Consider the following 72089-nt stretch of genomic DNA (forward strand, 5'->3'; position numbering starts at 1 on the left):
AGTATTCCAACAGCAGATAGGCCGGAATATGGAAGTCTATGTAGATGATATGGTAGCAAAAACACCAGCACAAGGGTCACACTGTGATGACTTGGTAAAAATATTCAGACAAATCCGAGCATACAACATGAGACTTAATCCGGACAAATGTGCTTTCGGAGTCCAAGGAGGGAAATTCCTCGGATTCATGCTAACCTCACGAGGCATCGAAGCCAACCCAGAAAAATGTAAAGCCATACTGAACATGACAAGCCCAAAGACGATAAAAGAAGTCCAACAACTAGCAGGACGAATAGCTGCCTTATCTCGTTTCCTACCAGTAGTGGCAAACCGATCTTATCATTTCTTTCAGACATTCTCTAAAGGCAAGAAGTTCACCTGGACAGACGAATGTGAGAACTCTTTTACCGAGCTCAAATAGAACCTAACATCACCACCAATCCTCCAAAGACCAGAGACAGGTAAGCCATTGTGTTTATACCTATCAGTATCTAACCATGCTATAAGCTCGGTATTAGTAACAAAACAGGAAGAAAGCAAAACCCAGTATACTTCATCAGTAGGGTGCTACAACCAACAGAAACAAGGTACCCGAAGATAGAACAATTGGCGCTGGCTCTAGTCACCACGGCAAGAAGACTGCGACACTACTTCCAGAGCCACACATCATAGTACGAACAGACCAACCGCTAAGGCAGATACTAACCAGACCCGAGCTCGCCGGCAGACTAATAAATGGGCGATCGAGCTCTTTGAGTTCGATATTCACTATGAACCAAGAAAGACACTAAGTCACAGGTGCTAGCCGACTTCATATCAGAAATGACTAACGATACACAATATACAGAGGTCAGTTGGAGCATGCATGTGGATGGAGCGTCAAACAAAGAGGGCAGTGGAGCAGGAATTCTACTAAAGGAAGGAGATAAAGTGGTGGCTGAGCAGTCACTACAGTTCCGCTTTAACGCAAGCAACAATCAGGCAGAATATGAGGCCCTACTCGCTGGGCTAAAGCTCGCCCTACAACTGCAAATACCTCGAATAACAGCCTACTGCGATTCTTCATTAGTGGTACATCAAATAAGGGCGAATTCCAGGTAAAAGATCCTTTGTTAGAGAAATATTGGCTCATAACAAAGGATCTAATTTCAAAATTAAAAGAATTTGATATTATTCATGTAAACCGAGAACAAAACACCAGGGCCGATGTGTTATCTAAGTTAGCCACAACTTGGCAAGCCGAAAACACATCGGCACTGTCCCAGCTAACACTTGACAAACCAAGTTTTGAGCAGGATACAATTCTGAGTATTACACAGGTCCCAGATTGGCGAACACATTTTCTCGATTACATCAACACAGGCACTATGCCAAATGATGAGCCGAACTTGCCGCTCTTCCGAAGAAGAGCAAGCTTCTATACAGTGCTAGGAAACACTTTGTACAGACGAGGACACTCCCGACCACTCCTTAAATGCATCAGCTGGGAGGAGGCCGAGGATGTCATGGCCGAAACACATGAAGGAGTCTGCGGCAACCATATTGGCGGCCGAGCTTTAGCAGCAAAGATCCTGCGAACAGGATATTATTGGCCGACAATAAAACGGGACTGCATCTCCAAAGTCAAGGAATGTGATAATTGTTAAAAGCACGCCACCCTCTCGGAGACCCCGGTCGAAGAACTCCATACCATAGAGGTAAGCTGGCCTTTCGATAGGTGGGGATTAGATATCCTCGGACCTTTTCCGAAAGCGCCAGGCCAGGTAAAGTTCCTTTTGGTTTCAATAGATTATTTCTCTAAGTGGATAGAGGCACAGCCACTAGCACACATAACGGCAGAAAAAGTACGATTTTTTTTATGGAAAAATATCATATGCAGATACAGTATCCCAAGAGAGATAATCTCGGATAACGGGAGACAATTTACAGATCATAAGTTCGCTGCCTTTCTAACAAACTTTAACATCAAACATCATTTCAGCTCAGTAGAGCACCCGCAAACTAACGGATAAGTTGAATCAGCTAACAGAATTATCTTGCAGGGATTAAAGAAAAATCTCGGTGACGCTAAGGGAGAATGGGCCGACCTCATTCCAGGAATTCTATGGAGTTACAATACCAGCATTCAATCTGCCACAGGAGAGACTCCTTTCAAACTGGTATATGGCGCGGAAGCACTTATTCCAGTAGAGGTCAGCGTCCCAACATTAAGGACCGAGCTGTATGATCAATCTAATAACCTACAAGCTCGGACAGCCGAATTGGACCTTGTAGAAGAAGAAAGAGACATTTCCGCCATAAAGCAGCGAGCCAGAAAACAATACCTAGAGCAAAGACACAACAGAAAAGTAGTTCACAGGTCTTTCAATAATGGAGACCTCGTACTCAGACGCACAGAAGAAGCCCGGAAACCTCCGGCACACGGCAAATTGGCGGCAAACTGGGAAGGGCCTTTCCGAGTACTCCAAAATCTCGGAAAGGGGGCTTACAAGCTCGAAATCCTTCAAGGAGATCAACTTCCAGGGACATGGAACATCTCCTCCCTAAGGAAATATCAGTCATGATGTAGTCTGTAATTTGCGAATGATGGTACTCTTTTTCCCATCCGAAGGTTTTCTCCCAAAATACATGGGTTTTACTCGGAGAGGGTTTTAACGAGGCCGGACGCAACAAATCATTGTACCCATACAACTTAATGTGCAATCAAAACGGTTCTCATTTTGAAAGTTAGCATACATTTCAGTTAGTAAACACTTCAAATAGTCCGAGCATAATCCTCGGAACCCTAACATCACGAGCCGAGCTTATTCCTCGGAAAACCTCCACCATAAAAACAAGTCAAAGATTTTCCCAACGAACATACTAATCCGAGCTTCATACTCGGAATTCAACATGCGCATGCCGAGCATAATACTCGGACAAGTACATACTAACATTTCCTACATTGGTCCCTACCACGCATTCTAACAAATGAACATTTAAAATTAATCCGAGCTTTATACTCGGAGAACAACGCGCGCATTCTGATAATAATACTCGGAGAAGCACATGTAAATACAACAAACAAGTTATTTCGAGCGAATCCTAAGGGATCATCAAAACAGTACATTAAAGCCTCTACTATCCTAATCAACAGATCAATCAAACAAAGAGTGGTTTCAACCACCGTCAGTAAACACAAAACAGTCGTTTTCTCATAACGGCACACCACTATAGTCTAACCAAAATATATATCACATTAATCAAAGCTATTTGTTTCAAACCGAGCTATATACTCGGAACACAAAACATCACTGTTAAACATTCAGAAAAAAGTTCAAAAACAAAATAGCAACAAGCTCCAAAGATACTACAAGCATTAACAAGAGAAATACTAAAAAACTACTCTATCTTATCACCTATGCTGGATCCTTCACTCTCACTTCCAGCAGCACCTTCATCTTCCATAAGTTCTCCATTAACAACAACCTTCATAACATCGAGCTTTGAAGGATCAGCCTCGGGATACAACACCTTGACTTGAGAAACAGCGCGGTCAAACCCTTGGGCAAAGGCCTCATAAACCCCGCCTTCTAACTCTTTGATCCGAGCAGACAACCGATCGACCTCAGACTTCGTGTTCTTCAAAGAAGCCTCGTGCAGTTTCCGCTCCTCAGCAAATTCAAGCTCTCTCTTCTCAATGGAGGAAGACAGCTCAACAATTTTATCATCTTTTTTCTGGATAATTTCAGACAACTCCTCCAGATGTGTAGCTTCTTTTTTCTCCCGCTCTAAGGCGAGCTCCTGAGACCGACCAATGGCGACGACCCGAGCACCAATAACCTAGAGGAAAAACAACTCAGTAAGAAAACAACATCATAAAGGAACACTCAGCAAACACATACAGTTAAGTCATACCTGAAGAAATCGACTGACGCCAGCACGGCCCACCTCATCAATCATTTTCATATCGCCCGGAAAATAGCAAAGTTCATCAGCCATAACACCAAAAGGATAGAGCTTCGCCCATAAGGATCGGCCATGCTCATTCTCATCATACCCATGAAGTCTCTTCTGCGATTCATACGCAGACTCAACCGCTTGAAGTATCAGCGATGACTCTCCCCTACCATCCAATACCTCGGCAAGACTACCCTTAGCTTGACCTCTCTTTCGTTTAGACCTCGGCCCAGGACCATACTGGGCTACCACAGCAGCAGGCCCTTTCCCCACGTTAGATGAAACTTTTCTCTCGCTTTTCCTACACTGATTGAAATAAGACTTCAACCCAGCAGTGGTAATCGCAGGAGCCCTCTCAGCTGCAACATTGCAAACAACCAGCTCAGATAAAACAAAGAAAGACAGAGACACAAAAATAAACATAACAAAACACAATTACCTATATGATCATAAACAGCCTGCCTATTGGTATCCCACTTCAACATCTCGGCAACTGACAACAAACCCTTTGGACCCAGAGACTTAAACAAGAAATCCATAACAATGTCATCTTCCAGTAACCTATCATCTACATCCAGGGCCTGGTAAGGCGCAGCACACCAAAACAAAGGAAACCTTTCAACTAAATGCTCGTTCAGGTAAAAAGGAAACTCCTCAGGCACACTCCTAACTTTAACAAACATCGATTTGAAGTCCTTAAATGAAGATTTGTACATACCAAACACTGCTCGACGAGGATAACTACTAAGATTCACCCACAAACCCCTATTCACCCCTTTCGCCTGAAATAAAGAGAAAAACAGCCTAAGAGATGGCGGACGGTCTAACAGCTCCATCAATACCTCAAACGCCCGAACAAAGCCCCAAGAGTTAGGGTGAAGTTGCGTCGGGGCACAATTCAGCCAGTACAGAACCCCACACTCAAACTCAGTGAAAGGAAGCTTCACCCCCAGTTCAGTAAAAAGGCAACTATACATATAAAAATAAGACCAATCATCTAGTCGGTCACAAACACGATCTTCCTTACCACAAGGTAACAACTCAACCCTAATATCTACCAGGCCTAACCCAAAAACCCGACCCCAATAGCTTCACAGATTCTTCATCATCAAATTGGGACTTGCGTTCTCTTACTCTAATGTCAACCCAGTCATACAAACTAGCCACATTACATTTCTCCATCAGAAACAAGGAAAGAAAAAAGCAAGAAGATGAAGACAACAGAAGAAAAGAGTCAACACTGACCTTGCTTGCTCATTTTTCAGACACGGAGAAGAAAATGACCTTAATCCCACAATACAGCAGTTGGAAAAGAAAAAGAATGTACAAGTAACATAAGTCACACAGAAGAAACGGTTACTCACCCTATACATTTAATTTAGAGTGGCCAAAAAGAGGGAGACATTAAATCCACTGCAGAATCCAATGGACAGGGGTGCCTAGAGAAGCGGAGCGGTTTTCAGATCAATCATATCAATGGCGCAAAATTCGAAGCCATTTAAAAACGTTCTGCATTCTCAGCAAAACTAAGCCGAGCTCGGGGGCTACAAGGACCATAGGCGACAAACGAAACTCGGCAACCGAGGATTGCGGTATTCTTGGTCCGAAAGCTCGCCTTAGTCCTGTCCACACCAAGGCAAGCTTGGGGGCTATGATACGTCACCTTTATCCTCGGTTGCATAGTAAGCTCGGCACGTGCATCATAAAGCTCGGTCCCGTATCAGCCGTCCGAAAAGCTCGGCACGTGATCAGGACCGAAGCAGTATCACCCAGCTGAAAATAAGAAACGTGCTCAGCTGGTTTATAGCACCTAAACAGAATATCATAACCAACCTATAAACTAGAACTTATCCATATGAAAACGGTAAAACAATCCCTATAAATCCGGACTAATAGTCTCGGCTAAAATCAGGTTCCACTATCAGTTCTCATATTCACTTATTTCACTCTCACTTAATTACTCTCTCTCTCTTCTCTGAGATTATTACTAACTTGAGCGTCGGAGTATCTTTTGCAGGTATTCCCGCCGCGGTGTTTGACCTTGGCCGACGTAAAGCTCTTCCTCCCGGTTGACGACTTGCTCGGAAGTGCTTAAGCTCGGCCTCCCTAGTGTTCGGACGAATCAGTTGCATTCCAAAAGCTCTTCACTTTTAGGAGTTGTGTTTATCGATCGAAAGTTGTTGTAAAAGTGCTGGAAACTGGTCTTTTCAGATTCAACTAATGACTTTAAAAAATTTATAACTTTCAATCTTTAACCTATAAAATCTGAGAATTTAGAATGATAAAGTAGATCCTTTAAATTTTTAAACAAAATTAGATTTACTTTAAAATTCTGTTTGGTGACATAATCACTAATGAGATAGCCCTAGAAAACACATAAATATTGAGTACCATAATAAACTTTAAAGAAACTCAAAATAAAATATGCTCAAGTAATTCTTATTAAGAAAATTTAAAAAATTGCTTCCAATTATTATTATTATTATTATTATTATTATTATTATTATTATTATTATTATTATTATTATTATTATTATTATTATTATTATTATTATTTGTTCATACCCTGGCCCAATAATAAAGGCCCAGGATCAAGCAAAAGACCTAATCCAAAGGGTTGGGCCTCACCAGTACCAATCTTCATCCTATGAAGTCGGTACTCACTACGACTTGTTCTAAAGAAGTCGGGCACGAGGGTTAGCTGGCGGATAAGCACTCATTCAAATGAGTAACTGCCCCTAAAATCTCTCTAACCACTTCTACGAGCCATATCCTAACCTCCCTAAGATAATGGGACGGTTACCACCCTAAAAATATGGCACTACTCCAACGGTGGTTATTGGTTCACCACTATAAATACACTGACACCCCTCAGGTATCTCTAAGTCCAATACTCTCTAGACCTGCTCACACTCTTGCTAACTTAGGCATCGGAGTGTCTTTGCAGGTACCACCCCCATCTCCTCACAGAAACAAGTCGGACGGAGGCTCCCGAGTTGCAGACCCATTCAGAATCCTCCTCCTTCACACATTTGGGCCAACCAATGCCATTTAGCCCATCAATCTCCGGTTACCCACCAGTAACATTGGCGCCGTTGCCGGGGACCCGAGAGATCGACCACTAATGGCGGACAGATTTCCCGAAGAGGGTCATGTGGAGACAGATTCTGAACAAGAGAATCTGGACACAGGCAATAATGATGCAGACTTCACCCTCCACCAGGGAACTAATGATCAACACAGGGAAGGTACCTCCGGAGTAAAAAACTCGAAGGTAAACTCTTCAGAAGGGCACAAATCAAAGAAAGAGGGACCATCCCATGTAACTGAACTCATGGGATTAGTCCACAGTCGCCTGAAACAGTTAGAACAAGAACGGGAGCAACAAAAGGAAACTGAAAAGAACCTAAAAGAGGAGATAGAACGACGAAAAGAGTTAGAAAGAAAACTCTTAAAGTTATAATCCTCCCTCAAAGGTCGCAACTCCCGTGACGAACGAAAAGAGCCGCCCTTAGGAGGGGAGGATCCTTTCAGCGAGGACATAATGAGGGCAAAAGTTCCGAGGAACTTCAAAAGCCCCGATATGGACCTCTATGACGGAACCACGGATCCAAAGCATCACCTGAGCAATTTCAAAAGTCGGATGTACCTAGCTAATGCTTCCGACGCTACGCGATGCAAAGCTTTCCCGACCACTCTATCGAAAGCAGCGATGAAGTGGTTCGACAGCCTCCCCCCGAGGTCGGTTACCAGTTTTGAAGACCTCTCAAGAAAGTTTTTGATGAGGTTCTCTATCCAGAAAGACAAAGTGAAACATGCACCGAGCCTCCTGGGAATAAAACAGGAGGTCGGAGAATCCTTACGAGCCTATATGGAAAGGTTCAACAAAGCATGTTTAGAGATTCAAGACCTGCCCACAGAGGCAATCATAATAGGGTTAGTCAATGGACTAAGAGAAGGTCCCTTCTCACAGTCCATATCTAAAAGACACCCTGTTTCTCTAAGTGATGTACAGGAAAGAGCTGAAAAGTACATCAATATGGAGGAAAACGCTAAGCTGAGAGACCTGAGTTGGCGACCTGGGCTCCCTCCCTCAACAAAAGAGAGGGAAAGGGAAACCAAGAAAAAGGAGGAACTCAGTCTCGAGAGACCAAGAAAATACCACTCTTATACTCCTCTTAAAGTTTCTATAGTGGACGTATACAGAGAGATTTGTAACACTGAAAGACTGCCACCCCCTAGACCCATTAAAAATAAAAAAGGGGGGAGCCGCAGCGATTACTGTGAGTACCATAAAATATATGGTCACTCCACAAACGACTGTTACGACCTTAAAATGTGATAGAAAAGCTGGCTAGAGAAGGTCGGCTTGATAGATATCTCATAGAAAGGTCGGACGGTCATGAAAAGAGAAAGCGAGACGATATGGATAGAAGAGACCCACCGTCGCAGACTCCAGAGAGACATATCCATATGATCTCAGGAGGGTTCGCGGGAGGGGGACTCACCAAATCCTCTCGCAAAAGACATCTCAAAAGAGTCTACCAGGTCGGAGAAGAGTCATCCGACCTCCCTACCATTTCATTCACAAAAGAAGATGGGCAAGAAATAATCCCTAGACACGATGATCCAGTAGTAATAACTATGATCCTGGCGAATGCCCATCTCCACAGAACTCTAGTAGACCAAGGAAGCTCAGCGGACATCCTTTTTAAGCGGTCATGCCATTCGAATTGAAAAATGCAGGAGCCACATACCAAAGGTTGATGAATAAGGTGTTTGTCTCTCACCTTGGGAGCCTAATGGAAGTATACATCGACGACATGCTGGTAAAGACCAAGAAAGAAGTCGACCTCTTGGCAGATCTCTCACAAGTCTTTGACACCATAAGGCTGCACGGGATGAGACTAAATCCCGCAAAGTGCGCCTTCGCGGTGGAGGCAGGGAAATTTCTAGGATTTATGCTAACACAAAGAGGGATCGAAGCCAATCCCAATAAGTGTAGAGCCATCCTAGAGATGAAAAGCCCAACTTGTTTGAGAGAGGTCCAGCAGCTGAATGGCCGACTTGCAGCCCTCTCCAGATTTTTGGTAGGATCAGCACTAAAATCCCTTCTACTGTTCTCCTTATTGAGAAAGGGATGTCAGTTTGAATGGACCCCTGAATGCGAGGAGGCATTCCAGGAGTTCAAAAAGTTCTTAAGCCAACCTCCTATTCTGACCCGACCCGTATCTGGAAAAGACCTCGTCCTATACTTATCTGTAGCAGACAAGGCTGTCTCATCAGCCCTGATAAGAGAAGATGAGGTCGGACAACATCCAGTATATTTCATCAGCAAAGTTCTACAAGGCCCTGAGCTAAGGTACCACAAACTAGAGAAGTTTGCCTACTCCTTAGTAATAGCCTCACGAAGGCTACGGCCTTACTTTTAAGCTCACACAATAAGAGTCCGTACGAACCAACCCATGAAGCAAATCCTCCAAAGACGGATGTTGCAGGGAGAATGGTTCAATGGGCAATAGAGCTTTCCAAGTTCGACTTAAGATACGAAACTCGGACGGCGATTAAAGCCCAATGCCTCACCGATTTCATTGCAGAATACGCAGGGGATCAGGAGGAAAAACCAACTACATGGGAACTCTATGTAGATGGATCCTCCAACAAAATAGGAAGCGGTGCAGACATAATATTGGTAGATGAAAGAGGAACCCAGATAGAGGTTTCCCTAAAATTTGAATTCCCAACTTCAAATAATCAGGCAGAGTATGAAGCCTTGATTGCTGGATTAAAGCTGGCAGAAGAAGTCGGTGCTACAAAGGTGATGATATACAGCGACTCACAAGTGGTGACCTCCCAGATAAGCGGAGAGTATCAGGCAAAGGACCCAAATATGAAGAGGTACTTGGAGAAAACTCTGTAGCACCTTGGGCACTTCACAGAAACCGAGGTTAAACACATAACTCGGGATCTAAACAGCAGAGCAGACGCCCTATCCAAGTTAGCAAGTACCAAACCGGGAGGGAACAACAGAAGCCTGATCCAAGAAACCCTCCAGGAACCCTCAATGGTAAAAATAGAAGACAAACAAGAAGTCCTTGAGGTAGTCGGTTTAAACCTCGGATGGATAAACCCCTTGGTCGAATACATAAAATTTGACATCCTTCCAAAAGAGGAAAAAGAGGCCAGGAAAATCTGGAGGGAAGCACAACATTACACTTTGATGAGAAATATTCTCTACAGAAGGGGGATATCAACACCACTGTTAAAGTGCGTACCGACCTCAAAAACCACCGAGGTGTTAGAGGAAATCCACAGTGGAATCTGCGAAAATCATCTTGGAGCAAGGTCATTAGCCAGGAAAGTAATTAGAGCTGGACTCTACTGGCCGACCTTGCAGAAAGATGCCACAGAATTTGTGAAAAAGTGCCAACCATGTCAGATGCATGCAAATTTTCACGTGGCTCCCCCAGAGGAGCTCATCAGTATCAGTTCTCCATGGCCCTTTGCAAAATGGGGAATGGATTTGTTAGGTCCTTTTTCCCAAGCGCCAGGACAAGTCAAATACCTGATCGTGGGAATAGATTACTTCACAAAATGGATAGAAGCAGAACCATTGGCAACCATCACTGCTCAAAGAAGTCGGAGGTTCCTCTACAAAAATATCATCACAAGATATGGGATACCTTATTCCATTACTACAGACAATGGAATCCAATTCACCGATTCTACCTTCAGAAGCCTAGTAGCCAGTATGAAAATAAAACACCAGTTCACCTCGGTGGAACACCCACAAGCTAATGGGCAGGCCGAGGCAGCCAACAAAGTCATACTGGCAGGGCTAAAAAGAAGATTACAAGAGTCAAAAGGAGCCTAGGCCGAAGAGCTCCCCCAAGTGCTATGGGCTTTGATGAGCGGATAATTTATACGCTTTTTGGCATAGTTTTTATATAGTTTTTAGTAAGTTTAAGCTACTTTTAGGGATGTTTTCATTAGTTTTTATGTTAAATTCACATTTCTGGACTTTACTATGAGTTTGTGTGTTTTTCTGTGATTTCAGGTAAATTCTGACTGAAATTGAGGGATTTGAGCAAAACTCTGAAGAAGGCTGACAAAAGGACTGCTGATGCTGTTGGATTCTGACCTCCCTGCACTCGAAATGGATTTTCTGGAGCTACAGAACTCCAAATGGCGCGCTCTCAACGGCGTTGGAAAGTAGACATCCAGGGCTTTCCAGCAATATATAATAGTCCATGCTTTATTCGAAGAATGACGACGTAACTTGGAGTTAAACGCCAAGTACATGCTGCTGTCTGGAGTTAAACGCCAGAAAAACGTCATGATCCGGAGTTAAACGCCCAAAACACGTCATAACCTGAAGTTTGACGCCAAGAAATACCTTAGCTCGTGGATTGATCAAGCTCAGCCCAAATACACACCAAGTGGGCCCCGGAAGTGGATTTATGCATCAATTACTTACTCATGTAAACCCTAGTAGCTAGTCTAGTATATATAGGACCTTTTACTATTGTATTAGACATCCTGGATTGTATTTTCTATCCTGTGATCACGTTTAGGGGGCTGGCCATTCGGCCATGCCTGGACCTCTTGCTTATGTATTTTCAACAGTGGAGTTTCTACACACCATAGATTAAGGGTGTGGAGCTCTGCTGTACCTCAAAGATTAATGAAGTTCTATTTTTTTTTATTCAATTCCTCTTTTATTCTTATGCCAAGATATTCATTCGTACCCAAGAACATGATGAATGTGATGAGTTAATAACCCTCATTAACATTCTCACTCATGAACGAGCGTGATTGACAACCACTTCCGTTCTACATGCAAAGAAGCTTGAATGTGTATCTCTTAAATTCCCCAACAGAATCTTCGTGGTATAAGCTAGACAGATGGCGGCATTTATCTGGATCCGGAAAGTCCAACCTTGTCTGTGGTGTTCCGAGTAGGATCCTGGGAATCCGGAAAGTCTCACCTTGTCTGTGGTATTCCGAGTAGGATTCCGTTCATGAATGACTGTGACGTGCTTCAAACTTTAACCTGCTGGGCGTTAGTGACAAACGCAAAAGAGGGATTCTATTCCAGTAGGAGCGGGAACCAACCGGTGATTGGCCGCACTGTGACAGAGTGCGTGCATTAGCTTTCACTGCGAGGATGGGATGTAGCTATCAACCATGGGTGATGCCTCCAGACTGGTTAGCTGTGCGAGTGACAGCCGCACAGGTTATTTCCCCGAGAGGAATGAAAGTAGCCACAGCTGATAGTGAACCCTTATACAAAGCTTGCCATGGAAAGGAGTAAGAAGGATTGAGTAGAAGGAATAGGAAAGCAGGCGTCCGTGAGCTCTACAGCACCTCCATTCCACTTATCCGAAATTCCTACCAATGAACTTGCATAAGTATTCTATCCCTTTTTATTATTTATTTTATTATTAATATTCGAACTCATCATAAACAGATTTAATCTGCCTAACTGAGATTTGCAAGGTGACCATAGCTTGCTTCATACCAACAATCTCTGTGGATTCGACCCTTACTCACGTAAGGTATTACTTGGACGATCCAATACACTTGCTGGTTAGTTGAACGGAGTTGTGAAGGAAGGTCAATTTCCAAAAGGAATAATAAATAAACAGTGTCCTAAGGGTATATGCCAAAGCTCAAAAGATAGAATAAAATTTATACAACATAAGAAAATAAGAATCACAATTTCGTCCACCAAGTTTTTGGCGCCGTTGCCGGGGATTGTTCGAGTATGGACAACTGACGGTTCATCTTGTTGCTCAGATTAGGTACTTTTCTTTTCAAAAATCTTTTTCAAAAATTTTTCTTTTATTCTTCGTTTTTCAAAACTTTATTTTCGAAAATAATTAATAAAAATACAAAAAAATTAGAAAATCATAAAAATCAAAAATATTTTATGTTTCTTGTTTGAGTCTTGAGTTAATTTTTAAGTTTGGTGTCAATTGCATGCGTTTAAAATTTTTCTTGCAGTTTTTTCGAAATCCTTGCATTCATAGTGTTCTTCATGATCTTCAAGTTGTTCTTGATAAGTCCTCTTGTTTGATCTTGATGATTTCTTGTTTTATGTCTTTTCTTGTTTTTCATGTGCATTCTTGCATTCATATTTTCCATGCATTAAAAATTTCTAAGTTTGGTGTCTTGCATGTTTTCTTTGCATCAAAAATTTTTCAAAATAATGTTCTTGATGTTCATCATGATCTTCAAAGTGTTCTTAGTGTTCATCCTGACATTCATAGCATTCTTGCATGCATCTTGTGTTTTGATCCAAGATTTTCATGTTTTGGGTCATTCTTGTGTTTTTCATTAAAAATTCAAAAATCAAAAATATCTTTTCCTTATTTTCCTCCAAAATTGCGAAATTTTGGGTTGACTTGGTCAAAAGTTTTCAAAATTAGTTGTTTCTTACAAGTCAAATCAAAATTTCAATTTTAAAAAATCTTATCTTTTCAAAATCTTTTTCAAAAAAAATCATATCTTTTTCATTTTTTATTGTTTTTCGAAAATTTCAAAAGTCTTTTTCAAATTATTTTCAAAATCTTCTTCTTATCTTTATATGTGATTTTCGAAATTCACTAATAATTAATGTGATTGGTTCAAAAAATTTGAAGTTTGTTACTTTCTTGTTAAGAAAGGTTCAATCTTTAAGTTCTAGAATCTTATCTTGTAGTTTCTTGTTAGTGAAGTAAATAATTTTAAATTTTTTTTGAATTAAATCTTTTTATCTTTTATTTTTTTCTTTTTCAAAAAAATTTTATTTTTCAAAATTTGATTTCAAAATATCTTATCTAACTTCTTATCTTCTTATCTTTTTAAATTTTGATTTCAAATCTTTTTCAATCAACTAACTAACTTTTTGTTTGTTTCTTATCTTTTTCAAAACCACCTAACTACCTTTCTCTCTTCTATTTTCGAAAATATCTCCCTCCTTTTTCAAAAAAAAAAAATTCTTTTTAATTAATTAATTGTTTCATGTTTAAATTTTAATTATAATTTTCGAAAACACTAACCTTTTTTTTAAAAATTATTTTCGAATTCTTTCTTCTCTTTCCTTCTTCTATTTAATTATTTAATTACTAACACTTCTCTTCACCCCTCTTCCTCTAAAAACCGAACCTCTTCTTCATTCCTCTACCCCTTCTTTTTTCTACTAACATAAAGGAATCTCTATACTGTGACATAGAGGATTCCTTTTTCTTTTCTTGTTTTCTTCTCTTTCATATGAGCAGGAACAAGGATAAAGGCACTCTTGTTGAAATTGATCCAGAACCTGAAAGGACTCTGAAGAGAAAATTAAGAGAAGCTAAATTACAACAATCCAGAAACAACCTTTCAGAAACATTAGAACAAGAGGTGATGGCCGAAAATAATAATAATGCAAGGAGAATGCTTGGGGACTTTACAAAGCCAACGTCCAAGTTTGATGGAAGAAGCATCTCCATTCCTGCCATTGGAACCAATAACTTTGAGCTTAAGCCTCAACTAGTTGCTCTAATGCAACAAAACTGCAAGTTTTATGGACTTCCATCTGAAGATCCTTACCAGTTTTTAACTGAGTTCTTGCAGATCTGTGACACTGTAAAGACAAATGGAGTTAATCCTGAAGTCTACAGACTCTTGCTTTTCCCTTTTGCTGTAAGAGACAGAGCTAGAGTATGGTTGGATTCACAACCCAAGGATAGCCTGGACTCATGGGATAAGCTTGTCACTGCATTCTTAGATAAATTCTTTCCTCCTCAAAAGCTGAGCAAGCTGAGAGTGGAACCTTCAAACAAAAAGATGGTGAATCCCTCTATGAAGCTTGGGAAAGATACAAGCAGCTGACCAAGAGATGTCCATCTGACATGTTTTCAGAATGGACCATATTAGATATATTCTATTATGGTCTCTCTGAATTTTCGAAAATATCACTGGATCATTCTGCAGGTGGATCTATTCACCTGAAGAAAACGCCTGAAGAGGCTCAAGAACTCATTGACATGGTTGCAAACAACCAGTTTATGTACACCTCTGAGAGGAATTCCGTGAACAATGGGGTACCTCAGAAGAAAGGAGTTCTTGAAATTGATGCTCTGAATGCCATATTGGCTCAGAACAAAGTGTTGACTCAACAGGTCAACATGATCTCTCAAAATCTGAATGGATTGCAACATGCATCCAATAGTACTAGAGAGGCAGCTTCTGAAGAAGCTTATGATCCTGAAAACCCTGCAATGGCAGAGGTTAATTACTTAGGTGAACCTTATGGAAACACCTATAACTCATCATGGAGAAATCATCCAAATTTCTCCTGGAAGGATCAACAGAAACCTCAACAAGGTTTTAACAATGGTGGACGCAACAGGCTGAATAATAGTAAGCCATATCCATCATCTTCTCAGCAACAGACAGAGAACTCTGAACAAAACACTTCTAATTTAGCCAATATAGTCTCTGATCTGTCAAAAGCCACTTTCAGTTTCATGAATGAAACAAGATCCTCCATTAGAAATTTGGAGGCACAAGTGGGCCAGCTGAGTAAGAAAGTTATTGAAACTCCTCCCAGTACTCTCCCAAGCAATACAGAAGAAAATCCAAAAGGAGAATGCAAGGCCATTGATTTAATCAAAGTGGCCGAATGCACCAGGGAGGAGGAGGACGAAAATCCTAGTGAGGAAGACCTCCTGGGACGTCCCTCAAGCAAGAAGGAGCTTCCTATTAAGGATCCTGAGGAATCTGAGGTTCATCTAGAGACCATAGAGATTCCTTTAAATCTCCTTCTGCCATTCATGAGCTCTGAAGAATATTCATCCTCTGAAGAGAATGAAGATGTGACTGGAGAGCAAGTTGCTCAATACTTAGGAGCTATCATGAAGCTGAATGCCAAGCTGTTTGGTAATGAGACCTGGGAAAGTGAACCTCCCTTGCTCATTAGTGAACTAGATACTTGGATTCAGAGAACTCTACCTCAAAAGAAACAAGATCCTGGCAAGTTCTTAATACCTTGCACCATTGGCACTATGAGCTTTGAAAAAGCTCTATGTGATCTGGGGTCAGGAATAAACCTTATGCCACTCTCTGTAATGGAGAAGCTGGGAATCATTGAGGTACAACCTGCTTTGTTTTCATTACAATTGGTAGACAAATCCATAAGACAAGCTTATGGAATAGTGGAGGACGTGCTAGTAAGGGTTGAAGGCCTTTACATCCCCACTGATTTCATTATCCTAGACACTAGGAAGGAAGATGATGAATGCATCATCCTAGGAAGACCTTTCCTAGCCACAGCAGGAGCTGTGATAGATGTCAACAGAGGTGAGTTAGTCCTTCAATTGAATGGGGACTACCTTGTGTTTCAGGCACATGGCCATCCCTCTGTGACAAAAGAGAGTAAGCATGAAGAGCTTCTCTCAGTTCAGAGTCAAGAAGAACCCACACAGTCAAACTCTAAGTTTGGTGTTGTGAAGCCACAACCAAACTCTAAGTTTGGTGTTCAAACCCCATATCCAAACTCTAAGTTTGGTGTTGGGACTACACTAACATTGACCTGATCACCTTGCGGAGCACTGTCAAGCTAATGACATTAAAGAAGCACTTGTTGGGAGGCAACCCAATTTTATTTATCTAATTTTATTTTATTTTATTTTGGTGTTATTTTTGTGTTGAATTAGGTACATGATCATGAGGAGTCACGAAAAAAATAAAAAAAAAATTAAAAACAGAGTCAAAAACAGAAGAAAAAAATTTTCACCCTGGAGGACGCACGGGCTGGCGTTCAGCGCCCAGAAGGAGCATCTGGCTGGCGTTCAACGCCAGAACAGAGCATCTTTCTGGCGCTGAACGCCCAAAACAAGCTACATCCTGGCGTTTAACGCCAGAATGCGCACACAGAGGACAATCTGGCGCTGAACGCCAGAAACAAGCTTGAAACTGGCGTTCAACGCCAGAAACATGCATTACATGGGCGTTTAACGCCCAGAACATGCACCAATGGGCGTTTGAACGCCAGAATGATGCATGAAGGCATGTTACATGCCTATAGGGAGAAGGAATGGTATTTCTTTTCACCTCAGGATCTGTGGACCCCACAGGATCCTCACTTCAGGATCTGTGGACCCCACAGGATCCTCACCTAACATATTCCCACCTTACTTCCCAATCCTAGTTTTTGTGATGTGATTCCCCATGTCACAATTCCCAACATCTTCTTCATCAATCACCTCAATTGCTCCTCCCAATTTACCCATTTACCATTCACATCAACCTCCTCTTCCCCATACACCCCACCTACCTCCATAAAAATTCAAATTCAATTTCCCACCCATTCCCACCCAAAATGGCCGACCCTATACCCTCCCCCTCCCTATAAATACCCTTCTTTTCTTTTCCATTTTCACACAACACAACCCCACATTCTCCCACATAGCCGAACCCTCTCTTCTCCCTCTCTACCATATTTTCTTCTTCTTCTTCTACTCTTCTTTTCTTTTCTTGCTTGGGGACAAGCAAATTTTAAGTTTGGTGTGGTAAAAAGCCTAAGCTTTTTGTTTTTCATTCACCATCAATGGCACCCAAGACCAGAGTTTCCTCAAGAAAAGGGAAAGGGAAAGCAAAAGCTTCCACTTCCGAGTCATGGGAGAAGGAGAGATTCATCTCCAAAAGCCATCAAGACCACTTCTATGATGTTGTGGCAAAGAAGAAAGTGATCCCTGAGGTCCCTTTCAAACTCAAGAAAAATGAGTATCCGGAGATCCGACATGAAATTCAAAGAAGAGGTTGGGAAGTCTTAGCCAACCCCATGCAACAAGTCGGAATTCTCATGGTTCAAGAGTTCTATGCCAATGCATGGATCACTAGGAACCATGACCAAAGTATGAACCCAAGCCCAAAGAATTATCTCACAATGGTTAGGGGAAATACTTGGATTTCAGTCCGAAAAATGTGAGGTTGGCGTTTCATTTGCCTATGATGCAAGGTGATGAACGCCCCTACACAAGAAGGGTCAACTTTAACCAAAGGTTGGACCAAGTCCTTAGGGACATATGTGTGGAAGGCGCCCAATGGAGAGTAGACTCCAAAGGCAAGCCAGTCCAACTAAGAAGACTGGACCTCAAGCCTGTAGCTAGAGGATGGTTGGAGTTCATTCAAAGATCCATCATCCCTACAAGCAACCGATCTGAAGTTACTGTGGATCGGGCCATCATGGTTCATAGCATCATGATTGGTGAAGAAGTAGAGGTTCATGAAGTCATCTCCAATGAACTCTACAAAATAGCTGACAAGCCTTCATACATGGCACGGTTAGCCTTCCCCCACCTTATATGCCATCTATGTTACTCAGCTGGAGTTATCATAGAAGGAGATGTCTCCATTGAAGAAGACAAGCCCATTACCAAGAGAAAGATGGAGCAAACAAGGGAAGCTCCCCACGGCCTCCAAGAAGAACATGAGGAAGTGCATCATCAACAAATGCCTCAAGGAATGCACTTTCCTCCTAACAACTATTGGGAGCAACTCAACACCTCCTTAGAGGATTTGAGCCATAATGTTGAACAACTAAGGGTGGAACATCATGAACACGCCCTCACTCTCCAAGAAATAAGAGAAGATCAAAGAGCAATGAGGGAGGAGCAACAAAGGCAAGGAAGGGACATAGAAGAGTTGAAGAACATCATTGGTCCTTCAAGAAGAAGACGCCACTAAGGTGGATTCATTCCTTGTTCTTTATTTATTTCTGTTTTCGGTTTTTAATACTATGTTTATTTATGTTTTTTTGTGTCTCTACTTCATGATCATTAGTATGTAAACCATGCCTTAAAGCTATGAAATAAAATCCATTAGTCCTTCACCTCTCTTAAAAGAAAAATGTTTTAATTCAAAAGAACAAGAAGTACATAATTTTCGAAATTATTAGTGAATTTAGTTTAATTATATTGATGTGGTGGCAATAATTTTTGTTTTCTGAATGAATGATTGAACAGTGCATATGTCTTTTGATCTTGTTGTTTATGAGTGTTTAAAATTGTTGGTTCTTGAAAGAATGAGGAACAAAGAGAAATGTTATTGATGATCTGAAAAATATCATGAAATTGATTCTTGAAGCAAGAAAAAGCAGTGAAAAAAAAAAGGCGAAAATTCCAAAGCAAGGATCCAAGGCTTTGAGCATCAATGGATAGGAGGGCCCAAGGAAATTTAATCCGGGCCTAAGCGGCTAAATCAAGCTGTCCCTAACCATGTGCTTGTGTCATGAAGGTCCAAGTGAAAAGCTTGAGACTGAGTGGTTAAAGTCGTGATCTAAAGCAAAGAGTGTGCTTAAGAGCTCTGGACACCACTAATTGGGGACTTTAGCAAAGCTAAGTCACAATCTGAAAAGGTTCACCCAGTTATGTGTCTGTGGCATTTGTGTATCTGGTGGTAATACTGGAAGACAAAATGCTTAGGGCCACAGCCAAGACTCATGAGTAGCTGTGTTCAAGAATCAACATGCTTAACTAAGAAAGTCAATAACACTATCCCAAATTCTAAATTTCCCCAGAGACGCCAATACCTAAACTACAAAGGAAAAAGTGAGATGCCAAAGCTGTTCAGAAGCAAAAAGCTACAAGTCCCGCTCATGTAATTAAATTAATATTCATTGATATTTTGGACTTTATAGTGTATTCTCTTCTTTTTATCCTAATTGATTTTCAGTTGCTTGGGGACAAGCAACAATTTAAGTTTGGTGTTGTGATGAGCGGATAATTTATACGCTTTTTAACATAGTTTTTATATAGTTTTTAGTAAGTTTAAGCTACTTTTAGGGATGTTTTCATTAGTTTTTATGTTAAATTCACATTTCTGGACTTTACTATGAGTTTGTGTGTTTTTCTGTGATTTCAGGTAAATTCTGACTGAAATTGAGGGATTTGAGCAAAACTCTGAAGAAGGCTGACAAAAGGACTGCTGATGCTGTTGGATTCTGACCTCCCTGCACTCGAAATGGATTTTCTGGAGCTACAGAACTTTAAATGGCGCGCTCTCAACGGCGTTGGAAAGTAGACATCCAGGGCTTTCCAGCAATATATAATAGTCCATGCTTTATTCGAATAATGACGACGTAACTTGGCGTTAAACGCCAAGTACATGCTGCTGTCTGGAGTTAAACGCCAGAAAAACGTCATGATCCGGAGTTAAACGCCCAAAACACGTCATAACCTGAAGTTTGACGCCAAGAAATACCTTAGCTCGTGGATTGATCAAGCTCAGCCCAAATACACACCAAGTGGGCCCCGGAAGTGGATTTATGCATCAATTACTTACTCATGTAAACCCTAGTAGCTAGTCTAGTATATATAGGACCTTTTACTATTGTATTAGACATCCTGGATTGTATTTTCTATCCTGTGATCACGTTTAGGGGGCTGGCCATTCGGCCATGCCTGGACCTCTTGCTTATGTATTTTCAACAGTGGAGTTTCTGCACACCATAGATTAAGGGTGTGGAGCTCTGCTGTACCTCAAAGATTAATGAAGTTCTATTTTCTTTTATTCAATTCCTCTTTTATTCTTATGCCAAGATATTCATTCGTACCCAAGAACATGATGAATGTGATGAGTTAATAACCCTCATTAACATTCTCACTCATGAACGAGCGTGATTGACAACCACTTCCGTTCTACATGCAAAGAAGCTTGAATGTGTATCTCTTAGATTCCCCAACAGAATCTTCGTGGTATAAGCTAGACAGATGGCGGCATTTATCTGGATCCGGAAAGTCCAACCTTGTCTGTGGTGTTCCGAGTAGGATCCTGGGAATCCGGAAAGTCTCACCTTGTCTGTGGTATTCCGAGTAGGATTCCGTTCATGAATGACTGTGACGTGCTTCAAACTTTAACCTGCTAGGCGTTAGTGACAAACGCAAAAGAGGGATTCTATTCCAGTAGGAGCGGGAACCAACCGGTGATTGGCCGCACTGTGACAGAGTGCGTGCATTAGCTTTCACTGCGAGGATGGGATGTAGCTATCAACCATGGGTGATGCCTCCAGACTGGTTAGCTGTGCGAGTGACAGCCGCACAGGTTATTTCCCCGAGAGGAATGAAAGTAGCCACAGCTGATAGTGAACCCCTATACAAAGCTTGCCATGGAAAGGAGTAAGAAGGATTGAGTAGAAGGAATAGGAAAGCAGGCGTCCGTGAGCTCTACAGCACCTCCATTCCACTTATCCGAAATTCCTACCAATGAACCTGCATAAGTATTCTATCCCTTTTTATTATTTATTTTATTATTAATATTCGAACTCATCATAAACAGATTTAATCTGCCTAACTGAGATTTGCAAGGTGACCATAGCTTGCTTCATACCAACAATCTCTGTGGATTCGACCCTTACTCACGTAAGGTATTACTTGGACGACCCAGTACACTTGCTGGTTAGTTGAACGGAGTTGTGAAGGAAGGTCAATTTCCAAAAGGAATAATAAATAAACAGTGCCCTAAGGGTATATGCCAAAGCTCAAAAGATAGAATAAAATTTATACAACATAAGAAAATAAGAATCACAATTTCGTCCAGCAGGCTTACAGGACAACGCCCCAATCCGCCACTGGAGAAACGCCCTTCCGACTAGTCTATGGCGTAGAAGCAATGATACCAATAGAAATCAATGAACAAAGCCCAAGGGTAATTCTCCATGACGAGATCGGAAACATACAGGGGCACAAAGAGGAGCTCGACTTGCTCCCTGAAGTCCGAGAAGATGCCCAGATAAGAGAAGCAGCATTGAAGCAAAGGATGACTACAAGGTACAACAAAAAAGTCATTCGAAGAACATTTGCCCCGAATGACTTGGTCTTAATCAGAAACGACATTGAAGTCAACAAATCAGAGGAAGGAAAACTCGCTGCTAATTGGAAGGGACCATACAAAGTCAATGAAGTCTTAGGAAAAAGTTATTATAAAGTGACCGACCTGAACGGCACTGAGTTCCCAAGGTCGTGGCATGCTTGTAATATGAAAAGGTACTACAGTTAAAAAGCGAACTCTACTCCCTGATGTACTCTTTTCCCAACTTCATGATTTTTTTCCAAAATCAAAGGGTTTTTTCTGGAGAAGGGTTTTTAACGAGGCATCATAGTAGAGGCTAAGGGAAAATAGGCTATTAAAAACCCTTAGTAGCAAGAAGGTACCTCCCCAATCAATAAAGATCTTTTTTCATTTACAATATCTCTTATAAACTCCTTTCTATTTTCTAAGTCTTTCTACGAAACGCGCCGACTTAAGCTCGACAAAACGTGAAAATCCCATGAACCGATCTAGATGGTCGTCAGGATAAAACGACGAGGTACAAGTCGGTGTAAAGAGGTTATATAAGTCGATAGTAAAAACTCGGAAACACTTCGACCCGTAAATCGGAGTGAAGAACCGAGTAGAAGAAAAACGCATCGCAAAAATAACCTAAGTCATAAAAACTCAATAAAGCAAAGTTGAGTATAAGGAATAACAAAAAAGAGATTGAAAAAACATAGGAAAAAGTTTAAAGGCTGTCCTAAAGTCCTTAAACAAAAAGGCTCAGAAAAACAGACAAGCCAAAGGGAAAGGTTTTCAGAAAAAGATCAAGGGGACTTCGAAAAATCAGAATCAGAAAAGCATACACGCATAAGGTAACTTAAACCCTTATCCAAAAAAGGGTATTTATTTTGTTAATTTAAAACCCTTATTAAAAAAGAAGGGTATTTTTAAATATTTTGTTTACGACCTTAAAAGGCCAAAAGAAATTGTTCAAACACCACCAACAAACAAGATATAAAGAGTTTAAAAAAGGGGGGACTCACAGGCCGAGCCCCCATATAGCCATATAAAGTTATTTCTGCAGAGGAATAGACGGATCACCACCACCAGAGTCAGGAAGAGCGCCACCAGGACCGGGAAGAGAGGCAACCACAGGAGATGAAGAGGAAGTCGGAGGAACAACGGAAGAACTCGGTGCGTCCTTAGAACGAGGAGGGGACTCAATAATCCTCTGCCCCCGAGTCTTCAATTCTGACTCGGAAACGATTACGGGGGCAGGAGGATCCACAATAGCGCCATCAATAACGACTTTGTCTGGATATAAAGGAGAAAGATCCAAGTCAGGAGCAATGACTCCGACCTACTCCTTGAAAATCTTCCAAGCCTCCTCGGCACCATCAGCAATAGAGTCCTCCAACTCGGCATACGCATTTCGAGAATTCAGCAAATCCTTCCTCACAGACACAAGATCTTGAAATAAACTCTGATAACTCTCCTGTGCTGTTTTCCTCAAACCCGCCTCCATGTTGCATTGGGCTTGCAACTTACTCTCCTTCTCCCGAAGGCTATCTCTCTCCGCCCTCAGCTTGGCGGCCTCCTCCTTCAATTCCCTCTCATGCTCTTGATAAGAAAGAAGCCTTCCCTCCAGCTCCTCAACCTTCGAGGTTAACCCCAAAGAGCTGAGAGGAGTCTTCTCAAAAATATCCAAAAGCTTGCCACAAACACCTGCCGCCCTGAAACTCTCCTCAGCCAGAGTGGTAAGGTGGTTCCGAACAGAAACATCATCCATACTTATATGAGGATAGATGTTCCTTTCGGACGAATTCAAGAGCATCCGCCTTAACCCCACCATCAAAAGAAGAGCCAGACTCTAAAGTCTTGCGCTTCTTCTTCTCTGGCTCAGAAAGAAGTTGGGCGGAGGGGAGCGGCCGAGACAAAGTTGAAGAAGAAATCACAATGGGCTGGGAAGGAGTCCCCACGTTCTGAGGAGGAGGAGGAGGAGGAGGAGGAGGAGGAGAGACGATTGCCCTGGTGCTACCAGTTCTAGCCCGAGATCTTGCCTTAGCCTCCTGAACTCTTTGGTAAAATTCTTGAGCATTCTTCCTTGCCATATCTGCAAAAGTCACAATTAGCAAAAACAACAAATCGTCAAAACCTCAAAGTCAAAAGATACAAATCGGAAGTAAGAAATATATATACATATATATATATAAGCTACCTAGTTGCGACCGAACAAAAGTCGGCGATCCCTGGAGGAATTTTCTAGTATCCAAGTATGGGGCCCCCCCACACATCTCGGAAAAACCCCACAATGGCCGCCTCCACCTCGTCTAGGTCGTCCAGACCGTACTTCTCACAAGGGGAGGCCTTCAACCAATAGAGGGAAAAGCGAGGGGAAGAATTCTCATCCAAGAAAAAGGGGTAGTGACCCTCTACAGCTTGCACTTTGAAAAAATAATTTTTGAAATCGTGGAAGGATTCGTCGAAGAGGGTGAAAATCCTCCGACCTTGAATGGCTCAGAAAGACACCCATTGCTGCTTGTTATTTAGCCCACTGAAGGGCTTAGTCATGTGGAAAAGATAGAAGAAAATCCTCAAAGAGGTCAGAAAGTCCAAAGCGTGACTAATAAATTGGTAAATTTTCAGAAAACCCCAAGAATTGGGGTGAAGTTGGGTAGGGGCAACTCGACAGTGGTGCAAAACGGACATCTCAAAATTCGAAAAAGGAAGAAAAACACCTAAACGGGTGATCATACATTCATACATAAAGAAAAAATGAGGGGCCGCCTCATTGGCCCTCCCAAAACAAACCCGGTCTTCTGGACCCGGGACTACCAACTCATACTTTGGCTCGTCCTCCTCAGAAGTACAAATTCTGTGGTGAATACGAAGGTGGGTGATAAACTCAGCATCGACCAAGGGTTCCTCCCCTAGGACCGTGACATCAACCCATTGAGAAAGAACATCTACGGAAGCCATTTATTTTCTTATAAAGGGTAACAAAAACCTACAAAAGGAAAAGAAAAGAAAAATAAAAAACACGGTCTCTAAAGGGAGGAAATACGGAACTAAAGTTTACAAACCAACCTATCTATCTACAAAATAAAAGCATGCAAACATAAGGCATGTTACGAAAGAAGAAAAGCTAACCTTTATCCAAAAATGAAGGTTGGAAAGAAGCAGAAGTCTCCGAAACACAAGAGCGCAGCACGAACGAAGGAAGAGGAAATTTGAAAAATCGCAGAAACGAAAAAATGAAAGAGATGAAAAGTATTTATAAACATGCTAAGGGGCATAATGGTAAAAGCGGGACAGTCATTAATGAGAATGCACCGTTACCAAGACCTACGCACATCCCTAACAGACACGACGCTTGATTAGACGTAACTGTCAAAACCAAAAGGACACGGAAAGTCACGTCGGTTTCAAACCATCACGTCGGTCCGCCAACAAGTCGGCTACGACCCCGAGCAGAATACTCGAACCCAAATCTTGAAAAAATTGGGCTCGAGTAGGGGCACTGTTCATACCCTGACCCAATAATAAAGGCCCAGGATCAAGCAAAAGACCTAATCCAAAGGGTTGGGCCTCACTAGTACCAATCTTCATCCTATGAAGTCGGTACTCACTACGACTTGTTCTAAAGAAGTCAGGCACGAGGGTTAGCTGGCAGATAAGCACTCATTCAAATGAGTAACTGCCCCTAGAATCTCTCTAACCACTTCTACGAGCCATATCCTAACCTCCCTAAGATAATGGGACGGTTACCACCCTAAAAATATGGCACTACTCCAACGGTGGTTATTGGTTCACCACTATAAATACACTGACACCCCTCAGGTATCTCTAAGTCCAATACTCTCTAGACCTGCTCACACTCTTGCTAACTTAGGCATCGGAGTGTCTTTGCAGGTACCACCCCCATCTCCTCACAGAAACAAGTCGGACGGAGGCCCCCGAGTTGCAGACCCATTCGAAATCCTCCTCCTTCACACATTTGGGCCAACAAACGCCATTTAGCCCATCAATCTCCGGTTACCCACCAGTAACATTATTATTATTATTATTATTATTAAAGTATTTTTTTAAAGCAGTATAAATTTTATTATTTTGGAATAAGTAAAGAAAAATTCTTGGGATTTAGTAATTTTTAATATTTTTTGTCATTATTTGACTAATAAATACTAAATTATTTTTACTAAATAAATTTTATTAATTTATGTGTGAAAATTTTGAAAAATATGGGTGCAAACTGTATTAATTTATGTTGTAAAATTTTAATAAATATAGGTGCAAACTATATACTTCTTATGTGCAAAATATCTGTAAATATGGGTACAAATTATTGCTGGCCAAGTGTTGATAAAAAATAATAATATTTGCTAACCATGAGCATTGTCAATAAGTAAAATTGAATTTTAAGTAATTACCTAAGTTAGTCCCTGAAGTTTTTAAAATAATACACTTTAGTCCCTAAGATTTTAAAATACACAAAATAGTCTTTAATATTTACTTCCGTTAGATAATACAGTTCCCTATTAGTCACTAACAGTGACTGCTGACGTGAAACGTTAACTTGTACACATGGTTGTTAAATACTCACGTATGCCATATGAACAAATAATCAGTCTTTAAGATGAAGTACAAAACAATCTTTGAAGAGTTTTAAAAATTTTAAAATAGTCCCTAAAAATTTTAAAATTTTAAAACATTCCTTTCGAATATTTTTTATTTTTTCAAAAATCATCATTTTATAATATTGTTGTTTATCAGAATAATAAAATAATATTATAAAATATATAATAAATGAAATAGAAAATAACAAAATATATACTAAAAGATAATTTTATTAATTAACACTAAAATATTACAAAAAATAATATTATTTAATCATTAATCTATAATACCTATATTGAGGTGACGTAGAATCATAATATATAATAACAACTAAATTTAAGAAGTCATTGCATTACGAAAATAATTATTTATATACCTAAAATCTTAAGATATTGAGATCGAATAAACTTAGAAAAATACTTCTAAGTGAAAAAAAAAATCTATTTTTTTGACATAATTGTTAATTGTAGTAGCACAAATAATTTTAACAGCAAGTATATTTTGTGCACTATTATAACTAGTGAATCTCAAAATTTTTTAAGAAACATGAACAAAACACTTTGTTCCGTGTTTTTTCCTCCTATATCTATTATCTCCGTCGATGTTGTACTTCCTTTTCCTCTTTTCTTGGCATATTTTCTTCATTTTTATCGATTTCATCTTCTTGTGCACAGATGCCCTTATATAGATTGAACAGAGACTAAGCATTTTGAATATACTCTGATAACGAATCAAAAGCATCGGTTGTGGTGAGAATTGTGGTGATGATGTATGATGAAGTCATTATGCCATTGTATTGAGTGTTATCATGTTTTTGAATTACGGACCGAATTATAATTTCTTTGGACCAAGATATAAGTTTTATTGGCTGAGTCATAGGTAATGGATCAAGAATTGTTTTCCGAGTAATAGGTTGTAGTTACCGAGTAATGCGAAATGGATCAAATTGTAATTTCAAATTATAAGTATAACGATCGAGTTATCTGTTGGTTTTTTATGAGCCATGAAAATTCTAACGTTCTTTTGACCTAATATCCAAATTATAGCTTATAACTGCAAGTTAAAGTGACCATATCATGTTCCATTTTAATTTTATTTTGTTATGGTAAAAAATAAGTAATTTGTTTTGTTGAGTACATTATTCATTCGTTTTGGTTATAAATTGAAACAGGCACTTGACTCGAAGTCAAAGTAGAATTTAGTTAGTATTCCGAAAGGTCTCTTATGTCCTGTGTTATGTTAAAAAAATTTAAAATTTTGAATCATATTTTATATTTTGCTTCTTTTTTTTTATATTGAGAATCTCTTACCTGAATTGAGAAACAGTGTTTTATTCATAAAATTTACATAATTTTATACTTTGTCTAATAAGTATAGTGGATTATAACTTTATATATTTTTTTTAATTCAGGAAATAAAAAACCTAACCATAAGAAAATTCCCAAATTATTTATGCAATTTAATAAATATTTCCATGCACTAGATAATCATGATTGCGTCAATTGCGATGCAGATTTATTTTATGTTAGATAGATCATTTTTATTTGTATACTATTGAATGATCAACGATAATATATACTTCTATTATTAGCTTAATTGTTTTATTTTGAATTCAATAGAATTCTATTACGCTTATTATCAAACGACTCTTCACTCTTATCTATTGATTATTTTATTTTCTCTTATCTTTATCTTTAGGACTTAGTTGTTATGCTAATAAGTTAGGCAATTTCTGGATAATATTTTAAACCAAAATTTAAGTTTAGTCATTTGTAAAACATACTAATTATGAGCAAAACAGGCTAATTACACAACTAGCTCAAAAATTTAAAACAAAACTTTTGGTCTTAAATATAAATGAGTTAGTGGCCATGATTTGAAATTAACCTTTCGGATCTAGTGCTCTAATACCATGTCATAATACCATTTATTCCAAAAGCTTCAACTGATGAGAAAAGGTAACATTAATGATTATATTTCTAATATTCCATAAACCTTTATTATACACATTGTACAAGTATTCTATTGGCTTCTCATACTTTCCCTAATAAATTTTAGAGTAGATAGTTGTTCATACCCTGGCCCAATAATAAGGGCCCAGGTCCAACTAAAAGGCCTAATCCAATAGATTAAGCCTAACTAAGCGCCGACCTTCACATAAGAAGTCGGTGTTCATTACGACCTGCTCTAAAGAAGTCGGATATGAGATTAGCTGGCAGATAGGCACTCATTCAAATGAGTAACCGCCCCTGAAATCTCTCTAACCGCTTCACAAAGCCATATCTTAACCTCCCTAAGATAAAGGGACGGTTATCATCCTAAAGATACGGCACTACTCCAACGGTGGTTATTGGCTCACCACTATAAGTACACTGACACTCCTCAGGTATCTCTAAGCCCAATACTCTCTAGACCTGCTCACACCCTTGCTAACTTAGGCATCGGAGTGTCTTTGCAGGTACCACCCCCCATTCACTTACGAACACAAGTCGGACGAAGTCCCCCGAGCTGCATACTCAGACGAAAACTTCCTCCCTCACGCATTTGGGCCATCTCACGCCATTCGCTCAATTCATCTCCGGTTACCCACCGTAACATTGGCGCCGTTGCCGGAGACCCGAGAGATCATCCATTAATGGCGGATAGACCCCACGAAGAAGTCCATGCGGAAACAGATTCCGAAGAAGAGAATCTGGACGCAGGTAATAACAATGCGGACTTAACCCTCCATCAAGAGGTTAACGATCAGCCGAGAGAAGGCACCTCCGGGGTAAAAAACCCGAAGGCAAACCCCTCAGACGAGCGAGAATCGGAAAAGGGCGGACCATCCCACGTAACTGAACTGATGGGGTTAGTCCACAGCCGCCTGGAGCAGTTAGAACAAGAGCGGGAGAAACAAAAGGAGACAGAGAAGTACCTAAGAGAGGAGATGGAACGGCGAAAAGAGTTAGAAAGGAAACTCTCAAAGCTGGAATCCTCCCTCAAGAGTCACAATTCCCGCGACGACCAAGAAGAGTCACTCTTAGGTGAAGAGGATCCTTTCAGCGAGGACATAATGAGGGCAAAAGTTCCGAGAAACTTCAAAAGCCCTGATATGGACCTCTATGATGGAACCACGGATCCAAAGCACCACCTAAGCAACTTTAAAAGTCGGATGTACCTAGCGGATGCTTCCGACGCCACACGATGCAAAGCTTTCCCGACCACTTTATCAAAAGCAGCAATGAAGTGGTTCGACAGCCTTCCACCACGATCGATCACCAGCTTTGAAGACCTCTCAAGGAAGTTTTTGATGAGGTTCTCAATTCAGAAAGACAAAGTGAAACATGCACCGAGCCTCCTGGGAGTAAAACAGGAGGTCGGAGAATCTTTACGAGCCTATATGGAAAGATTCAACAAAGCATGTTTGGAGATCCAAGACCTGCCCACAGAGGCAGTGATAATGGGGCTCGTTAATGGACTCAGAGAAGGTCCCTTCTCACAGTCCATATCTAAAAGGCACCCCGTTTCCCTAAGTGATGTACAAGAGAGAGCTGAAAAGTACATCAACATGGAAGAAAACGCCAAATTAAGAGACCTGAGCGGACGACCTGGGCCCCCTCCCTCGACAAAAGAGAGGGAAAGGGAGACCAAGAAAAGAGAAGAGCTCGGTCTCGAAAGGCCAAGGAAATATCACTCTTATACTCCACTGAAAGTTTCTATAGTGGATGTATACAGAGAGATTTGCAACACTGAAAGACTGCCACCCCCTAGACCTATTAAAAATAAAAAAGGGAGGAGCCGCAGCGACTACTGTGAGTACCATAAAATATATGGTCACTCCACCAACGACTGTTACGACCTTAAGAATGTGATAGAAAAGCTGGCTAGAGAAGGTCGGCTTGATAGATATCTCATAGAAAGGTCGGACGGCCACGGAAAGAGGAAGCGAGATGATATGGACAGAAGAGACCCACCACCGCAGACCCCAGAAAGACATATCCATATGATCTCAGGGGGATTCGCGGGAGGGGGACTCACCAAATCCTCTCGCAAAAGACATCTCAAAAGAGTCTACCAGGTCGGGGAAGAGTCACCCGACCTCCCTACAATTTCATTCACAAAAGAAGATGGGCAAGGAATAATCCCTGGACACGATGATCCAGTGGTAATAACTATGATCCTAGCAAACGTCCATCTCCACAGAACCCTAGTAGACCAAGGGAGCTCGGCGGACATTCTCTTCAAACCTGCTTTCGACAAGCTAGGGTTAGATGAGAAAGAATTAAGGGCCTACCCCGACACCCTGTATGGATTAGGGGACACACCAATAAAACCACTGGGATTTTTGCCCCTCCACACCACTTTTGAAAAAGGGGAAAAATCAAAGACTCTGAGTATAGATTTCATAGTCATCGATGTGGGGTCAGCTTATAATGCTCTAATCGGCAGAGCCACCCTCAATCGACTCGGAGCAGTGGTATCTACCCCTCACCTCTGCATGAAATTTCCGACCTCAGCGGGAATAGCAACGGTAAGGGGAGATCAAAAGCTAGCAAGAAAGTGTTACAATGAAAGCCTAAACCTAAGAGGAAAGGGCAGAGAAGTTAACACAATAGAACTCGGCGGCGCGAAGGCCAAAGAAGAGCTACGACCACAACCGGGAGGAAAAACCGAGGAGATACAGGTTGGTGAAGAGGAAGGGAAAAACACTCACATAGGAGCCAACCTAGGGGAAACTCTAAAACAAGGGTTGACTAAGCTCCTAAGAGATAATTCCGACCTATTCGCCTGGAAGGCCTCCGACATGCCCGGGATTGACCCCGAGCTCATGTCCCACAAGCTCTCGGTTTATCCGGGATCCCGACCTGTACAACAAAGAAGACGCAAGCTCGGCCCAGAACGAGCCCTAATAGTAGAAGAGCAAGTACAGGCGCTCCTGGAAGCTGGCTTTATTAGAGAAGTCAAGTACCCAACATGGCTAGCCAATGTAGTGCTAGTCAAAAAACAAAATGGTAAATGGAGAATGTGTGTCGACTATACTGACCTAAATAAGGCATGTCCTAAGGACCCTTATCCCCTACCAAGTATTGATACCTAGTGGATTCCAGCTCGGGGTACCAATACTTATCATTTATGGACGCCTACTCGGGATATAATCAAATTCCGATGTATGAGCCCGACCAAGAGAAAACGTCATTCATCACACCCCGAGCCAACTATTGCTACGTGGTCATGCCATTCGGACTAAAGAATGCAGGAGCCACATATCAAAGGTTGATGAATAAAGTGTTTTCTTCCCACCTGGGGACCCTGATGGAGGTATACGTCGACGACATGCTAGTAAAAACCCAGAAAGAAGTCGACCTCTTATCCGATCTCTCACAAGTCTTCGACACCATAAGGCTGCATGGGATGAGACTAAATCCGGCAAAATGCGCTTTCGCGGTGGAGGCAGGAAAATTTCTAGGATTTATGCTAACACAAAGAGGGATTGAGGCCAATCCCGACAAATGTAAAGCCATCCTAGAAATGAAAAGCCCGACCTGTTTGAGAGAAGTCCAACAGCTCAACGGCCGACTTGCGGCCCTCTCCAGATTCTTAGCAGGATCGGCACTAAAATCCCTTCCACTATTCTCCTTATTAAGAAAGGGATGCCAATTCGAATGGACTCCGGAATGCGAGGAGGCGTTCCAAGAGTTCTTTCCAAGAGTTCAAAAAGTTTCTAAGCCAACCTCCTATCTTAACCTGACCAGTACCAGGGAAAGACCTCGTTTTGTACTTATCCGTAGCAAACAGGGCTGTCTCGTCAGCCCTGATAAAAGAAGACGAGGTCGGACAGCACCCGGTCTATTTCATCAGTAAGGTACTACAAGGCCCTGAACTAAGGTACCACAAACTTGAAAAGTTTGCCTACTCCTTAGTGATAGCCTCACGAAGGCTACGATCTTACTTTCAGGCTCACACAATAAGAGTCCGCACAAACCAACCCATGAAGCAAATCCTCCAAAAGACGGATGTTGCAGGGAGAATGGTCCAATGGGCAATAGAGCTCTCCGAATTCGATCTAAAATATGAAACTCGGACAGCAATTAAAGCTCAATGTCTCGCCGACTTCGTAGCAGAATACGCAGGGGACCAAGAGGAAAAGCCGACTACATGGAAACTCTATGTAGACGGATCCTCCAACAAAACGGGAAGCGACGCAGGCATAATATTGGTAGATGAAAGAGGAACCCAGATCGAGGTTTCTCTAAAATTTGAATTCCCAGCCTCAAATAATCAGGCAGAATATGAAGCCTTGATTGCTGGGCTAAAATTAGCAGAAGAAGTCGGTGCTACAAAGGTGATGATATACAGCGACTCGCAAGTGGTGACCTCCCAAATAAGTGGAGAGTATCAGGCAAAGGACCCAAACATGAAGAGGTACTTGGAAAAAACTTTGGAGCACCTTGGGCGCTTTGTAGAAACCGAGGTAAAACACATAACTCGGGATCTGAACAGCAGAGCAGATGCCCTATCCAAGTTAGCAAGCACCAAACCAGGAGGGAACAATAGAAGCCTGATTCAAGAAACCCTCTAAGAACCCTTGGTAGCAAAAACGGAAGATAAGCAAGAGATACTTGAAGTAGTCGGTTTAGACCTCGGATGGATGAATCCCTTAGTCGAATACTTGAAATTCGACATCCTCCCTAAGGAGGAAAAGGAAGCCAAAAGAATCCGAAGGAAAGCACAACATTACACTTTGGTGAAGAATGTCCTTTACCGAAGAGGGATATCAACACCACTGTTAAAATGCGTACCGACCTCAAGAACCACCGAGGTGTTGGAGGAAGTACATAGAAAGCTCACCGCAAATTGGAAGGGACCATACAAAATCAATGAAGTTTTAGGAAAAGGTTATTATAAAGTAACCAACCTGAACGGCACTGAGCTACCAAGGTCGTGGCATGCTTGTAACATGAAAAGGTACTACAGTTAAAAGCGAACTCTACTCCCTGATGTACTCTTTTCCCAACTTCATGATTTTTTTCCCAAAAGGGTTTTTTCTGGAGAAGGGTTTTTAACGAGGCATCATAGTAGAGACTAAGGGAAAATTAGGCTATCAAGACCCTTAGTAGCAAAAGAAGGTACCTCCCCAATTAATAAAGTTCTTTTTCATACATAATATCTCTTATAATATCCTTCTTTATTTTTCTAAGTCTTTCTACGAAACGCGCCGACTTAAGCTCGACAAAACGTAAAAATCCCATGAACCGACCTAGATGGTCGTCAGGATAAAACGACGAGGTACAAGTCGGTGTAAAGAGGTTATATGAGTCGATCGTAAAAACTCGGAACCAATCCGACTCACAAGTCGAGACGAGATCCCGAGTACCAAACTCGGAAACACTTCGATCCATAAATCGGAGTATAAAACCAAGTAGAAGAAAAACGCATCGCAAAAGTAACCTGAGTCATAAGAACTCGCTAAAACAAAGTTGAGTACAAGGGATAACAAAAAGAGATAGGAAAACCTAGGAAGAAGTTTAAAGGATGTCCCGAAAATCCTTAAACAAAAAACAAACAAGCCAAAAAGAAAGGTTTTCAAGAAAAAGCTAAGGGGAATTCAGAAAAGCATACACGCACAAGGTAACTTAAAACCCTTATCCAAAAAAGGGTATTTTGTTAAATCTAAACCCTTATTCAAAAAGGGCACTTGCCAAAATATTTTGTTAATGGCCTTAAAAGGCCAAAAAAGATTGTTCAAACGTCATCAAGCAACATATAAATGAGTTTAAAAAAGGGGGGACTCACAGGCCGAGCCCCCATATAGCCATAAAAAATACATATATAAGTTATTTCTGCAGAGGAGTAGACGGATCACCACCAACAGAGCCGGGAGGAGCGCCACCAGGACCAGGAAGAGAAGCTGAAGAGGAAGTCGGAGGAACAACTGAAGAACTCGGAGCATCTTTGGAACGAGGAGGAGACTCAATAATCCTCTGCCCCCGAGTCTTCAAATCTGACTCGGAAACAACCTCGGGGGCAGGAGGATCCACGATAGCACCGTCAATGACGACCTTATCAGGATGTAAAGGAGAAAGGTCCAAGTCGGGAGCAATAACTCTGACTTGCTCCAGGAAAATTCTCCAAGACTCCTCGGCCCCATCAGCGATAGAGTCCTCCAACTCGGCGTATGCGTTCCGAGAATTCAGCAAATCCTTCCTCACAGCCACAAGATCCTGAAATAAACTTTGGTAACTATCCTGTGCTGTCTTCCTTAAATTCGCCTCCATAGTACATTGGGCCCGCAGTTTACTCTCCTTCTCCCGGAGACTATCCCTCTCCTCCCTCAACTTGGCCACCTCCCCCTTTAACTCCCTCTCTTGTTCTTGGAAAGCAAGAAGCCTCCCCTCCAACTCCTCAACCTTCGAGGTTACCCCCAAAGAGCTGAGGGGAGTCTTCTCAAAAAGATCTAAAAGTTTGCCACAAACACCTGCTGCCCTAAAACTCTCCTCGGCCATGGTGGTAAGGTGGTTTCGAACAGAAACATCATCCATACTTATAAAAGGATAGATGTTCTTTCGGACGAACGCAAGAGCATCCGCCTTAACCCCACCATCAAAAGAAGAAGAGCCAGACTCTGAAGTCTTGCGCTTCTTCTTCTCTGGCTCAGGAAGAAGTTGGGCAGAAGGGAGTGGCCGAGACAAAGTTGAAGAGGAAATTATAATGGGCCGAGAGGGAGTACCCACGTTTTTAGGAGGAGGAGGAGGAGGAGGAGGAGGAGAGGCGATCGTCCTGGCACCACCAGACCTGGCCCGGGACTTGGCCTTAGCCTCCTGAACTCGTTGGTAAGACTCCTGAGCATTCTTCTTTGCCATATCTGCAAAAGAAACAACTAGCAAAAGTTACAAGTCGGTAAAAACTCAAACCGGCAGAAACAAGTCGGAAATGAGAGATGCATGCACTACCTAGTTGTGACTGAACAAAAGTCGGCGTCCCCTGGAGAAATTTCCTCGTATCTAAATACGGGGCCCTCCCCCACGCTTCTCGGAAAAACCCCACAATAGCCGCCTCCACCTCGTCAAGGTCATCTAGACCATACTTCTCACAAGGGGAGGCCGCCAACCAATAAAGGGGAAAGCGAGGGGAGGAGTGCTCATCCAGGAAAAAGGGGTGGTGACCCTCTACAGCTTGTACTTTGAAGAAATAATTTTTGAAATCATGAAAGGATTCGTCAAAAAGGGTGAAAATCCTCCGACCTTATATGGCTCGGAAAGACACCCATTGCTGTTTATTATTTAGCCCACTAAAGGGCTTAGTCATATGAAAGAGAAAAAAGAAAATCCTCAAAGAGGTCAGAAAGTCCAAGGCGTGGCTAACAAACTGATAGATTTTCAGAAAACCCCAAGAATTAGGGTGAAGTTGGGTAGGTGCAACTCGACAGTGGTGCAAGACAGATATTTCAAAATCCGAAAAGGGAAGAAAAACACCCAGGCGGGTGATCATACATTCATACATGAAGAAAAAATGAGGGGCCGTCTCATCGGCCCTCCCAAAACAAACCCGGTCTTCCGGACCCGGGACTATCAACTCATACTTTGGCTCGTCCTCCTCCGAAGTACAGAGCTGGTGATGAGTACGAAGATGAGTGATAAACTCAGCATCGACCAAAGGTTCCTCCCCAAGGACAGTGTCATCAACCCACAGAGAAAGAACATCTACAGAGGCCATTTTTCTTTATGAAAAATGACAGAAACCTACAAAAAGGAAAAAGAAAAAGAAAATCAAAAAATACGGTCCCTAAAGGGGAGGGATGCGAAACCGAAAATCTACAGATCGACCTATCCACCCACAAAAACCAAAAGCATACAAACATAAGGCATGACATGAAAAAAGTGAACACTGACCTTTATCCGAGAAATAAAGGTTGGGAAAGGCAGAAAATCTTCAAGCACAAGAATGCAGCACGAACAAGGAGAGAAGAAGTTTGAAAGATTGCAGAAACGGAAGAAGGAAAGAGAGGGAAAGTATTTATAAACATGCTAAGGGGCATAATGGTAAAAACGAGGCAGTCATTAATGAGATTGCACCGTTACCAAAGCCCTCAATCCCTAAATACTTCCCCAACGGACACGACGCTTGAATAGACGTAACTGTCAGAAACAAAAGGTCGCGAAAATCACGTCGGTTTCAAAACCCGTGAAAGTCGGCTACGAACCCGAGTTAAATACTTGAACCCAAGCCTTAAAAAGATCTTGGGCTCAAGTAGGGGCACTGTTCATACCCTGGCCCAATAATAAGGGCCCAGGTCCAACTAAAAGGCCTAATCCAATAGATTAAGCCTAACTAAGCGCCGACCTTCACATAAGAAGTCGGTGTTCATTACGACCTGCTCTAAAGAAGTCGGACATGAGATTAGCTGGCAGATAGGCACTCATTCAAATGAGTAACCGCCCCTGAAATCTCTCTAACCGCTTCACAAAGCCATATCTTAACCTCCCTAAGATAAAGGGACGGTTATCATCCTAAAGATACGGCACTACTCCAACGGTGGTTATTGGCTCACCACTATAAGTACACTGACACTCCTCAGGTATCTCTAAGCCCAATACTCTCTAGATCTGCTCACACCCTTGCTAACTTAGGCATCGGAGTGTCTTTGCAGGTACCACCCCCCATTCACTTGCGAACACAAGTCGGACGAAGTCCCCCGAGTTGCATACTCAGACGAAAACTTCCTCCCTCACGCATTTGGGCCATCTCACGCCATTCGCTCAATTCATCTCCGGTTACCCACCGTAACAATAGTATTTTCTTTAATTTTAGTGAAACTCTAAACTTTAATTGTTGTAGATATTTCATTAATTCAAAATATACAAATATCATAATTTTTGTAGTGAACTCCAAAACTTTTCAGATAGCTGAGCAAAGTGATGCCAAGCCAAAAATGAATGATATTGAATATGAAAAGTCTGAACTAAGACTTGCTCAACTTTAACATCAACTTCACTTGAATGGACCTGGTGCATTAATATCATCTATTTGTATAAAAGTATAAAAAATAGTAGTATAGAATTTATTTGTATGAAAGTGTAAAAAATAATAATATAAAAGTATTAGAGTTGTTTATCTTTAGCTAATATACAATTATTCACTGATTCTTTGACTCGTAATAAAATTATATTAATTGAAAATTTTATAGAAAGTGTTTTGTTTTTAAGATTCTTTTATTTTGTTTTATTAATTTTAGTTCTAAAATACACAATTTCAGTTCAAAATTGAAAATATATTGAACAAGCATTTATCATAAATCAATAATTATTATTACATATAAGAATTAAGAGAAGCAATTTTTTTGTAACAGATAAATAATGCCAGAAAAATTACGGGTAAAAAGATTCACTATTGATAAATTGGAGATTAGGGAATTCACGGGTGAATTGGAAATTATGAAATTCACTAATAACAAATTATTGTAATAAGAAAATAATAAATAATCAAAGAAAATATGTTTATAAGAAAGAAATAAAGGAAAAAATATCAAAAAATATATTTTTTCTTTAAAAAATTATATTTTTTTTAAATATTATAAAAATTATTTTTTTAATAATTTTTGTATTAACGATTTTTTTAATAATAAAATCTCCCCGATCTTTTACATTAACTTTTTCAAAAATTTTTGTATATAAATAAAATTTAAAATAAATAGACTAAAAATTTTAGAAATTAAAATTTATTAATTTAAACATAATTATATATAAATTATTTAAAAAAATTATTTTAAAATTTTTAAGAATTATTGTAATATTTAAAAAAAATTATATTTATTTTAGGGATTAATTTATTCAAATTGTATTAAGAATTATTTGTTATATTATAAAATTTAAAACAATAAGTGTCCAACTTTAAAAAGGTGAATTTCCAGGATTACACTCAAGTCTTGATTCTTAATTCTTTCTCCCAATCTTTTCCCAGCTAAGAGCCGGTTCCAGAAAAGGCGAACTCATTAAGAGAAAGAGAAAGAGAAAGGGGAAGAGGAAGATGACGCTGGACGATGATAGTTCCATCTACGTTGGGGGTCTTCCCTACGACGCTTCCGAACAAACTATCCGCTCTGTCTTTCATTTATATGGCGCCATCCTTGATGTTAAGGTCTCTCTCCCTCAATTTTTAGGGTTTCTTTCACATTCATATTTTTCTGATTCCATTCACCAGTAGCAAATTGCGCCAATTCGGTTCCCGTTTTCACGCTCAAGTTTTTTTTTTCTTTTACCAGATTATCAACGAGCACAGGGGCAAGTGCTATTGCTTTGTTACTTTCACGAATACTAGGTCAGCAATTAATGCCATCAACGACATGAATGGCAGGGTATGCACTTTCTCTTAAATAAATGCACCTTCTATGTTTCGTTCTCAGTGTTTTCTAGTGTACCAATGTGAAAGGAAACTGTAGCAGTACTGGTTATATTGTTGTGTTCTAGAGTTGTAGACCTTTGATACTGTGATGCTCTGTATCAGACCATTGATGGGCGTGTCATTAAAGTGAATGGGGTGAGGACTCGTGGTGGGAGATCAAATTTCGGTAGTAGAGAGCGATATCATCATGCTGGTGAGAGGGATGTCGACTGGGATAGAGATAGAGACCGAGGCTATGATCACGATAGGGATGGATACAGGAATAGGAACGGCCATTGGCCTCGAGAACGCGATAGGTCTCGAGACCCTGACCAGGATAGGGATAGAAGAGTTGAGCATATGCATGATCGTCATCATGATGATCATGCCGGAGAAGCTTCCCTAGATAAAGGTTGGAGTCGAGGGGATGACCGTGCAGGAAACGGACAAGATAATGGCAGGGCATATAGTGAAGATATGGATGGAGACCACAGCTTTGATTTGAATACAGACAGGAGGATGGATACCAGTGATCGTGATAAGATTTTTGACGAAGATAAAAATGAACAGTCAAGGAGAAACAACGAGTATGATGTTCTCCATCCTTTTCCAGTGACATCATTTGATTTTTTTACTAATCTAGTGGTCGACAGATTGATGAGAGATAGCCTTAATTTATTTATGTTGTATGCACCTTCCTGTCTCCTGACTTATTGATGGTTTTCCTGCAGTTTGAATGTTAATAACCATCATCACATGCATCTTTCATCAGATTCAAATGGCAATCATAGTGATCAGGTAAGTTGAGCATTCTATGAATTGTTTAGATAGACTGATGCCCTGTTGCGATGTGTGTTTTTATCCAACTTTTTCTTGTTTATGTGGACTTCAGGTAGAAGATGAATTAAAGCAATCAACTGAACAACTTGATCAACTGAAAAAGGAGGTTTGTAATCTTGTTAGAACAAAAACTAGAGAGAGAGAGAGAGAGAAGGGGGGGGGGGGGGGGGAGGGGATCATTGAAATTTGTCTAATGATAAAGTCAAATCTTGTTTTGTGAACTATTGCATTTCTGGAGGTGCATGCTTATGCATACAAGGGCACTCCACAGATCACTATATGCTGAGTTAGGATATCATATACTTTAAAAGTCTTCCAACAAAGCCTTTTTCCGTTTTACATGCCATTGATTGATGATGCTGGAAAATGGAATTGCTTGGTTTTCAGGTGTCGCAAATGGGAGAGAGATTGGAAGAGAAAGACTTCTTGTCATGGACTTACAGAAGAAGTCTAGGGTACGGCTCTTCTAATTGTCTGTCTTTGATCATAAAATCTGTTGTATGTTTTGACACGATATTTTCCTACAGAAATTGGAGGAGGCACTGACTAACGCAAAGAAACACACTTCATATCGTCAAAAGCAGTTGACCAATGTAATAACTAGTTTATCTTAGAATACTTAGAATCTCATTTCTAACAAAATCTATGAATACTGTCTCTAATGTTGGGTTTGGGCAAATGATCTTCAGCTGCATAAATGTTTTGTACAAGTAAAAGAGTGCACCGAGAGGCTTAAAACCAGCGAAAAAGAACTTCAGGTTTGTGTTGTAGCACCATAGATTCCGAACTATATATGAACTGCAAATTATATCCTGTGTTTTCTGCATGTGATTTAATGAAATTTGACATTTTCTGGTTAATGTTAGAGAATAAGCCTAGCACACACTATCTCACGTTTACAACAATATAATGTTGAGTAAATTCTTTTGTTTTTCAGGCTATAGTGGATGCATCATCAATGTTAGAGAATGATGGTGATGGTGTTGGCTTTCAGGATGGACAACTCGCAAATGGCAGATACTAAATTGTAATTTATCATTTGAGGTTCAGTTTGGGATCGATATAGCTCATAACAATGCATCCCTTTATTATGAATTTATTTATAGTGGATATAGAGAGGGAAAAAAAATTGGGGGTCATCAGGACTCGAGATAGATTACAGTTTTCTCTTATTTAATTGAAAAAATGGAGCAGTTTTCATTTGTAACTCTACTGTCTTTACCAAATAGTATACTTCTTTTTTTTGTGTATTTTTCATTTTTTTTGGGCTTGGTGTTTTTCATTTCTTGGTCGCATGGTATTGTTAAATGGGTCGGATGCAATGTGAGCTGTTATTGGACTGGGCATGTCTGCTCTACTGGATTGGATTGATCCAAAAACAACTAAAAAGACTGAAGAAAAATATCAACAACAACAAAAACGCCTTATCTATCTAAGTGAGGTCGGTTACATGAATCAAAAGATATTCCGCAATTAACAGAGGCTGTAGGTGATTCCAAGGTGAAAAAGCTCAATTTGATTATCGGAAATGGATCCCTCAAAGTCCGTGTGCCATGAAGCGGCGTTAGAGTTAGGCGGCACCTCTGTTTCAGGAAGTCATCCTCGTGTTTCAGCGTTCTTTGATTAGCTCAGAATCAGAGCTCATGTGAGAACGGTCCAACATCTTCTCTCTGGCATCCTCTAGCGGTGTCATCTCTTCCCAAGTTGGCAGAAGCAAGCGTCGCGCCGCAGAGGGTCTTCTCTTGCGTGTCACATGTATTAGGATTAGGGGGGGGGGGGGGGGGGGGGGGGGGTCAAATTAAAAGGGAGATGGTGGTTGTTGTGGTTTTCAATTTGCTTTCTTCTGGGTTTGTTCCCAGTGTCCAACCCGGTCCTCGACAAAAAAAAAATCTACATCATTGCGTTCTATCATGTATTTTACAGGAAAATTGTTGATACATAGATATTCTTTGACCATCTCATGTATAATCTTTTTAGGTCTTTTATTAACTATGCACTTTCTATCTCATCTACCTTTTTTTTATACATATTCAAAATATCAATGACGAAATTCTACTATTTTTTTTACAATTGGCGCTATTTCAACTTTTTCTGCTGTATCTTTATTCTATATTTTGTCCATACTTGAATTGGTTTAAGGGTTGGTTTACTAATCCATTTAAACAAGTGTTAATGATTTGAAACTTATTTTGTATATAAGCAATTTATTTGCTAACAACAAATTCTTAAATAAAACTCTAATTTACGACAAATTAGTCCTATTAAATTAAGAAATATTGTGAAAAATCGAAAAAAACAAATTCATTCATTCATTGCTTACAATTAAACCTTGTTAATATGAAGTTTGGAAAGCCTCTTTACTATTTTGGTTTAAATAAATTTTTGTTTCTTATAAGATATCTTATTACTTGTAAAATTTTTCTTTTAATTTTCTTCTAATAAAATTTGTGAATGTCTATTTCGTTTCTGTTAATTTATTTTTTTTAGTGCTCATAAAATAGGTCAAATACTGATATATTGCTTCTTGTCATCTATATATTTTAATTTGTTGCATTTAACATAACTATATTATTTATAATTAGATGGTTTAAACATAAATGTGGTATAAGTTTTTTTTTTTTTAAGAGGTCTCAAGTTCGAGCTTTATCTAATGTAATCTTGACAAAAAAGGAAATATTATGTGTGTGTGAGTGTGGTGTGTATGAGTGTGTAATCTAAAATTGGGAGTTATTCAATTCATTGACCAAACAAAAAGAAAATAATTCGTATAAAACCTGTTTAACTAATGGACAACTATTAAAGCAAAAACAGAAAAAGAAAAATCCAATAAAAGTAAATAAGTAGATAACTCTTTTACGGTGTTGGTGATGGTGGTACTTGATAAAATTTCAATTCAACTATTAATGCATCATGTTAATTATTTTTATTAAGTTGAAAATTTCAAAAGATATGCATGTTAACATGCTCTGGTGTTTTATTAATTGTTTTCATAGGTCAGTAGTCAAATTCGCTCCTGAATGATTATTTATTTTTTAAATTGATTTTTAAATAATTTTTTACTCATATTAATCTTTAAAAGATTAAAACGTAAGTTAATTCGGTCATTCTATCAATTAGATGATGACATATTAGTTTAGTGCCACATGACATAATAACATAGTATGTTAATGTCACGTGTCACAAGATCATTGGTTGACATATTAAGTCAGTGACACTTAGCATGCCACGTATCATTTAACATGTAAAGAAATTATTTATACTTAAAATAGTCTTTAAAAATACATAGGTAAGTCATTTTTATTTTTAAAATTTTAAAAATTAATCAAATTAGTTTTATATGAATTTCTTTTATTTTTTTATAATATTAAATTTAAAATATTTTTTTATATTACTAATTGTAATATTATTTTTTAGACTTTAATAAATAAAATTCTCTTTATATAAAATAATAAAAATAATTAAATTATTGAAAATTTATTGTATCATTTGTATTTTAAAATTTTATATTTTCAAATTGTAGTTTTTTTTATAGTGAATTTTTTTATTTAAATGAGTTTATTAAATTATTATTAATTATATATTTAAAAATTTAATATTTTAAATCTCACTAAATAATATAGTAGTGATTTTAAAATTTAAAATTTTAGATCTTTTAAAATTATAATTTTTATTATTATTTAATTTATATCGTAGAACTCAATAATTGAAAAATTTATTTGTGGAATTACTTATTGAATTTTAATATTTTAATATAGTTTTTTTAAAATAATTATTATATTTATTTAGTGAGATCTAAAATATTAAAATATTTAAAATAACTACTGTTCATATCCTAACCCAATATTATGGTCCAGACCCAAGTAAGCCGAAAAAGACCCAATCCAAAGGTTGGTCTTTACCGCTTACCCGACCTCCTCAAAGAGGTCGGGTTTGACGAAAGCTGGCAAATGACACTTATTCAAATAAGTAATTGCTCCTAAAATCTCTCATCTACTTCTAGAAGAGATATATCTCAACAATTCTAAGATAAAAGGGCGGTTATCCACCTTCAGAATTGGAACTACTCCAACGGTGGTTATTGGATCATCACCTATAAATACACTGACACACTCAAGTAAAGCTAAGTTCCAATACACTCTAAACCTGCTTATCCCCTTGTTAACTTAGGCATCAGAGTGTCTTTGCAGGTACTACCCTCTCATTTTCTCACATGCACAACTTAGATGGTAGCGCCCAGACGTAAAGTAAGTCGGAGACCACCCTCCCTCAGCGTTTGGATTTCTCATTCAAGGCCAACCATCTGGTTCTAGAAAAGTCCCGGAACAACTACCATATTTATTTAATGAGATCCAAAAAATTAAAATTTTTAGTATAGAATTAATAATAGTTTGATAAAATTGTTTATATAAAAAAAACTTACTACAAAAAAATTAGAACTTGAAAATAAAAATACATATGAGAAAATAACTATGTAACAATTTAATTATTTTTATTATTTTATTTGAAAAAAATTTTGATTATTAAAGTGTAAAAATAATTAAGCTTAAAATGGCACTACAAGAAAAGAGAGTTGTTACGGTAGGTAACCGGAGATTAGTCCAATGGATGGCGTTTGGCGGCCCAAGTGAGTAATAGAGGAGGACTCCAAGCAGGTTCGCAACTCGGGAGGCTCCGTCCGACTTGTGCTCGCGTGTGAATGGGGGGTGGTACCTGCAAAGACACTCCGATGCCTAAGTTAGCAAGAGTGTAAGCAGGTCTTAGAGAGTATTGGACTTAGAGATACCTGAGGGGTGTCAGTGTATTTATAATGGTTAGCCAATAACCACCGTTGGTGTAGTGCCGTATCTTTAGGATGGTAACCGTCCCTATTATCTTGGGGAGGTTGAGATATGGCTTTATGAGGCGGTTAGAGAGATTTTAGGGGCGGTTACTCATTTGAATGAGTGTTTATCTGCCAGCTAATCCCGCATCCGACCTCTTATGACCAAATCGTGGTTGATACCGACTTCTTGTGTGAAGGTCGGTACTTAGCTAGGCTCTAATCCTTTAGATTAGGCCTTTTGATTGGACCTGGGCCTTAGTATTGGGCCAGGGTATGAACAGTGCCCCTACTTGAGCCCAAATTTTCTTTAAAGTTTGGGTTCAAGTATTCAACTCGGGTTCGTAGTCGACTTGTTTGAAAGAATACGGATGGTGGGAACCGACGTGATTTTCGCGACTTTTGGTTTCTGACAGTTACGTCAATTCAAGCGTCGTGTCCGTTGAGGGATCATTTAGGGATTGAGGGCTTTGGTAACAGTGCAGTCTCATTAATGACTGCCTCGCTTTTTACCATTATGCCCCTTATCCTTTTTATAAATTCTTTCCCTCTCTTTCCATTTTCCGTTTCTGCAATCTTTCAAACTTTTCCTTATCTTGTTCGTACTGCATCCTTGCATTCGAAGACTTCTGTTCTTCTCCAACCTCCATTTTCGGATAAAGGTTAGTTTTGTTTTATTCATGCCATGCTTTATGTTTGCATGTTTTGCGAGTAGATAGGTTGACCTGTAGATTCTAGTTTCGAATCTCTCTTCTTTAGTGGCCGTAATTTTTGATTTTCTTTTTCTTTTTCCTTTTTGTAGGTTTTCTGCCACTTTCTTCTTTATAAAAAATGGCATCTGTAGACATTCTTTCTCAGTGGGTTGACGATACGGTCCTTGGGGAGGAACCGTTGGTTGACGCTGAGTTCATCACCCACCTTCGTACTCATCATAGGCTCTGTACTTCAGACGAGGACGAGCCCAAATATGAACTAATAATCCCGGGTCCTGAAGACCGGGTCTGTTTTGGGAGAGCTAATGAGGTGGCCCCTCATTTTTTCTTCCTGTATGAATGTATGATCACCCGTTTGGGTGTTTTTCTTCCTTTCTCTGATTTCGAGATATCCGTCTTGCACCACTGTAAGGTTGCCCCTACTCAACTCCACCCCAATTCATGGGGTTTTTTGAAGATTTACCAGTTTATAAGCCACGCTCTGGACTTTCCGACTTCCTTGAGAATCTTCTTCTATCTTTTCCATATGACTAAGCCCTTTAGTGGGCTAAACAACAAACAACAATGGGTATCCTTCCGAGCCATTCAAGGTCGGAGGATTTTCACCCTTTTCGACGAGTCTTTCCACGACTTCAAAAATTTCTTCTTCAAGGTCCAAGCCGTAGAGGGTCACCACCCCTTTTTCCTGGACGAGCATTCCTCCCCTCGCTTTCCCCTTTATTGGCTGCCGGCCACCCCTTGTGAAAAGATCGGTCTAGATGACCTAGACGAGGTGGAGGCGGCCATTGTGGGGTTTTTCCGAGAAGCATGGGGGAGGGCCCCATACTTGGATACGAGGAAAATCCTCCAGGGGACGTCGGTCTTTGTTCAATCTTGCATAGGTAGTGCATGCATTTCTTGTTTCCGAGTTGCATTTTATCGACTTGTATTTTACCGACTTGTGTTTTACCGGCTTGTAACTTGGTTGTTCCTTTTGTAGATATGGCAAAGAAAAATGCTCAAGAGTCCTACCAGCGGGTGCAGGAAGCCAAGGCAAAGTCCCGGGCTAGGTCCGGGGGTAAGGCGGTCGTCTCTCCTCCTCCTCCTCCTCCTAGAAATGTGGGTACTCCCCCTCAACCTCTTATCATCTCTTCCTCCTCAAGTTTGACTCGACCACTCCCTTCTGCCCAACCGTTCTCCGAGCCAGAGAGTAAGAAGCGCAAGACTTCAGAGTCTGGCCCTTCTTGGGAAGGTGGTGTTAGGGCGGAGGCTCTTGCCTTCGTCCGAAAGAACATCTATCCACTTATCAATATGGATGATGTTTCTGTTCGGAAACACCTTGCCACTCTGGCCGAAGAAAGTTTTAGGGCGGCGGGAGTTTGTGGCAAACTTTTGGACATGTTTGAGAAGACTCCTCTTAGCTCTCTGGGGACTTCCCCAAAGGTCGAGGAGCTGGAGGAGAGGCTTCTTATGTTTGAAAAACATCAGAAGGAGTTAAAGGAGGAGAGGGATAAGTTGAGGAAGGAGAGAGACGACCTCCGGAAGAAGGAGAGCGAGCTGCGAGCCCAATGTACTATGGAGGTAAATTTAAGGAAGGCAGCCCAGGAGAGTTAGCAAAGCCTATTTAAAGATATGGTGGAGGTGAAGAAGGATTTGCTGAACTCTCGGAATGCTTATGCTGACTTGGAGGACTCTATCGCCGATGGCGCCGAGGAGTCTTGGAGAATTTTCCTAGAGCAGGTCAGGGTTATAGCCCCCGACTTGGATCTTTCTCCATTACATCCTGACAAAGTGGTGGTTGATGGCGCCATTGTTGATCCTCCTGTTCCCGAGGTCCTTTCAGAGTCAGACCTAAAGACTCGGGGGCAGAGGATTATAGAGTCTCCTCCTCATTCCAAAGATGCTCCGAGTTCTTCCACTCCTGCTCCGACTTCCTCTTCGGCTCCTCCTTCCAGCCCTGGTGATGTTCCTCATGGTGGTGGTGATTCCAAAAAATGACTTCTTTAATTTTATGGCTATATGGGGGCCCGGCCTGTGGGTCCCCCCTTTTTTAAACTTCTATTTATTTGCTGGTGGTGTTGAACAATTTGCTTCTTGGCCTTTTGAGGCCGTAAACAAAATGATCCGTGTCCTTTTTTGGATAAGGGTTTTTAACAAAATAAACGCCCTTTTTTAGATAAGGGTTTAAGTTACCTTATGCGTGCACATGCTTTTCTGTTTTGGATATGCTTGATCTTTTCGGAAAAAACCTTTTGTTAGCTTGCATTGTTTTCTCGAGCCTTTTCGTGCAAAGGCTCGTATGCAACCTTTAAACTTCTTCTAGGTTTCTCAATCTCTTTTGTTTATCCTTTATACTCAACTTTGCTTTGGTGAGTTTTATGACTTAGGTTATTTTTGCGATGCGTTTTTCTTCTACTCGGTGTTATATTCCGATCTGTGGATCGAAGCTTTCCGAGTTTCTCTACTCGGGATCACTTTCCGACTTATGAGTCGGGTTAGTTTCCGAGTTTTTACGACCGACTTGTATAACCTCTTTACACCGACTTGTACCTCGTCGTTTTATCCTGACGACCATCTAGGTCGGTTCATGGGATTTTTACGCTTTGTCGAGCTTAAGTCGGCGCGTTTCGTAGAAAGACTTAGAAAAATAAAGGAGGATATTATAAGAGATATTATGAATGAAAAAAGATCTTTATTAATTGGGAAGGTACCTTTTTGCTACTAAGGGTCTTGACAGCATATTTTCCCTTAGCCCCTACTATGATGCCTCGTTAAAAACCCCTCTCCAGAAAAAACCCTTTTTTGGGGAAAAAATCATGAAGCTGGGAAAAGAGTACATCAGGGAGTAGAGTTCGCTTCTAACTGTAGTACCTTTTCATATTACAAGCATGCCACGACCTTGGTAACTCAGTGCCATCCAGGTCGGTTACTTTATAATAACCTTTCCCTAACACTTCCTTGATTTTGTATGGCCCTTTCCAATTTGCGGCGAGCTTTCCATCTCCCGATTTGTTGACCCCAATGTCGTTTCTAATTAAGACCAGGTCATCTACGGCGAATGTTCTTCGAATGACTTTCTTGTTGTATCTGGTAGTCATCCTTTGCTTTAATGCTGCTTCTCTTATCTGGGCATTCTCTCGGACTTCGGGGAGCAAGTCAAGCTCCTCTTTGTGCCCCTGTACATTTCCGACCTCATCATGGAAAATTACCCTTGGGCTTTGCTCACTGATTTCTATAGGAATCATTGCTTCTACGCCATAAACTAGTCGGAAGGGTGTTTCTCCTGTGGCGGATTGGGGGGTCGTCCTATAAGCCCATAGCACTTGGGGGAGCTCGTCAGTCCAAGCTCCCTTTGCTTCCTGTAATCTCTTCTTCAGTCCTGCCAGTATGACTTTGTTAGCTGCCTCGGCTTGCCCATTGGCTTGTGGGTGTTCTACCGAGGTGAATTGATGTTTGATTTTCATACTGGCTACCAAACTTCTGAAGGTGGCGTCGGTGAACTGAGTTCCATTATCTGTGGTGATGGAATAAGGTATTCCATACCTTGTGATAATGTTTTTGTAGAGGAACCTGCGACTTCTTTGAGCGGTGATAGTGGCTAGTGGTTCTGCTTCGATCCACTTTGTGAAGTAATCTATTCCCACGATCAAGTATTTGACTTGCCCTGGTGCTTGGGGAAAAGGACCTAACAAATTCATTCCCCATTTTGCGAAAGGCCAGGGGGAAGTTATACTAATGAGCTCTTCTGGTGGAGCCACGTGGAAATTTGCATGCATTTGACATGGCTGGCATTTTTTCACAAAGTCTGTGGCATCTTTCTGCAAGGTCGGCCAATAGAATCCTGCTCGGATTACTTTCCTGGCCAACGATCTTGCTCCGAGATGGTTTCCGCAGATTCCACTATGTACTTCCTCTAACACCTCGGTGGTCCTTGAGGTCGGTACGCACTTCAGCAATGGTGTTGATATCCCTCTTCTGTAAAGGACATTTCTCACCAATGTATAATGTTGTGCTTCCCTTCGGATCTTCTTAGCCTCTTTCTCCTCTTTGGGGAGGATGTCGAATTTCAGGTATTCGACTAAGGGATTCATCCATCCGAGGTTTAGGCCGACTACCTCAAGTACCTCTTGTTCATTTTCTGTCTTTGATACCGAGGGCTCTTGGAGGGTTTCTTGAATCAGGCTTCTGTTGTTCCCTCCGGGTTTGGTACTTGCTAACTTGGACAGGGCGTCAGCTCTGCTATTTAGATCCCGAGTTATGTGCTTGACCTCGGTTTCCGCAAAGCGCCCGAGGTGTTCCAAGGTTTTTTCCAAGTATTTCTTCATATTGGGGTCTTTTGCCTGATACTCTCCACTTATTTGGGAAGTCACCACTTGTGAGTCGCTGTAGATCATCACCTTTGTAGCGCCAACTTCTTCTGCTAACTTTAATCCGGCAATCAAGGCTTCATATTCTGCCTGATTGTTTGAAGCCGGAAATTCAAATTTTAAGGAGACCTCTATCTGGGTCCCTTTTTTATCTACCAATATTATGCCTGCGCCGCTCCCTGTCTTGTTGGAGGATCCGTCTACATAGAGTTCCCATGTGGTCGGTTTTTCCTCTTGTTCACCTGCGTATTCCGCGATGAAGTCGGCGAGGCATTGGGCTTTAATTGCAGTCCGAGTTTCGTATCTCAAATCGAACTCGGAGAGCTCTATTGCCCATTGAACCATTCTCCCTGCAACATCCGTCTTTTGGAGGATTTGCTTCATGGGTTAGTTTGTACGGACTCTTATTGTATGAGCCTGAAAGTAAGGTCGCAGCCTTCGTGAGGCTATCACTAAGGAATAAGCAAACTTCTCTAGTTTGTGGTACCTTAGCTCAGGGCCTTGTAGAACCTTACTGGTAAAGTAGACCGGGTGTTGACCGACCTCGTCTTCTGTGATCAGGGCTGATGAGACAGCCCTGTTTGCGACGGATAGGTATAGGACGAGGTCTTTTCCCGGTATTGGTCGGGTCAAGATAGGAGGTTGGCTTAAGAAATTTTTGAACTCTTGGAACGCCTCCTCACATTCCGGAGTCCATTCAAACTGGCATCCCTTCCTTAACAGGGAGAATAATGGAAGGGATTTTAGTGCCGATCCTGCCATAAATCTGGAGAGGGCTGCAAGTCGGCCATTGAGCTGTTGAACCTCTCTTAAACAAGTTGGGCTCTTCATTTCTAGGATGGCTCTGCACTTGTCGGGATTGGCCTCAATCCCTCTTTGTGTTAGCATGAAGCCTAGAAATTTCCCTGCTTCTACTGCAAAGGCGCATTTTGCGGGATTTAATCTCATCCCATGCAACCTTATAGTGTCGAAAACTTGTGAGAGGTCGGTTAAGAGGTCGACTTCTTGCTTGGTTTTTACTAACATGTCGTCGACGTATACCTCCATTAGGCTCCCTAGGTGGGGGGAAAACACTTTGTTCATCAGCCTTTGGTACGTAGCTCCTGCATTCTTCAATCCGAATGGCATGACCACGTAGCAGTAGTTGGCTTTTGGTGTGATGAACGATGTTTTCTCTTGGTCGGGTTCATGCATCGGGATTTGGTTATATCCCGAGTAGGCGTCCATGAATGATAGGTATTGGTACCTGAGCTGGAGTCTACCAGGGTATCAATACTTGGTAAGGGATAAGGGTCCTTAGGACAGGCCTTATTCAGGTCGGTATAGTCGACGCACATCCTCCATTTACCGTTTTGTTTTTTGACTAGCACTACATTGGCTAGCCATGTTGGGTATTTGACCTCTCTGATAAAGCCGGCTTCCAGGAGCGCCTGTACTTGCTCTTCTACTATGGAGGCCCTCTCTGGGCCGAGCTTGCGTCTTCTTTGCTGTACAGGTCGGGACCCTGGGTAAACCGAGAGCCTGTGAGACATGAGCTCGGGATCAATCCCGGGCATGTCGGAAGCCTTCCAGGCGAAGAGGTCGGAATTAGCTTTTAGGAGTTCACCCAACCTTTGTTTCAGGGTTTCCCCTAGGTTGGCTCCTATGTAAGTCGTTTTTCCTTCCTCTTTACCGACTTGTATCTCCTCGGTTTTTCCACCCGGCTGGGGTCGTAGCTCTTCTCTTGTCCTTGTGCCGCCCAGCTCTATGGTGTGGACTTCTTTGCCCTTTCCTCTCAGATTTAGGCTTTCGTTATAGCACTTTCTTGCCAATTTTTGATCTCCTCTCACCGTTGCTATTCCTCCTGGAGTTGGGAATTTCATGCAGAGGTGAGGAGTTGATACCACTGCTCCGAGTCGATTAAGGGTAGTCCTGCCAATTAAGGCATTGTAGGCTGACCCTTCATCGATGACTATGAAATCTATGTTCAAAGTCCTCGATTTTTCCCCTTTTCCGAAAGTTGTGTGAAGGGGCAAAAATCCCAGTGGTTTTATTGGCGTATCCCCCAACCCGTATAGGGTGTCGGGGTAAGCTCTCAACTCTTTTTCATCTAGCCCTAGTTTGTCGAAGGCGGGCTTGAAAAGGATGTCCGCCGAGCTTCCTTGGTCTACTAGGGTTCTGTGGAGATGGGCGTTGGCTAGGATCATAGTTATCACCACGGGGTCATCATGCCCGGGGATTATCCCTTGCCCATCTTCTTTCGTGAATGAGGTAGTGGGGAGGTCGGGTGTCTCATCCCCGACCTGATAGACTCTTTTGAGATGTCTTTTGCGAGAAGATTTGGTGATCCCACCTCCCGCAAATCCTCCTGAGATCATGTGGATATGTCTCTCTGGGGTTTGTGGTGGCGGATCTCTCCTGTCCATGTCATCCCGCTTTCTCTTTCCGTGGATGTCCGACCTCTCCATGAGATATCTGTCAAGCCGACCTTCTCTAGCCAGCTTTTCTATCACATTTTTGAGGTCGTAACAATCGTTGGTGGAGTGACCATATATTTTATGGTACTCGCAATACTCGCTGCGGCTTCCCCCTTTTTTGTTTTTAATAGGTCTTGGGGGTGGCAGCCTTTCAGTGTTGCATATCTCTCTGTATACATCCACTATAGAAGTCTTTAGAGGAGTATAAGAGTGATACTTTCTGGGTCTTTCGAGACCGGGTTCTTCCTTCTTCCTGACTTCCCTTTCCCTTTCCCTAGAGGAGGAAGTAGGTCCAGGTCGTGAACTTAGGTCTCTTAATTTGGCATTCTCTTCCATGTTGATGTACTTCTCGGCCCTTTCTTGTACATCACTTAGAGAAACGGGGTGTCTTTTAGATATGGACTGTGAGAAGGGACCTTCTCTAAGTCCATTGACTAACCCCATTATTACTGCCTCCGTGGGCAGGTCTTGGATTTCTAAACATGCTTTATTGAACCTTTCCATATAGGCTCGTAGAGATTCTCCGACCTCCTGTTTTATCCCCAGGAGGCTCGGTGCATGTTTTACCTTATCTTTTTGGATTGAGAACCTCATCAAGAATTTTCTTGAGAGGTCTTCAAAACTGGTGATGGATCTTGGGGGAAGGCTATCGAACCACTTCATCGCTGCTTTCGACAAAGTGGTCGGGAAAGCCTTGCATCTCGTAGCGTCGGAGGCGTCAGCTAGATACATCCGACTTTTGAAGTTGCTAAGATGATGCTTTGGATCCGTAGTTCCATCATAGAGGTCCATATCAGGGCTTTTGAAGTTCGTTGGAACTTTCGCCCTCATTATGTCCTCGCTGAATGGATCTTCTCCGCCTGGGAGTTGATCTTCTCCTTCGTCGCGGGAGTTCTTGAGAGAGGATTCTAGCTGCAAGAGTTTTCTTTCTAACTCTTTTCGCCGTTCCATCTCCTCCTTAAGGTACCTTTCGGTTTCCTTTTGCCTCTCCCGCTCTTGTTCCAATTGCTCCAGGCGGCTATGGACTAGTCCCATCAATTCAGTTACGTGGGATGGTCCACCCTTTTCTGATTCACGTCCGTCTGAGGAGTTTACCTTTGGATTCTTCATTCCAGAGGTTCCCTCTCTGTGTTGGTCGTTATCTTGATGTTGGGCTGTGTCTTCATTGTCATTGCCCATGCCTAGATTCTCTTGCTCAGAATCTGTTTCGACATGGCCTTCTTCATGGGATCTTTCTGCCATCGAGGGATGATCTCTCGGGTCCCCGGCAACGGTGCCAATGTTACGGTAGGTAACCGGAGATTAGTCCAATGGATGGCGTTTGGCGGCCCAAGTGAGTAATAGAGGAGGACTCCAAGCAGGTTCGCAACTCGGGAGGCTCCGTCCGACTTGTGCTCGCGTGTGAATGGGGGGTGGTACCTGCAAAGACACTCCGATGCCTAAGTTAGCAAGAGTGTAAGCAGGTCTTAGAGAGTATTGGACTTAGAGATACCTGAGGGGTGTCAGTGTATTTATAATGGTTAGCCAATAACCACCGTTGGTGTAGTGCCGTATCTTTAGGATGGTAACCGTCCCTATTATCTTGGGGAGGTTGAGATATGGCTTTATGAGGCGGTTAGAGAGATTTTAGGGGCGGTTACTCATTTGAATGAGTGTTTATCTGCCAGCTAATCCCGCATCCGACCTCTTATGACCAAATCGTGGTTGATACCGACTTCTTGTGTGAAGGTTGGTACTTAGCTAGGCTCTAATCCTTTAGATTAGGCCTTTTGATTGGACCTGGGCCTTAGTATTGGGCCAGGGTATGAACAAGAGTTATTTTAATACTTTATTTTTTAACACCAAAATTAAATGTCAAAATTAATATATATTTTTGACAAATATCACAAATGTCAAATTTTCTATTTTTGTTTGATAAATAATTTTACCATAGAAAATTACTTCTCAATTTTGACACTTATTTGTTTTAAATTTACTTCACTATTTCTCTTTTTCTCTGGGCTCTGTCAATTTTGACATCACACTGGTCTCAGTTTGGGATCATACTACTCATTCTTTATCTTTAAAATCTCAATTTATTCTTCAGTTTTAAGATCTCATCTCATTCTTTGTTAAAAAATTTTGTTGAGAATATTTTATAGTCAATAAGTGTCAAAATAAATAATATTTTTTATGGTTAATAAGTATCATAGAAAATATATTCTCAAATTTTTTTAATAAATTATTTTTGTCAGCCAATATTTATCAAAATAAGATTTAAACTTTTTTCACAATTACTTATATGTTAAAAATACTATTTTTGACAAAACTTTTATTAACATATTTTCATAGTTAAAATAATGTCAAAATTTATTTTTTTTGAAAAATTTTAATTCTTTTTTTACACATATAATCCTTAAAAATAATCTATATTGTTGTAGTGTGGGTAGGATTAAAAAATATTAAAAATTTAATATTATAAAAAAATAAAAAAAATTATATAAGGATTAATTTGATCAATTTTAAAATTTTAGAGATGAAAATAATTTATATGTGTACTTTTAAAAACTAATTTGATTATAAATAAATTTATGACCTGTCAAATGATACGTGATATACCATAATGTCACTTACCTAACATATCAACCAATTAATTATCTTGTAATACGTGACATTAACCTATCACATCATTATGTTATGCGATACTTAACGTGATATGTTATCATCTAATTAACGAAATGACTAATTTAACTTGTTTTATCTTTTGAGAACTAATATGACTAAAAAATCATTTAAGAGCTAATTTAAAAAATGAATGATGTTTCATAAACAATTTTATTTGACTATTAACCCGTTTTCGTGACTACTCCAAAGAAACACCAGGAGTTTTGTAAATTTATGTTTATCAATGGTGTCAACTAATATCTTTTTTTCCTTTTTGTAAAAAGTAAATAATCCCATCTTATTTTTCTAGTTATGAAACTACATACGAAAAAAGTGTAAGTATGTACAAGAAAATATGCATCTCAATAAATCAAATTCTCATAACAAACTTCATAGTAGAACAACCCAAAACTAAAAGGTCGCTAGGTAGGAGATGTAGGTAGTGTTCATGTAAATAGATCTGTGTGACTTATAAGATTGGAATCCGAGATTGGTTCATGTTAATGAGCATCATGTTGGCCAACACAAAAGAAACAGAATAAAGTAAAATTAAGTAGCTCTCCAAAGTATATATTTTTAGACTCCATAAAGTCCCAAAATTATTCAAGCACTAGTATATGTGTCTTCGTGAACAAGCTAAGCTATACATTTTCCTTCGTTTTTATCTTTTCAGATTCATGTGCAAGTGCCAAGTAGAGAGAGGTTTATTCATCCTTGTTTTACTGTAATTGCATTTCACATAACACTTTTCATGACTCGTTATTGCCTCCGATCCATTCCTATATGTAAATTTAGCACATGCTTTCATATACCGACCACCAGATAATAATTTACTCAATTTTAAACGTTTCAATTTCTGGCAAATGTGGTTGCAAGGTGGCTAAACACAATTAGTATGCAACAATCTTATTTTAATTTCTATAAGAATATGACTTCAATTTTTGTAGTTAATATAAAAGTACTTTTATGGGTTATTGAGTTGTAACAATAAGTACTTTTCTTTTCTTTTTTTTTTTTCCTTTTATAAAGCATGGATACACACGCGATATCATATCGTATATACGTATAGCATAAAATATTTTTTAGATAATTATAATAATATTTTAATATTTTAATTCAAGTAAAACTAATTTTTCTAAACTTTTTTAATATTTTTTAATTATATAAAATATTTAAAATATTTTTTATTTTAATAAATATACAATTTCTAAATTTATGTTAAAAATATAAGTGAAACATAAGGTTGAACATATACACATCAAGTAATTAGGTTTATCCAAATACGTGTGTAAAAAGATATTTTTTATATTTTATTAAAATGCATTCAAAATATATTCATATGCTTCATAATTTTTTATTTTTTATGTTTTAAACTTTTACATGCAAAGAATATGTAAATTTGTGAAGAAACTAATTTTTTGAAGCTATCTTAGTATTTCACTCTTGCAGATTATTATTATTATTATTATTATTATTATTATTATTATTATTATTATTATTATTATTATTATTATTATTATTATTATTATTATTATTTATTTATTTATTTATTTATTTATCATTTCGCCATGGTACAGTGAGTTTGGTTGTTTGCTGAGACAAACATGTAGATGTAGGTATCTCAAAGTATCAACCACTCCTTCCACTGTTAACCGTGTATAACAAATAAAATTATAAAATTGATTCAAGTTATCCGTTAATGTATGAGAATATAATGTTCGAAGTTTGTTTCTCCAATCTTACTATGATCCTCATTAACGCAATGATGAATTCATGGGATTCAAAAAGAAAAGGAAAAAGTTAAAAAAAGTACCTTAATTAATTCAAATAAGTTTATTATGCTAACATAAAGTTATTTAATTGTGATAAAAACGTTAAACTAGTATTTTAAAACCCCGAAAGCAAGTGGGACTTGTAAGTTCTAACTTCTAACAGCTTGAAGTTGAAAAAAAAATATTTTATAGAGTATTTGTACGAACATTGTTATTGATTATGTTGAAAGCATGAGGGCATATATGTAATTTGGGAAAAAGAACAAAACGACAAGGGTAAGATCAGAATTCAGAATCCAATTCTTCATTCTCTATCATGCCAATAACAGCATGAAATGCATTGCATTCAAATTATACATACCGAAACAAAACAAATGCTCACTTTTATGCCCTTTCCTCCCCTCTCTACTCTCTAGCTACTACACAAAACGTATACCTACTCAGTACTAATAATAATAATAATAATAATAATAATAATAATAATAATAATAATAATAATAATAATGATGATGAATGATATGATGAAGCGAGAGCAAGATTATGCATGGGATGGGAATGGGATAGGAGCATGCAAAAACATAACCCTAATTTGTGCATAACCCCTAATTAATTTAATGAAGCTAGAATTTGAGAGTGATGTCACTGCAATTACTCTCCTCATTCAACCCTTTCCTCTCTCCTTCACTCTCACCCTTCCAGCTACTACTCTCCGATTTCCCATCCTCGATGCTCTCCGACCGCTCTCCGCATCCTCCTACCTCCGACTCCGGGGAGCTATTCTGTCCAGCCGCCTTGTACATGTGCAGGTGGTGCGGAGGAGGCGGAGGCGGAAGCAGCGGCTGAGGTGGAGCCGCCGTGTAGAACTCCTGAGGCATTGGGGTGGCCGCGCAGTAGTGCGGTGGCGGGGCGTGGGAGGCGGGGTGATGAGCACCGTAGATGGCGGCAGGGGCTCCGGCAGCTGTGGCGTACTCTGGTGGGACCCAGATTCCTCCTAGGACCACAAGCTGCGGTGCTGGTGCACCTGGTTGTGGGCTTGGGCTTGGTCTTCTCGTGTGGAGCCTATATTTCTGTGTAGCAAAAAGAAACGAAATTTGTTCTTTTTAAAATCTTTATCGAAAAACGAGAAAAGAAGAAACAAGATACAAGAGTAGAATATGCATTGTGCAGACTGCAGAGTGGTGTTGGTGTGTACCTGGAGATGGCTTTTCACTTCATCATTGGTCAAACCGTCAACCTTCATCAACTCCCTTATCTGTTTTGGTGTCGCCACTATCATTCATAATAAATCATAATTATTGAATAATACTTAATTAATTAATTAATTAATATTGTTATACAGAGTTATACATACATACATATACATACCTTGAGATCCGCCTAGCATTTGAAGAGCATTAACAAATCTACGGTGCAGGTCGGGTGACCAGCACCTTCTTGCTTTCCTGTGTGTTTGAGAGGTGGTGGTGGTAGATGGAGGTGGAGTAGCACTACTAGTAGTAGTTCCTTTTCCCTGATCATTTGATGAGGAATGGTCTCTTTTATTATTATTATTATTATTATTATCATCATCCATGATGAGCATTTCCTTGTCAGGGGAAGCAAGTGCCAGCTCACCTCCCAATGCACAAGAGTTGTTGTTGTTGTTGTTCCTCCGTTCCTTGGAGAACGGCAGGAAGGCTCCTCCACTGCCCCCGTTCCTGTGCTTGTTGGGGCTCATGCTCATGAATCCAATATTATTGTTATTATCAGCATCTTTTGAAGGAGGAGGAGTGGCGGCCCTTGTCGTTACTTCTTGGCTTGATTGGCTCCATAGTTGAGCAGAAGTCATCCAATTAGCCTTGTTATCACTCATCATCATGTTCATGGAAGACGGCGCCTCCTTCTCGGAGATTTCCGAGTGCTTTATGGGAATGAATTCTTCCAGCACCGGCCTTGTTGTTCCTTGGTTGAAGGCCTGCAGTTGCTGCCTTGACGCCTCCATAGCTGTATGTATGTTCCAGTAATCAATAATTGAACAATTCAAGAACGCAACGAATGAATGAATGCATTATTAGTTACATACCGTTGGTGAGTAGCTGCATGCAGAGAGGAAGCTCGCGCTTGAAGGCATCGATCTTGAGACGTTCTTCCTCAAGACGGGAGAGGAACTCCTCAATCTTGTAGCTCTGACTCTGCTCTTGATCATTACTGTTACTATTATTATGATCTCCAAAGGATTTGAGCAACATGGAGTAGCTGTGTGGCTTGCAATCAAGGCTTAGTTCCGATGGTGATGCCATATATATAACCAAAACACTGCTAATACTAGTGTCAGTTAGTTGAAGAGAAGAAAGAAACAAGAGGAAAGAAAAGAGGGTGTTTGGCGTCTTGTCACACACAAGAGAGAGAGAGAGGGAGGGAGGGGAGGATGGTCTTCCTTTTAGGGCTGAGGGCTTCAACTTAACACAATGGAATAAAGCAGACAGAGATAGAAAAATAAAGTATAACTAGGAGGACCAACAAGTAACTTCCTACAATTAAAGACAGAAAGATTCTGACATTAGATTAGAGAGACGATTCTTCTTCTCTTACTTTGTTAGGCTATTTTTTTTTAAGTAATAGAAAAAAATGTGTGTAATATGATATTATGGTTAATTGTTGTATTTTTTTTATATGAATTTTATTTATTTATTAAAAAAAAATAAATCGATCTTGTAGATTCTTTAAAATTGAGAGTCAGATTTTTATAGTACACAAATTAAAAGATTTAATTTATGATAAAATATTTTTTTTAATATAATGTAATTCGGAGGGTCTAATTTTTATGTTTTAAAAATTTTTTAATGTTAAAATAAAAATTTAACCTTTAAATTTGCATATTTGAAACATTTAAAAAAAACTAAATCTAACTTTTATTTATTTAACCTTTAAATATGAATTTTATTTATTTTTCAGTCTTGTAGATTCTTTAAAATTGAGGGTGAGATTTTCATAGTACACAAATTAAAAGATTTAATTTGTGATGAAATATTTTTTTTAATATAATGTAATTCGAAGGGTCCAAATTTTTATGTTTTAAAATTTTTTTAATGTTAAAATACAAATTTGACCTTTAAATTTGCATATTTGAAACATTTTAAAATAATAATAAAAAAAAAACAAAATCTGACTTTCAGATTTATAAATTAAAAAAAAAACTAAGTATTCACCAGAAAACATCAGTTAAACTCCAACACAAAAAATATAAAACATTAATCTCTGACCCTTAAATTTATAGTATTTATACAAAAAAAAAAATCAAATATTCACATTATTAAAAAACACCAAACTGATCTCAAAAAAATATAAAAAGCGACTGTGTTAGCCAACAACATACATACACCCCTAACCTTTTTCCAACTTTACTCCTTTCTCTCTTTTGATTATCCCTCACCCCCTTGTGTATCTATAAACCTCCCCTCCTTTTATTGTTTGCCTTCCTTTCCAAATCACACTCAGATTCTCTCTCCCTATTACAATTTCAAAACAAACCCACAATATATATCATTAATTTCATATCCTTTTTCTTTTCATATTTATTCAATCTGCTTTTTCAAAGTTGTCTTTCAGGGATTAAGCACGAGGATAAGAATGCATATAGGTGTCATGTGCATGCCCAATAATGCTCTTACCGCATCTTATAATATACATACATGTGAATGTCTTTCAGTCACTTTAATTTACGGTTTTGGACAATTAGCTAGCTAGTTAGTTAGACGAAAATGGATATACGCATAGGGTAACAATAATGTTGGTTACGTTCTTAATATACACATAAGCTAAGTACTATTGTATAGCTGTGGTTTCTATATGCTAGCACATGCATGATATAGCTCATGCTTAAGGAGTGACCAGAAGAATCATCTTATCATGCTAAGGGTGAATGTACTTGCACAACAAATTCTAAACCAAAATATTTAATTAGTACTTAATTTCCTAATAAAAAATCTGTTCAAAACAGTTTAACATTATTTTATTTTAAAATTTTAATTATTATTTATTTTATATTTATTAATTATTATTAAAATAATTAAGTAAGATTAGAGGTAATAAATATATATATAAGTATAAATATTAAGTTAAATAAAATAATTTTAAATTATTATCTCTTTTACGTTAATGAAAACTATACTGTTTGTGTTTGTATACTGAGTTATTCTATTGTCTCCTTTGCATTACCAAATTTTAAAATAGGGATATTGTATCGTACTCAAAATCGATAAAAAAAAATTAAATTAAATAATAAATCAATTCTTAAAAAATTTAGTTACACGATTATATATGTTAATAAGTAGTATTGCTTCAATTGGAGTTTGAGAATGAAGGGGATTAATGATTCTGTCATGATTAATCTATATATATATATAGCATATAAATAAACAGATACTATACTAATTAATTGTTAGGACCATGGTGAATAAAGAGAGAGGAGAGAAGGAAAAAGCACATATTCAAATAGGTTATAGTATCAATCCACCTTGCAATGCAACTTTGTCTTTTAAGTCTAAAAGTATGCATAATTGGCATGAATTTGAGTGCACTAATAAGAGAAGGGGAGCTAAGGGAATATCTAATGTGAGAAACGAGACATTCACAATGTAGAGAATAAAATATTTGCCTCCAAGGAAGGAATATCTTAGTTTCAATTCTGCGGACTCTAAATTAAGGGAACATTAATCCATGAAGCTTAAAGGCGCCAAAAAAAAAAAAAAAAAATTAAAATTACACCCTCTCAAAAGAGTGAAAAAGAGGAGAATCTTCATCTGCTACGATCTTTAGTGAAGTGGGTAGGAAGCTAAGAAGATTCTCTTTTTTGTAATTTTGGTTAGGAATAATCAAGGTACAGAACCTCTATTACTGTACCAATGTAGGGTCCAATAATAGTCTTTGCAAATTTTTTATCTCCATCCATCAAGTTTACTGATTCAATCACGTCTGGTTTACTTGATTCCTTTCGGGTTTCACACAAGCAAGGTTAACCATCTTTTTAATAAAAATAAATTAAGGAAGAATAAAATGTTCTTTAAATTATTGTTTGTAAATACGGTAATTTATTTTCTGTACATTTTAATGATCATAAAGTGAGCTGATAGGAGCTACATAAGTTAAATCAACCAGATTCTCATATTATGCACAGCAAGTTACTACTTTAAATAAGGTGTATTTTTTCTTCAGTTTATGGTCATAAAATATCTTATAGTTGCGGTATATATTAGTCATGTACTCATGTGTGTTAGAACTAAATCAAACCGTTGTAATAAAAATGAAATAAATAACACATTTATGGACCACTCTCATCTATGGTTACAACTTACAAGTTACAAGCATATAGAAAGTATAATGAATCTTGATTGAACTTAATTGAATTATCGTAATCCTTCTGTCATCAGTACCTTCTGTAGCATAATTTTTTGATTAGGTCCCGGCCAATAAATAAGGCTAAGCTTATTATATGAATAAATTAAATTAGATTGGCCCAACCAATAATCTAGTCCCATTGCAAATGTTTTGTAAACTTTATCTTAATGTTTGTTCTTTATGTGATATTTTGGTGTCTTACAATATATATACAGAGATGTTATTATTGTGTTTGTTTACTAAATAGTATTTTCTTCTTCAATTTCTTAATTTGAAATTTAAATGACAGAGTTAGCGGTTACCACCACGGCCTCCAATAATTCTAAGCTTCAAATAGAAATGAAATAAAAAGAGAGTGTGATTTTCAATTTAAAATGAAAAAGGAAAAGGTTGCGAGTAGTGCGTGAAAGAGAAAGAGAAAGAGAAAGGGAGAGTGCATCGAATTCCCTGAGCATGCAATAAAAATGGTTGGTTGCTTTCCAACTTCAGTCTTCTCGTACAAGCTATACTCCAACACACACCTTTTCTTCGGATTCTGTTTCCCAGTTTTATTTCTTTTTTTATCTTTTTCCTCCTCTTGAAAAGGAAAAGAAAAAAACAAAACAAAAGAGTTAAAAATAAAATAAAATAATAATAACCCCTAAAAAAAAAGATAGTAGAAGAGATTATCCTCGAGACGCGTGTCTGTAATATTCCTCACTATCGTCCTTCTTCTGAATATCCCTTTTGTGTGGCCCATTTTACAGTGCCATTTCGAATATTCTTCCCTTCTTCCCTTTCTCCTCTTCCTGCATACTTTTTTCTTTTCTTTTCTTTTTTTATATCTTTTATTCCATAATAGTAATACATTTATTCTTTAATCACAATAGGAAGATGTAAATTTCACATTTTCACCTAAGATGTATACTTTTAAGGTTTTAAGTTTAGATTTATTTTTCATACTAGATGTATGGATTATTTGACATATTCAATTAATTATATTTGTTTGTATAATTATTCACCTATTTAATAAGAAAAATAATTTTTTTCTTTGATATAATAATATTTAATTGAAGGAATGAGTGAAATTTTTTGTGACTTATAAGTCAAGTTAATTGCTCCATTCTATGAATTCTCCCCTACTTCAAGTTATTTTAATCTAATTTTTACTTAAATTCTATTTAAATATATGTTAATTTTGTTATCAGAATTCTTTGTAAGTATTTTTAATTATTATCTCAAAAATACACAGAAAAATGTTAAAAGCATCTAAACTGTCTAAATTAGACCCTTTTTCTTAAATAGAATTTTATCTGTATCAACAAGTAAAGTTTGAAGTACAACAACTTAGAATCATAGATAAAACAATATAACCTTATTTATATCAAATTTTTTATTAATTATAAATACATATACAAATTTATTTTACAATAATCTCATATATACATATATATATGGGATGCTAATACACTCCAAAAAAGTAAAGAGTGTAGCATTTGAACCATTTATAATTCTAAAAAACACTATTTTCAATTCAATATAAAAAATAATTCATCTGTTCTCAGGCATTAGCCAAGTTGATAATGGGCTAGTGGAAGGCCGAAATGGGCCCATATATTGTCCTTCTCTAACGGTATTTGCAGTTCGCAGTATGCAGCTACTAATACTATCATATACGATTTTTTATATCTTTCACAAATGCAAAAGCCATAACTAACCAATGGAATTATGGAGGTTCTTCATTACTACTGAAGGAAGGGATGCTAACTTTTTAACCAACATTATTGCATCTCTATTCTCTAAAGTTTTGAAAGAATAATACATCGATATATAGATAGGTCATAAGAAATGTTTAGTCGCAAATTTTAGCCTACAACAAATTTTAATCATCACTAAATTCTTTTTTAATATTTTATTTCGTTAGATAAATTGATTTTTATATTAGATTATTTGTTTATATATATATAAAAAAAGAATTGATATAAAAATTTTAAAAGATTTTAAAAATTGTTATATATATTTGTATACTTGATGACAGAGATTAATTTTTTTTATTAAAATTTGATATGAAAAATTTAGTGATTAAATTTTATTGGAAATTAAAATCTCTAGCTAAAAATTCCGTAAAAACTGATTTGGAGTATCTCAATTTATGAGGGTTTTGATTTATACCACAAATTTCAATATTTGTATACATAATATTTAAAAAAATTAATCTTTTTTTAATTTTTAGTGCAATCAATTAAATGTTTTAGAAGGAAAAAAAAATTAAAACGCCCATTCTGTTTCCTTAATTAACGTTCTAATAAGAATATTTGCTAACCAAAAAGATAACTGAAAGTAGTAAGCATATATAATGGAGGAAGTTGCATTGCATTACCGAATATAAAAATGTTTTTTCCTTTCTACACCCACTATGAAGGCAAGGGTACAAACTACAAAGTGTAACTTGGTTTATATAAATTAAACACCACATTATTATAAGTTGGTCACCATAGTGTATATATAGTTGTCGAGATACCCCCCTACCTAATAAATTGCTTTGGAATCTAGATCCATCTCTGCACATTACTTTTGAGGTGTGAATTTTACTTTTCGTTTACGGTTCAGATGGTGAAAATATTTAGATACAAGACCATATATATGTTAAATAATCACTTTCCAATATTCTATTGCTATTTTATTGGTTCTCTAATTGAGTGTTTAATTATATATGTGTGTATATACGTAGTAATTAATTAACACCTCCTAAAAGATGATGATTTCAGGATTCTTAACCATTAATCATTCATATACACTACTGTAAAATAATAATAAAAATGAGCATATCCGGTCCCAAAGAAAATGCCATAATGATAGAGTATGCGACCAAAAAATATAACGCAATAAGAACAAATAGTTAATTAATTGGATCTAATAGTCAATGAGTTATAGTTCAAATGAAGTCGCAGTAATTTATTGACTAATAGTAAATTTTTTTTAAAAAAATTAATTTGTGACGAATTAGTACTTAAAATTTTAAGTTAAAAGATCGATATCGTAATTAAAATAATATATATATGTATAGTGCAATCTAGGATACTTATTAGATTAGGAAACAATATGTAGAGCTTGATTAATCAATCAAGAAGCTTGAATATGAGAAATTAGAGATTCTATTCTTTTGATGAATCCAATTATATGATAAAAACTAATTAAAAGCTCTTCTCTCTTTAGCCAGCTAGTTCATGCAATATGAATTAGTCATCGATGAGCATCAAGAACTTACATTATTATCACAAATGCAAATTCAAATTCAAAATTCTATTCAACTTGGATAAAAAGAGATATAGAATGGTATTATGTAAGAGGTAGAAAAGAGATAAGGAATATGAATGGACTTTTGAAGTTGCATTATATAAAGAAAGATATTCTCTTTCTCTCATTCATTCATATATAGGGCTTTGCGGAAAGCCAATGAAAGGTACATCTACGGGTCCAAGTATTTTGCATAAGAATCTATAAGTACTGGACATTACATTACATTATATTATGATATGTTTATTTTAAAAAAAAAAAATTATAAACAGAATTGTCCTAATAAATTCCATTCTCTTTCATTTGAGTATATATTCTCCTTCATCACTTTTAGTTTTAGGCATCCAAATAAAACACCAAACGAAACTCCATTATTATTCACTGTTTTAATTTTATAATCATCATTGCTAGCTGTCCGCATCATATTTCATTTTACACTTCCATGTTAACGTTTAATAACTTTCTCCATGGTTGCTCCTCAATGCTCTTTTATTACATTATTCCTTCTTTTTTATGTTAAAAGAAAAATAAAAATAAAAGCATTATATTGCTTTAGTTTAAGCACAAAATAATATTATTGTAGGAATGAATTATATTGTCGCATTTGTTTCAAATAATTGGTTCGTTACTGTATGTTGAAGCACTACTCTCAGATCGTTTTCAACTAATTAATTAGTATAACAATTACAAATTACAAAACTAACTAGAGGTTTATATATATGAAAATTTCTATAAGGATATCCAAAGAGAACATTTCACGCTTATCAAGTGGTAGCAAAAGTGACTTACACATTAAGGTAGATACACAAAACAAAACTTAGGTTATGAATATTGCACATCATATCTTATATTATATTATATTATATATCCGATCAATCACACGGTAAATATGGCGACACAAGAGTAGCAGGGTATCATTTATAGTACCACACAGGATAAGCACTACTATACTTAAGTTTGACCATATAGATAGATATATATATTACACGAATATAATAATAATATTACATATACGTGCATATGAATGTGTATATAGCATCTGAAAGAATATATAATAAGTGATGAGAGAGTGGAGGATGGAATAATAGAATCACTTTGGTCGGCCTCTATTGAAAAGTATAATGAACTTGTTGAAAAGGGCAAAGAAAGATAGAGAAAAAACAAACACTTATTATTATTATTATTATTATTATTATTCAGAGTCTTGGTGGCGAAGACTGATGGAATTTTGAACATTGTTTTAATTTGTTAAACAAATTGTTGACTCGCCAGTATTAATTATTGTTTGTGTCAACATGTAAAGTAAGCGAGACTTAATAGCTCTACATACCAAATATCGTTGTCAAAACAAAAATTCTGCACTTAAAATTATTGTTAGTAATATTCAATTCATCTGAGTTTTGTGGGGGAAGTTTCATGCGTGCATGTAACTATCTTAATTATTTCGGATTATATCTCTGCGTTTTTCTGCATATAACGATATCGACGTATTATCTTTCTATATATATAATGTTTTAGAGTGAAACTCTACCTACCCTAATAATAATATGAATAAGATAGATTATGATAAGATAAGATCAGTTTTTATATACCATTTTATGCCGGCAAATCAGTATGCATGGTTAGTGAAAGTTTTTACTTCTATAGCAAGATGAATTGTATTAAGAAAACCAAATAGGAACGTATTTCTATTATTTATAAGTATGATGGGAAAGTATGAATGACAATGAAATTGAATTTGATGCTCTCTAAATTAAATAATAGGGGAGGGAGCTATATCAACCCTAGCATAAGAATTTTTAGCCTTATATTTTTAATATTTTTTTAAAGTTATTATTGGGGCTAATAATTTTAAATTATTTAATTTAAAATTTTAGAGCGTTAATTAAGTACATTGTTCACACTTTGATATTTTTTTTTTTTAGCACAGATAACATTTTTTGGAGTCAAATTTATTAATCATTTCACAAATGATTAGTAATTTAATACCTCAAAATTTAATTGGACCAAATATTTAGGTAAAACAAAAATTTTTTTTTGAATCCGTCGCAGATCTAATCTCTGCTGAAGAGTTTGTCGTTAGTCATTAATTAGTTGTTGCATGAGCAAGGCAAATTCAAACTTCCAATACTTGCATAAACAAACTAATAAGTTAATCATTAGATCAATTTAAATTTTTTTTTTTTGTCGGACGAATTGAACAGATCCAATCTTAGACATCACACACTCACACACACTCATACACATATTTAAGGGTTTTATTTATTACTGGCCACGGTCAAAATTCAATCCTCAATACAATATATTAAGAGGTAATATATTTAGCCACTCAATCAAAGTCAATCCTAAATTTAAATATAAAAATGTAATTGGGCCCATTGGACCAATCTAGCCCAACGTAGTTGGGTTGGGCAGCCTTTGGTCGAACCTAATTGGGCGAAACTAGCTAATCGTGGATTATTTTGGTTCACTCACTAGGTTCGGCCTTTGTCTACGGCTCTAATTATACTACATTCTTCTGGACCGTGTTCCTTTCCTTTTTTGGCGTTTTAGATAACAAGTGTTTGTTAACAGGAACTCAAATATACAAACTACAAAAAAAAAAAAAATTTCAACCCAAATATACAGGTGAGACTTTAGCTTAGTAGTCCATCATCATGCTTCTTAAAAATTAAAATGCTGTCCCTTGGTTCAAGTCTCACCGGAGACAGTGAATAAACCATTAATAATGTGTGTGAGTATTGTGTGATTAGAAAAAAAAAAATGAACTCAAATATAAAGCAAATATATGAAAAAATATATTAATTACTTAACATTTTTTCGAGAACACTTGCACCTCCTCTTTCTTCCTTTTAATTTTTTAGTACATGGCTATAAAGTCAAACTAGATACAATAAAACAAATCAGAGTGTGTAATAAGGACGATAATATAATATTCAATGGTTACCTTGTACCTGCCAGGCTTGTATCAATAATATAATATTTAATGTTTATTGCATCCCAAGTATCCAAAATGCAAATGTCAAAGTCAAAGTCAAAGCTACTCACTAATTTTTTTTTAACATAAACTGACATATGACAGCAAAACCATGAACTTCTTAATTAGTTTTCTGAGAGATAAAAAAAGTCAACTAACCTTGAACCTGAAAGGAATACTCCTCATTTAAATTCTCCACTTCATAGGACAAATAAAAAGTGAGAGTGATTCATAACAAACAACATCCTCTTTCAGCCTCATTCAATTTGTTTCCCATTTTGCATTCTTGGCTTGTTTCATATGGTTTAGCTCTACAAGATTTTCAAGAAATGCATATCCAAATTTCAGTTCCAAATCTTCTTTCCCTCACACACCTCTTTGTGATCCTAACTCTATGTGCCTCCTACAAAGAAAACTTAGATGACTCTTCAAAATTTTTCACCAACTATAACCGTGCTGCTGAAATAGAAAAACATTGCAGTTCATATCTATCTTTGGCATCTAAGTTAAGCCCTGATGCCAATAGAGGTAACAGAATCAAGAGAGAACTCTCATTCACCTATGGAGATTGGGAGCAGGAGAATGGACATACAACCTTGATGCCATTCGACCGAAGCAATGGTTTCGAGCAGAGTTTAGCCTTAAAACTAGTCTCTTTCAAAGTGATGGACATAAGTTCAATTCAGCACTTTGAAAATACAGTTAGTCTTGGAGGGATCATGTCCATAGGAATATCTGGTCAAGGTTCATATTTTCCAACTAAATCTTCTTCTTCTTTCACAATGAGGCCTGGCTTATCTCTTCTCAGAATTGCTTTTGAAGGTGTATACTTACAAAGCAATGATCATGAGAATGGGAAAGAGCATTTGATGTGTCTCTTGGGAAACACAACTTTACCTATACCAGAACCATTCAATTATGATTGGAATGACATGTTTCTTGATTATAGTCTCTTACAAGATGAGCAGATTCTACTTGTTCTTCGCTACCCTCAAACCTTCAACTTGACAAGAAGGTCCATAAGAGGCGAAATGCGAAGTTTACACCAGGAAGGAAGCTTGGCATATTTTGATAATGTTCATATTTCTTCTCAATTGAATCGCCATGCTGTCTATCAATTCAGCTCTGAATCAAAGTCTAGATCTTGTGATCCATATCCATACGAACTAGACTTTGCAGCATATGGGGCTAATTCATTCAATAATGGTTCTGATTTTTGCAGTTTTCTTCAGAAAGTTGCACAACGACCTTTTTACCTTTTTGGAGTTGAAAACTTTAAGCTACTTTTTCAGTACCTTATCTGTGAGGAAGAAACAGATAGCAACAAAGTCCAAAGTGCAAGAGTTTCTGCAGTTCTAAGAGCATTTCCAGCATCCATGTCTTTAGATACAGTGCAATCAAGAACAGGCCTCTCAAACCAAACTCTATCTGCAGAAGGATCATGGAATTCCTTAACAGGAAAACTCTGCATGATTGGATGTCATGGAGTGGTTGATCCAGGGTTAAACTCAAAGGAATGCAACTATCAGATATCTTTTCACTTCCCAAGTATCCTCTCTATCAAGCAGAGGAGTCTCATGCTTGGTACTATACATAGTACTAGCAACAATGATGAATTAAACATCTTCTTATTTCCTTTCTTGCATTCGCTAAGGCGTCCCACCGATCTCAAGGGCCTTGACTTGCATAACACTCCATACTATAATTACTCAAAGGTTGAGCTTGCTGCTGCAATCAAAAGCAAGAATCAACACTCAAAGTTGTTCAGCCTTTTCAAGAAATTGTTCTTCAAGTATCCAACTCTTGTAGATGGAGATGATATAAATCGCCTCTCCAATAAGCTCAATGTCTATGTGATTGCGATTCGTCATCAATCCTCAAACAAGCATGATAGGGTCTATATGCAGATGGAAGTTCTTTCACTTGGTACTTCACATCAACATGAAAGAAAAAACATCTTTGGCAATCCTCTTCTTAACATCTCATTGCATCTCACTTTATCTGAAGGTGAAGGGTATTGGGATGAAAATGCAGATAGCTACCCCTTTTTCTTGGAAGGTGTATATGATCCCTTAGAAGGTGATATGCATCTAATTGGTTGCAGAATGTTTTCACAGGGCATAGATTGTTTGATGGAAGTTAAGGTTCAGTATCCATCTGAATCGATACGATGGCTTAAGAATCCTTCAGTTGAAATGATCCGTGACATTTCAAGCCTATCACTCTCAGAACTCAAATGATTCAATACAATGAGCATCAACAAGACTATGAATTTAGGAAAATCCTTGAAGGTGTTCTAAGGCTTCTGATTTCCCTTGCAGGAGCAGGCATAATTTGGAGCCAACTAATCTACATGAATGCAAATGAAGACAAGACTCCTTATATGTCTCTTGGCACACTCTATATATTGATATTTGGTTATGGTGCAGAGTTGATAAGGGCCAGTGAAATTTTCTTTGAATCAAAAGAATCTGCTTCCATTAGAACTTGGCCTTATCAACTTCAAAACTATCAAAGAGTCTTGATGGAATCAATGGAGACCTTAACAAAACTTCTAGTGTTGGCTTCTTTGCTGCTTACAATAAATCAATACAGAAAGGTGTCAGATGCTAAGAACAAGCCAAATGCTTATGGGACTATCAAGCCAAAACCCCTCCGACGAATTAGTGATGCCACTCGAAGGTATTTGAGGATTTTCATTTGTATCTGTTTGATTCTTTCGTGTCTTGGAGGGGACTTAAACTTGAGGTATGCTTTTGTGATTCTACCTGCAACCATAGTGAGAGAATATATACGGTTGACTCTGAAGATGCAAGATTTGTTTTTGTTGCCTCAAATATTTGAGAACAAACTGTGGAGTAATCAAGTGAAGCCATTGAGGAAAACATATTATTTTGGACTCACATTTCTGAGGCTGGTTATATTCTTCTATGATTACATCAGAGATGCTGTTTTGGATCCATTCAACAATTATAAAGATGGTGGTGGTGGAATCAACAACCAAGTGGGTTCAGATTTGCTTTCCTTTTGTTTGATCATGTTAAGTAGTCCACTTGTTATGATTGGATTAGCTTTTGTGGTCTATATTCAACAGAGCTGGAACTATCTCAAGCCAAGAAATGCTTGAATTATTTCCTTGTGTTTGTATGTGTCCTTTAATTCACATTTTGTGCCAGCTTCTTTGTTTCTTTACTTGCTCCGGAGCATGTGTGCATTTTAATTTCGCATGAAACAAAAATAAAGGATTATCAATTTTAAAGTTAATACATAAGTTTTACTATAACTAAAAATTAACGTCTCATCTATTATTCTATTGCCACTCTATGTTGTAATTTTTCTAAATTTTTTAATGTCTCTTTTCATTCAAAAATCTCCACTAATATTAGCTTCTAATTAATATTAATAATAAATTTAATCAATAACTTCCATTAGCATTATCTTTTAATTAATATATTTAATATAACTATTAAAATATTTTATAAGAAAAACTATCTTATTATTTCTTTGTCATTAACTATGTTTATTATTAAAATATTATTCTATTTTAATATATTTTGAGTTATAAATCAAATAACCTATATATTATATCTTTCTCTAGATTCTTTAAATTTAGAAATTAAATTACAAGTTGTAAAGTTAATTGATATTCAATGATACTAAGAAGAATTATTACAAATATTTGAATTTATTCTAATTTTTTATAATTTTATTTTATTTAATTTATATAAATAATTGTAAAATTCTATTTGACGAATTTTTTTTAAATAAAATTTATATGAGTTAAACTTTGTTTGAGTACCAATATATTACTTTATATTTATATGTTATTTTTTTTGTTTAAATCTAATTTATCAAAATTAAATAGACAAAAAATTGATTCTCTTTTCTACACTTTATAAAAAAACTACTTAAATAAATAATTTATATATATATATATATATATATATATATATATGTATTTTGTTAGAATTAGTTTTCATTATACTATATTATATCATTATATTATACTATAAATTTTTTTATGATATAATTTTTTATTTTAAGAATTATATAGATTATCTTAGAACTAATTATAAAATAAAAAAACTTATTTATTATCATTTTAGTTATCTAAAAAATGATGTACAAAACAATTAAAACTATAACTCCTATAATTAATAAATTTATTACATAT

The 72089-nt window shown here is 38.2% G+C and overlaps 3 protein-coding genes across 3 annotated transcripts; 2 read left to right on the plus strand and 1 right to left on the minus strand.

Moving 5' to 3' along the window:
• Window positions 1-38216: 38216 nt before the first annotated feature.
• Window positions 38217-41287, plus strand: LOC130934852 (uncharacterized). Its single transcript, XM_057864380.1, has 9 exons — window positions 38217-38454; window positions 38579-38671; window positions 38821-39284; window positions 39429-39495; window positions 39590-39643; window positions 39925-40032; window positions 40065-40130; window positions 40227-40295; window positions 40475-41287. Exons 1-9 carry the CDS (start codon window positions 38344-38346, stop codon window positions 40559-40561), a joined length of 1119 nt encoding a protein of 372 aa, XP_057720363.1. The 5' UTR covers window positions 38217-38343; the 3' UTR covers window positions 40562-41287.
• Window positions 41288-56629: 15342 nt separating this feature from the next.
• On the minus strand, window positions 56630-58703 carry LOC130938652 (myb family transcription factor EFM). The gene is made up of 4 exons (XM_057867171.1): window positions 58349-58703; window positions 57652-58269; window positions 57479-57555; window positions 56630-57353 (listed from the first exon to the last, which is right to left on the minus strand). The coding sequence occupies exons 1-4, from the start codon at window positions 58563-58565 to the stop codon at window positions 56907-56909; spliced, it is 1359 nt and encodes a 452-aa protein (XP_057723154.1). The 5' UTR covers window positions 58566-58703; the 3' UTR covers window positions 56630-56906.
• Window positions 58704-68244: 9541 nt separating this feature from the next.
• Window positions 68245-70155, plus strand: LOC130934859 (uncharacterized). Its single transcript, XM_057864387.1, has one exon. The coding sequence runs from the start codon at window positions 68245-68247 to the stop codon at window positions 70153-70155; it is 1911 nt and encodes a 636-aa protein (XP_057720370.1).
• The last annotated feature ends 1934 nt before the right edge of the window (window positions 70156-72089 follow it).

Source organism: Arachis stenosperma, chromosome 1 (assembly GCF_014773155.1).
Source record: "Arachis stenosperma cultivar V10309 chromosome 1, arast.V10309.gnm1.PFL2, whole genome shotgun sequence".
Classification (NCBI taxonomy): domain Eukaryota; kingdom Viridiplantae; phylum Streptophyta; class Magnoliopsida; order Fabales; family Fabaceae; genus Arachis; species Arachis stenosperma.

Excerpts from the sequence above, each read along its gene's own strand:
- LOC130934859 (XM_057864387.1), top strand. The coding sequence starts at position 68,245 with ATGCATATCCAAATTTCAGTTCCAAATCTTCTTTCCCTCACACACCTC.
- LOC130938652 (XM_057867171.1), bottom strand. The coding sequence starts at position 58,565 with ATGGCATCACCATCGGAACTAAGCCTTGATTGCAAGCCACACAGCTAC. Across the intron at positions 57,556-57,651 it reads AATGCTAGGCGGATCTCAAG|TGGCGACACCAAAACAGATA; the intron begins GTATGTATATGT and ends TATGAATGATAG. Across the intron at positions 57,354-57,478 it reads AAGTGAAAAGCCATCTCCAG|AAATATAGGCTCCACACGAG; the intron begins GTACACACCAAC and ends TTTGCTACACAG.
- LOC130934852 (XM_057864380.1), top strand. The coding sequence starts at position 38,344 with ATGACGCTGGACGATGATAGTTCCATCTACGTTGGGGGTCTTCCCTAC. Across the intron at positions 39,285-39,428 it reads CAGTCAAGGAGAAACAACGA|TTTGAATGTTAATAACCATC; the intron begins GTATGATGTTCT and ends GTTTTCCTGCAG. Across the intron at positions 40,296-40,474 it reads CCAGCGAAAAAGAACTTCAG|GCTATAGTGGATGCATCATC; the intron begins GTTTGTGTTGTA and ends TTTGTTTTTCAG.